This window comes from Pimephales promelas, chromosome 10 (assembly GCF_988280905.1).
Source record: "Pimephales promelas chromosome 10, fPimPro1.hap1.1, whole genome shotgun sequence".
NCBI lineage: Eukaryota > Metazoa > Chordata > Actinopteri > Cypriniformes > Leuciscidae > Pimephales > Pimephales promelas.
In genome coordinates, this window is record NC_142778.1 from 26829919 (window position 1) to 26902007 (window position 72089).

At 37.5% G+C, this 72089-nt stretch overlaps 6 protein-coding genes across 6 annotated transcripts; 5 read left to right on the forward strand and 1 right to left on the reverse strand.

Annotated features, from left to right (window-relative positions):
- The first annotated feature begins 2523 nt into the window (after window positions 1–2523).
- LOC120462037 (rhamnose-binding lectin) lies at window positions 2524–5971 on the forward strand. Its single transcript, XM_089116380.1, has 12 exons — window positions 2524–2607; window positions 2759–2794; window positions 2966–3010; window positions 3117–3246; window positions 3372–3481; window positions 3575–3619; window positions 3715–3850; window positions 4351–4466; window positions 5033–5077; window positions 5225–5363; window positions 5662–5771; window positions 5881–5971. Coding segments are annotated over exons 1-12 (990 nt in total). The 5' UTR covers window positions 2524–2531; the 3' UTR covers window positions 5883–5971.
- A 4286-nt stretch (window positions 5972–10257) lies between these two features.
- Window positions 10258–21607, forward strand: cry1b (cryptochrome circadian regulator 1b). The gene is given in 14 exon segments (XM_039650508.2): window positions 10258–11030; window positions 12794–12902; window positions 13013–13155; window positions 14047–14231; window positions 14317–14405; window positions 14895–14984; window positions 14986–15045; window positions 15174–15485; window positions 15678–15829; window positions 15916–16118; window positions 16262–16363; window positions 17199–17291; window positions 17396–17437; window positions 20762–21607. Coding segments are annotated over 14 exon segments (1824 nt in total). The 5' UTR covers window positions 10258–10872; the 3' UTR covers window positions 20848–21607.
- A 576-nt stretch (window positions 21608–22183) lies between these two features.
- LOC120461970 (zgc:153031) lies at window positions 22184–24584 on the forward strand. Its single transcript, XM_039650355.2, has 6 exons — window positions 22184–22420; window positions 23237–23286; window positions 23400–23505; window positions 23794–23920; window positions 24008–24123; window positions 24243–24584. Exons 1-6 carry the CDS (start codon window positions 22308–22310, stop codon window positions 24316–24318), a joined length of 588 nt encoding a protein of 195 aa, XP_039506289.1. The 5' UTR covers window positions 22184–22307; the 3' UTR covers window positions 24319–24584.
- A 4787-nt stretch (window positions 24585–29371) lies between these two features.
- mterf2 (mitochondrial transcription termination factor 2) lies at window positions 29372–32163 on the reverse strand. The gene is made up of 2 exons (XM_089116381.1): window positions 32065–32163; window positions 29372–30721 (listed from the first exon to the last, which is right to left on the reverse strand). Exon 2 carries the CDS (start codon window positions 30706–30708, stop codon window positions 29503–29505), a length of 1206 nt encoding a protein of 401 aa, XP_088972507.1. The 5' UTR covers window positions 30709–30721; window positions 32065–32163; the 3' UTR covers window positions 29372–29502.
- A 6206-nt stretch (window positions 32164–38369) lies between these two features.
- Window positions 38370–40841, forward strand: LOC148977421 (uncharacterized). Its single transcript, XM_089116382.1, has one exon. The coding sequence runs from the start codon at window positions 38413–38415 to the stop codon at window positions 40090–40092; it is 1680 nt and encodes a 559-aa protein (XP_088972508.1). The 5' UTR covers window positions 38370–38412; the 3' UTR covers window positions 40093–40841.
- An 11664-nt stretch (window positions 40842–52505) lies between these two features.
- LOC120461982 (carbohydrate sulfotransferase 1) lies at window positions 52506–62858 on the forward strand. The gene is made up of 3 exons (XM_039650370.2): window positions 52506–52595; window positions 56218–56385; window positions 61595–62858. Exons 2-3 carry the CDS (start codon window positions 56247–56249, stop codon window positions 62716–62718), a joined length of 1263 nt encoding a protein of 420 aa, XP_039506304.2. The 5' UTR covers window positions 52506–52595; window positions 56218–56246; the 3' UTR covers window positions 62719–62858.
- The last annotated feature ends 9231 nt before the right edge of the window (window positions 62859–72089 follow it).

Sequence of the window (72089 nt, forward strand, 5' to 3'; positions counted from 1 at the left end):
TTTTTTCGTTCGTTGAATGAACCAAATGACTCAGACTTTTTTTTTTTCATATTTTTACATGCGTTTTTAAATTTTTGAATCATGCTTATTATTTTTTAACCCATGGCTACTATACTGTACATTGGCTGGATTTTGATCCCTCAAGGAAGCATTTGATTCTGTGGGGTGGGATTAAATTTATATCGGGTGCTGACAAGATTTGCAAATACAAGAAATTGTTGTAAAAAGAAAGATTGCTTTCAAATAGCACCCAGTTTCCTAACTGACGACGAAGACCTATAAAAAGTGATGTTCTGTTTCTACTTGATTTTGTGTACATCAATTTTGGCATTTACACAAACCATTTCTGTCAGTGAGAAAATAGGAGAGTCTGTGGTTGTTGAATGAGTCTACCTCTCATATTCTGCAGAGTGACATATTGAGATGTGACACGACACCAAACACGCCTCACCCTTACGGTTTCCTCATCATCCCCTCTTTCCCTGTCTCTTCTCTCTCATGCTGAGATCACTTGAAATTCACCCAAAAATCTATATGGTTTAATGTGAATAATTATCAATTAACAATTATGCTTGTTTAGTGTTTTTTACGGAGTCCTCATCTATTATCACACCACTTCTGAGGTCTGTTTCTGTCTGCTCATTGTTCTTTGTGTTTTGGATTGCTTATGTGGACGTTGACCCCTGCCTGGACTGTTTTTTGAGTAATGGATTTGCCTATTAAAAACTTATTGGATTATTGGATCTTCTGTGTTCCTTGAGTGTGGATCGTGACAATTCTAAAGTGAAAATATATAGTGAAAAAACGGTCAGGGAATGGAGAATGACAGAACTAATTAACAAACTAAAAGCAAATGGCAAACTAGAACAGGACAAGGAAACTGAACCAAATAGAAATACAAACAATAAACATGACTAAAACTCAAAGTGTGGCAGTCATTAGATAAATATCATTAATCAGTCATTGTTATTTATGCAAATAAAGTATATTTTTTTACTGGAAGTCTTCAGGAAGTTTCTTTAACAATAGAGAGTGTTTGCATAAGATCACTGTTTTTTTACAGGAAATATTTGCATCAAATATTTGGACTAATTCCTGAAAAGGATGTTTCTTAAACAAACGAGAGTGTTTGCACATGATCACATTTTTACGGGAAATATTTGTTCTACTGTCTGAGAAATTACGGGAAATAATTGCACTAATGTCTGAGACATTCAGGAAGGTTCTTTTTTTGAATGTTTTTGCCCACAGTGCTGCATAATACATGGTTTCTGAGACTATTTGGGTCAAGAAATTCCTAAATTATGTAGATTTATTGATTTCACATGTTTTTGACCTTCACATTCAAGATGGCCGCCAATTTTGGTGAGTTCAACAGGTGAGTAGGGTAAAAAAATTAACTTACAGATATCAACATGAAACTTTACCAGTTGATTACTCACATGAATAGAAGAAAAAAAATGTATTGTGAGTTTTCTGTAATTTTATGTTTAAATATGCTAATGAGGCTATTAAATATGCGCCCATTTGCATATATTTTGAGGTGACAAATCTGACCATTGAAAACCAGTTTTGCATTTTGTTGATATATTCAATGAAAATACATCACCTGTGGGGATTATGAAAATCTCTTTTTGTTACCAAGTAAATCATAAAATACTGCCAATAGCATTAAACTGATTTCCGCCCTATTTTTAGGCATAAAATATCATAAATCAGGCCAAGAATGATATATCAAAAAACCCCGTGGAAAAACCTATATAGTTGGGAATAAGACTGTACAGTTTGTTGTATGTAGGTGGTACAAAAGTGGAAAATCGTCACTAGAAGTCTGAGAAAAAAAACGTCTCAGTTACGTATGTAACCCTCGTTCCCTGAGTATGGAACGGACATGTTACACAGAGTGACGACGAATGGGGTTTCGAAAGCCTATCGACTGAGTATTAAAAAATGAGTCAATGCCAAAGAAATGCCATGAGACTGCGTTTTTCTCTCCATTGACTCATTTTTTTGGTGGATGTGGCTTCATCGAATTAACCATAATTGTTTTTCGTGCACATAGTGTACGCGTACATGCAGAATATATCTCTGATTTTGACTACAAAATCTTGGGGTATTCCTTCAAGCAAAAAATATAAGGGAGTAAAAGGCAGGTCTACATGCTATTTTTTCATAATCTCATCCGTAACCCCTTGACAAAATCTAACTAATTTTGGACATTCCCACACTCCCTCCAACATTTCTCTGATTCTGGATTATCCACAAATTTTGACATCACCTGCTGGTGTTCTAAAAAAAACTGATTTTGTTTTGTAGTCAAATTCTTTTCATGAATGACTGCTGATATCCTTATGACACCCTGTGCAAATGTTTTCCCAAGTCTCATATGAAGTTTCTATAACAATAAGTGTTTGCACAAGATCATATGCATACACGGATGTGTTTACTTTCAAACAAATTTAGAGGGAACATAGAAGAGCAATCAGAAAATCTTGTCTTACTTAAGCAATCAAATAACAGGCCATATAAATATGAATCAACTTATCAGAGGTTACATGTACACCACCAGCAGAACCATGTTCTTTCTCAGTGTCCTTCTGCTTACTTGTAAGTTTCTAAGATGAATGAAGTGCTCTTAGACATTTCAAAAGCTCTGTTCTGGATTAAATTTAGGATGGAGAATAGTGTGAATGGCTTCAAGATTAGCACTGCACTGCACAAGTATTTTAATCATTTATCTTATGTTGTTGTCTTACAGTGGTGCTTCAAGACTCCAGATTGCTGATTTCCGCAGGTATATCATTGAACTATGTTCAGTTTTAAATGTCATGTTTTTGTTTGTGTGTGGGGTTTGTGGTGTCAATAAGTGACCATACTGTATTTTTTACTATTATTTAGTATTTTGCCAATTACCTTGTTATAAATGACAAATTATACCTTCAAGGGGGGCTCTTTAATTTTTCAGAGACAGTAATTACCTGTGATGGGTTTGTCCAGCATCTAAGTTGTGGTAAGATGGTGTAGTTACAATCAACTAAGTTATTTACTATATATATATATATATTTACTATTTTTGTAATTGTTTTAACAGTAATCCATTAATTTCTTATATTCAGACTCTGGTGTGATCAGTGTACAATCAGCAACATTTGGCCGCAAAAGCAGCCAAATTTGCAGCGTTGGACGACCACCAGTCGAAACATCTAATACTCAGTGTTCATTAGATGTTCCTGCGGTCTCTAAACAGTAAAGATCTTTCGTTGTCTTTTAGCTTGAGACTCCAGACAGAATAATAGAGTAGTCTCTTGCTTACTTTCTTGTTAGTTAGTTAATTTGTTAATGATATTGACTTATTTATTATCCTTTAAAAGATGTGATGGTCTGAGAAAGTGTGAGTTAAACACTCAAGGACTTGCACCACGAGATCCGTGTTATGGAACCTACAAGTACTATACTACCAACTACATTTGCATCCAAGCAGGTTTCTCTCTCTCTCTCTCTCTGTCTGTCTCTCTCCTCCATTTACATCTCGGTGCAAGCCTGTAACCATGTTCTGTACTCTAACTTCTTCCAGAAATTAGTGTGACTTGTCATGGTGGATACAGTTATTTGGAATGTGGTGAGGTATTTTTCTACAACTCTTATTTTGTTTCAAGAAATCAGATCACATGGGTTCATTTAAGAAATACTATTATTATTTTTATCTCCATGTAGATTACGGTAAGATTCAAATAAATACTGCAAACTATGGACGTACAGATAAAATCACCTGCTCGGAAGGACGTCCATCCTCTGAGCTCCAAAACACCAAGTGCTTTTCTCCCAATGCACTGTCTCCTGTGTCAAAAAGGTATGGATCAAATTGCTTTAATTTAGGTACATTTATATTCTTGGTCTTCTTCAAATACCATCACAATTATCAAGGGACATTCTCAGAACATTCTGGCAAGGCTCTCACAAAAGTTCTTCCATTAATCTTAATAGAAAGTTCATTGCTCCATTGTTTTCTGAAGCATTTAAAAAAAATATATATATATCTCAAACCATGTCCAATCTCAGTTATTCTTGGGATATCTAGTAATTTCGAGTTTGATATACATGAAAGACGAGGTATATTATTTGGTATAATAATTGCCAAGAGGCTGATTTCACAAATGTGGAGAACTGATTCTGTGCCTATAAGTTTAAAACATTAAAAAGTATTATTCCCATAATCTTCTAACGTTTGAATAACATGTTAGAGAAAACATTTCAAATAATTGAGAGAACATTCAGAAATAATGTTTTCAAATGTTCTTCAAAAATATTTATGCAATGACTAATGTAAGCCTCCTTCTTTGACATGTAAAGCTGCAATGGCCTGAAAAGTTGTGAGGTTTTTGCTACACATACAGTCTTTACTGATCCCTGCTATGGCACTTACAAGTACCTTGCAATCTCCTATTTTTGCCTCCCACCTGAAATCCGTGAGTATTTCTTATCCTGTTGCTCCTGTTTTAACAGAATGTAATGTTTTTGGATACTTAATTGCATGGTAATTAAATAGAATTAAGTTTAATTGTATATATACAGTATAATATATAATTGTATAATGCTTTATAATGCTTTTTGGTCCACTTAAGTATAGGATTTAATTTATAATTTAATGATAATTTCTTCTGTTGACTTTGAAATATGGTTAATGTTTAAAGTAAAACGGTTCATTTTAGATTATTACTAAGTGCAATTTCTTCCTTTTGTGTTGTGAATACAAGGGTTCTCTCTTGTACTCGTGTACTTAAGCGGCCTTTAGTTTAAATAATATTACATTCTCTGCAAGTAGTTAAAAAATACATTTTAAGACCTCAAGTACACTACAAGTGCACAATCAGTACTACTAAGCACACTTCTTTTTCACTATAATGCACATAAATCACAGTCTCCATTGATATGCTTTTAAAAGGCATGATCACAGTAGACACAGCACAAACAATAACTCAATAAGACTTTACTTTTTTCTTATTGCTCTACAACATCTCTCCTTTTTCTTTAGATTCGAGTATGGTCTGTGAACATGAAACTAATGACCTGAAGTGTGGTGTGTATTCTGTTGTTTCTTGAATGTTACTTATGTTTAGCCGATATATTCAGCCAGAGGTTATTTCTAAATGGTAAAAGTTATAGTATATAATAACTTTTTTTTTTTCATCTAAGAGTTTGTAAAAAGTTGAACTGTTGCTTTCAGAGGATGGAACTGCCATACAGATTCACAGCGCCAACTATGGGCGAACTGATAGCGTGACGTGTTCTACTGGACGACCTGCTTCTCAGCTTGCCAAAACTGACTGCTACGCCCTAAATTCACAGACAATAGTTGCTACTGGGTGAGTTTACAAGCACAATATACAAATTTCCACAGGTAATTCAGTCTTTACCCTGATAAAACAAAAAATAATGCTTTTTCTACATTATCTATACACACACAAAAAATAAAAAATAAATAAATAAAAAAACCTGGGCTTGATTCGGTTGTTCTAAAGGTATGTAAAAAGTGTCTAGTTTAAGTGTTTCCTCCCAGCAGGGTAATAACTTTTTTTAAACAATAATAGAATCAAGCAAAGTTTTTTTTTTTAATCACATTTTTTTTGTTTTAATTAATTATTGATATTTTTTATGGTGTAGATGTGAAGGGAAAAACAGATGCTCCATATTAGCCTCCAACAGCGTCTTCTCAGATCCATGTGTCGGCACATTCAAATACCTGTACATCTCATACTCCTGTGCATCTAACTGTAAGTGTTACTGTACAGAGCAATGAATTTGCATACTTGAGCAAGTTTTATAATCTGTTGATTAGCTTTGATTGGTTAATTAACCCCTCTCCCCCCTCCTGTCTTGCAGAAATAGTGGTTCTCATGGATTTGGGCTCTTCAGTTCTCTATCAACATCATCTTCACTTTTGCTGTTCTGAGGGAGGGGGAAGTTATTTTATTTGAAGATTATGAAGGCATTAAAACAATAATAATAATAATGTACATGCATAAATCATTTATATCACACTCTACAATGATACATAACAATTTACTCATTTTGATTAAATGGTGACTTTTAAGCACAGCTTTACATAATTTACCAATGTTCCTCTGGCTTGATTAGTTTAGGACACTTTTTATTCAACAATTTTATTTATCTGACTGTACTGATGCTGTTGTATAAGAATTGAACCTAGCTGGATGATGACAATAAAAAAATATTTTGCTCAATGAACAAATTTAACCCCTTTTATCTTTGGAGTCTATATGACCCAATCGATTTTTCCGTAGTAAATGGGCTCCCTTCATCTCAGTTGCATAAAATTGTCACTTTTTCTACATTATCTATTTATACACACAAACTGGGCTTGATTTTGGTTGTTCTAAAGGTATGTAAAAAAATGTCACACTCATGACCTTTGTGGTCAATATGCAACCACATTGAAATGAATAGGAAAACAATTTGTTCATTTGTAAGAAATGCAATATGGTATTACTAAGTATATTGATGTATATAAAATCTGAAGTCAAGCCATGTCAGTTTGCTGGTGCTTTACTGGAAGCAGCGGTATGATGAAACGTACCACAAACCGTCATAGTTGCATATCTAACGTTATGGGGAAAACTCATAACAACAGCTATCTGGAATAATATTATAACAGCTTATTATTATTATTATTTGGCTAAAGTTATTCCTGAACATTGCAAATAGTAGGCTACAATGTTATGGCTGCAAGTAGACGCAACACACACACTAAATCCCTACAATCTGATATCCGCTAGAGCTGTCCAAGTTTAATCAAGCTTCACTCATACTTTTTGAAAGAATTAAATTTTCACACACATTTCACAAAAGTCAGCACTAGAAGCTACTCACCAGTTCAGAAGAAACAGTGCAACCTCAGCGTCCGATTTAAAAACGTTCAATTCTTTGAGTTCTCTCCACCGTTTAAAAGCCTTCCCGATTAGTATTAGTTTCTTTGACTAAAAACGACAGCATTCCCTCCTTTATGTTTTGTATCATCAAGATTTTGCTTTAGTATAATTTTCGGGCCTGTTTCGGTATTCGGGACAACAGCTTAGATTTCGGGACTGTCACAAATTGTTCGGGACTTCTGGTCACCCTAAACAAAAAGTAACTCTGAAAGTTTTGGAATACAGGAATACAGCAAGCTACCTTTATTTATGAAAAACTGTATGACATACTGTCGACTTCGGCATTCTCTGTCTTCTCTTTCCTTTTTTCTTTCCGTTTTTGATGCCCTGACTTTTGATGTGGCATGCCTACGTGTGACACTGCCTACGTGTGACACTGACTACGTTTACATGCAGCAAATTTTCGGGTTATAGTCGGGTTAAGGTCACTATTCGGGTTTCTGAAACATTAGGAATAACCCGTTTACATGCGTGAGCAGAGAGAGTTTCTCCACATGGAATTGCAATAGCCCGATGTTAAACGGCGACGCGCGGTTAGCGTCTACGTACGCACAAACTTAAGACGCAATATTCCTAAGACGCATTTCTGATTCTTCTTCCTGTATCCAAAGACAACAACAACAGTAGCACGCGGATAATGAATAGTTTGAGGCAGATAGCGATCGCCTTTGTTTGCGTTTTGATGCAGGTAATGTTACTGACCTCGCTCCAATGCTGTGCTGTGTCTCGCCTGGTCTCGCCATGTTTACTTCCGGTATACTGCACGCGGATTTTTGTATGCGCTAAGAAGTTTCTCTACTCAAAAGACCAAGATTCATTGCGAATAGAACATGCGCAGAACACAAATCACTAAGGGGATATGCCGATACGCGTTTACATCATAGACATATGGTTTACATGACCAAAAATTCTGGTTAGAAAAGGGGTACCCAAGGTATATAGGCCTAATATCCCGGGTTTTTGTCGGTGTTTACATGGCCGTTTGCGACCAGGTTATTGCTAATATCCCGGTTTTGAACGGGTTATTGGCTGCATGTAAAGGTCTGCACTGCAAGTGCAATAAGCAAGACGCTGCGATCGTTGCTCGGAGAGAGCAGGTGGAATGAACCATTAGTGAGGGGGAGGGCTGTGAATCAGTATTTATATGTTGTACAGTATTTGTTTTTTAAAATATTAAATATATGTTAAAAACGGCCAAAAATACAAATTTAGTGCATGAGGGGCCCTAGGACATTTAATGTATGTATTCAAAAAAAAAAAAGAAAAGAAAAAGGGGGTCTACGTAGATTAAATCAGCCCAGAAGAGCAGTCTCTTTATAATAAATTATAATAATAATTATTATTATTATGTTAAGCTTATCAAGCAACGAGAATACTTTTTGTGCCCAAAAACAAACAAAATTAACGACTTTATTTCAGCTATTCATTTCCTTCTCTTTGGGCCACTAGTCAGGTAGTGTGATAGCATAGGGCTACGTCACATGAAGGCTCACTATTCGGTTGTTAAGTCTGACGTCACGCGTGACGTTTAGCCTCTTCCGGGTCCAAGCGCTCCGCTCGTCCATATCTAATTAACGTTACAACCCATAACGTTAGACTAAGCCCTTTTCTTAAAGGACTGGCTTCGCTTCAGCGCCAGTGGGTGTTAGGGATAAAGGAAAGAATTGTAACTTACCTTATCAACTGCAGCCATTTTCTCTTTTCTTTCTCGTCACAGGGAAAGCGGTAGAATGACAGTTGAATGTCACTTGTTTTTTTTAACTCCGATCTATTTAAACAACATGGGACAAAGCACTGCGGCATGTTAAAACTCGGGCAAAAGCGGTAAGCAGATAGAGAGGACCCAGCATTTGGACCCGGAAACAGTATTATCAGAGCGTGATTACGTCATGACTTAACAACCGAATAGAGCATCACAGTCCCGCCCACAGCCGGTGCCAGGAGTAAGAATTCAATACAATTTCTCCATTGACATTTGAGATATAAGCCATAAAAACGTAACCATACATGGTAGACTTAAAACCAGCTACAACTGTACTAAGTGTACACACGGCTGTACACAATCCTGAACAATCCCACAATCAAACAGTAATGCATCTGATTGGTGGAAGTCGTTTAAATGTCTGGGTAAACCCCGCAGAAGTCTGTGAAGACTGAAGTCTGAAGATCGTGTAATGACGTAGGGCTAGTTCATTGGTTGCACGTCAGAGGCACCATTGGATGTGCAGTTGCTGCAGCACAGCCTATGAGCGAGCTAGATGCTCAATGTTTAGCATGTGCAGCTGCAAATACATTTTACATATAAGCTTCAGTAATTTGTGGAAAAGGAGTTTCTGCACATTGCACATTCACTATACAATCCACTGGGGGAAAAAGTTCACGTGGCCGTCGTCAGATTTGGGCGTCACTCAAAAGGATCTTTCATGGTGGCTTCAGTGAGGCGCGGTGGTTTATGGGAGGAGTAGTTCCTTTGCTCAGAAATGATAATATGTACACAGTCTTGTACCCTTGACTTTTTTGGGGATTTTCTCTTAGTTTTTTCACTCGAAATGATTGTATGTTGGCCTGATTAAATGTTGTATGCTTACGAGTTCAGCCGCAGCTGGTTAACCTCAGACATGCGCTAAAACTCTAAGGATTTTCCAAAACATCAATGGGAGAATAAATGGGAAATTTATTTCCGGCACCACAGCTCTCTCGGGCTGTGGGCAGGACTGTGATGCTCTATTGGCCGACGCTGGTCGTGTGTGATGCGTGTGACGTACAACAACAACAACAGAAGCTTACACTATTATACTAGTGAAATGACTCAAGCCCCACAGAGAAGGAAATGAATAGTTAAAATAAAGTTGTTATTTTTGTTTGTTTTTTTGTTTTCAGGGCTAGTAAGTTTCAATCCCTCAAGAAGCCTATGGAGTGATCCATCAGATTTCATCATTGGAACAACATGAGGGTGAGTAGAATTTTCATTTTTGGGTGAACTATCCCTTTAAAGTTTAAGTGAAATTGTGACCATTATATTACTCTTGTGGTGAATTACGTCAAATCACTAAAGAAATATTTTTCTCATAATAAAACCCATCTGTTTCCCTACCTTCACCTGTTCATGTGAGTCCGGGTACTCACACTTTGACCTATCAGAATCGAGCAGTGCATGGTCACACCAAGATTTTTGTTATTCATTTATCTAAATGCACTATTATTTTGAGTGGTCAATGTGTATCGTGGGCAAAGTTAATCGAGAACACGCCACTGACTTCACAGAACTAATCGTATCTGACAGTTTGCGTCATTGAGTGGGTGGAGTCGGTCTACGAATGGCTGACGTTTCATGGGGTGAACTCGGGTGAACTAAAGGACAATCGTGTAAGTTACATATTCGTGTTTAGTCGACGCTCAGTTATATGAATAGAACGTACGCTTACATATGGATATAATCTTAAATAACATTTGTTTAATGTAAGGAAAAATAAGTTAAACGGGTTTTTTTTTCTGCTACTGTTGTTTTCGTGTCCATGCTGACATCCCCGTGCTTGCTTTGTTATTCCTATGAGTGTTTTTTTATTATTATTATTTCGTCATTTTATAGTGGTGTTGACTGTTTTGTCACGGTCTACTGAACACAGTCTAAATTTGCCGAGGCACGCGCAACATGTCACTAGCTAATCAAGCGTGTGTAAAGCAACGACACGTTAGATGAAGTTTCGATGCGTGATTCATCGGCCACGGAGGCAGAGATCCAGCTTCAACATGGAAAACGTTTTCCTTGAGCAAGGCTGAAGACGTCACCTAATCTTCTTCTTCTTCTTCTTCTTTTTTTATTTTTATTTTTTTTTACCCTGAATATAGAAGTGTGGTGTTGCCTAGTTTGGGATTAGCTGGATCATTCGTAAACTCACAAGGGACTGCAGTTCATTTTTGAGTGATGGTTGTCAATACGATCCACTGGTTCAGAAAGGGCTTAAGGCTCCATGATAACCCATCTCTGCTGGACTCTGTAAGAGGAGCTGATACTCTGAGATGTGTTTACATACTGGACCCCTGGTTTGCAGGATCGTCCAACGTGGGAATCAACAGATGGAGGTGAGTTTCCTTTGGGTCAGACAGAGGACAGAGGGGACCAGACATCAGCACATGATAAGCCAAGTACCTATGTTTATACTAGTAAGTAATCAAATAATAACTAGTATATTTTCACTTTCCTTCATTAGTAATTTAAATGACAAGCATCTGTTAAATTAGTCTTGACTCTAGTCCTTTCTGGTACTGGCACCATCCCTGAAGAGACAAACAAGTCCAATGGAAAATTGCTATTACATTCTATTGCTTATTTGAATATATTTTTACAAGGCATGGATACTAGTACGCAGTACATGTAATATTATTATCACAGAATTTAGTGGCATAAATGTTAATATGTAATTATAGTTATATAATTATATTAATACTATACTCAATCACTAGCACCTCTCCCTTATTCCTTATATATATATATATATATATATATATATATATATATATATATATATATATATATATCCCTTATTCCTTATTATACCCTCATAGCAGAGTTCTGATGTAATGTACAACTCAGCCAACTCTCCTCTCCACCGGTGCAGGACGTGAGGAAGTAGGTCAGTGTGTCAGTATACTATTACCTCATTTCCCTGTCAGCACTGGCCTATTGGTCCTTCTCCTTCTAACAGCATCTCGCCTACATTATGCCACCGCTCACCTTTGAAGTTTGCTAAACTATGATCAAAATTATAACCTATGCAAAGGCTGGTCACATGTATATATAGGTTTGTTGTCACACAAGCCAGTTTGTGTTTGCATATGCAGATAAATTGAAATGGCCTTGACCTGGAGGCCGGGACGTGCTGTAGGGGATCAGACGTCTCGAGGAAGGGTTGCAGACAGGCTCAACTAGATGCTACTAATATACAGTCCCACAAAAGGGAACTCTATTCTGCTGAACACACAACTCTCGCTCAGACAGGATTATATGCTTATTACTCCTTTATTACATTATATATTTAGTGCAGCCAAAAAGAAAATCATGCATACTATTTTAAAATGTGTCCAATGTTCATTTCATGATTGATTCAATCCAGGTATAAGTGGTTTTCACTGGGTCATTCAACAAAATGGTGACTGTTAAAGTAATCTGAAACAACTAAAACAAACCACAGCCTTGGAAAACTTTATAAAAGAGGTAGACTCATTTAAGAGGCTTTAAAAGTATTGTAAATGATTTAAGTCTTAAAACTCCATGGGCATTTTTATAAAAACTTCTAAATAAAAACTTTATATAAAAACTTTATATAGCTTATAATTTATAATAAAAACGTTTATTAAAAAAAAAAATCTAAAATATCCTCATTCAGCAAATCGCATATGACTGCAAATTCATGTCATGCAAATTAAGTGATTAAAAAGAGTGGGATCCCTGAAGAACATTCAACTTTTTAAAACTGGAATCCTGTAATGTACTCATTATTTTAGTAATACTTTCCTTACAGAACCTAGCAACTCCCATTGATTAAGTTTAGGGCAATGAGGGGCCTTGGAATTAAAAAAGTTTGAGAAACACTAGTGTTGCAAACTACTAAATAAGCTAATTTATTTCTACTACATTTTGACTTTCTATTTTAAGAAATATTAGGCATTCTGAACACAGCCCATGTAATACAGATTGGAACTTGTGTGCTTTTCATACTGATAGTTCGTTAGTGCCCTCTGCTGGACTCTCATGTCAGAAAAAAATGAATAACTATGTCTAGATGTCTAAGTACTGTTTTATTTGCTCATCACTGACTGTTGATTAATTATTCTTTGTGTTACAGGTTTTTGCTGCAGTGTCTTGAGGACTTGGACGCCAGCCTTCGCAAACTTAACTCTCGCCTCTTTGTCATCAGGGGACAACCCACGGATGTCTTTCCAAGACTATTTAAGGTCAACGAACAGACCACTTGAGAATAGCCAACCGTTTTGTGTTCATGCTGTGTGTTAATGCTGTGCCAACTTATTTGACTCGCCTCTCCCTCTCTCTTTTTTCTGCCTAGGAGTGGAAAATCAGCCGGCTGTCATATGAGTACGACTCCGAGCCCTTCGGGAAGGATCGTGATGCAGCCATTAAGAAGCTGGCCAGTGAGGCAGGGGTGGAAGTCTTCGTCAGGATCTCCCACACACTCTATGATCTGGACAAGTGAGTGTATCTAGTCATTGCCATATGCCCATATGACTCCCACGTATTTGCCAGCAGTCCTGTGGGAAGCTGTTACCCATCATGTCTGGTATTTAACTATTAATTGAGAATGTCATGTAGACAGATATTGAGAGATCACAATATCAATATTAATCTGTCATTTGAATGACAGATTAATTAATGACAGATTTGTTATATTAATCTGTCATTTGAATGTCAAAAAATGCTTAATATTCTAATACTGAAATAAAAAATACAGACAAACCACGGTCTGAATATGCATCGTCTGACAGCCACAATAAAGATTAATTGGCTTCAGCCTTTCCGAACTCTATGAAATATTATTTTATGTGTTTTTGAGGAATTGGAAGCAAGCAGAATACAGGTGTTTCTAAAACACTCTCTGCATCATCACTCATGTGGTTAAAAACTGAGCTCAGAATCAATTCTGAAATTCTCAAAAATCGATCCAGAATCGTTGAATCGTGATACATTGAATTTTTTTCTCCCACCCCTAATATTAAATAATCTATTACATTTTGCCTTTGTTGTAAGTTTTCATATTTTCAATTTCTGAATTTCTGTTTACATTAATAATTGATATTGCGGTTTACCTGAAAGAAATTGTGGTAAATAAATTACACACTTCGCCATTAATTTTGTATCTTTAAGTTGATCGTTTGTTATAATAACCGTAACTTTTTTATTAAACAGTGTTTACTCAATGTTTTAATGTAATTTTACATTTATGTTAATATATATTATAATGTTACCTGCTTGTTCTTTTTATTTGCTTAGAATTTTGATATCTTGACGACACTAAAATCTAATAATATTGCTTTTACAGTAGATCCTATCACTGACTCATGTATGTTCCATTCCTGTCTCTAGGATTATCGAGTTAAATGGAGGACAGTCTCCTCTTACCTATAAACGATTTCAGACACTCATCAGCAGAATGGATCCTGTGGAAATTTCAGCCGAGACTATCACGGCTGAAGTCATGGGCAAATGCGTAACACTCATCAGCGAAGACCATGATTACAAGTTTTGCGTACCCTCACTGGAGGAGCTCGGTGAGACACCTGTGTTCCTTAACTTTGGATATGTGTGCATGTGTCTATTGTAGATGAGATTTTGAATCATTGTATGTGGCTTCAGGTTTTGAAACAGAGGGGCTGTCAACAGCTGTTTGGCCTGGTGGAGAGACTGAAGCTCTGACTCGATTAGAGAGACACCTGGAGAGGAAGGTAAGCATCTCCTCTGTTACATTGTCTTACAGTCATAAATACAGACAAAATATCCATATTTATAACTTTAATGAACTATAATCGCTGGTTTCCGGTAACAGCCATGCGCCATGCGTGAGTCTAGTTCCTGTGGAAGAATGAACTCTGAGCCGACGTATGATATATTTACGAACACGGAATCACTTTATTTAGCACTCATGTAAACTACGTTTGGAATTGGAAATGATTGGAAACAAAAAGTGTCTATGTAAACGTAACTATTGATAATAATAAGAAATGTTTCTTAAGCTTCAAATCAGCATATTAGACAGATTTTTGAAGGATCGTGTGACACTGAAGACTGGAGTAATGATGCTGAAAATTCAGCTTTGCCGTGACAGGAATAGATGATAAAATATATTAAATCGGTTTTACTTAACGTGCACAATATTACAGGATTTTCTGTAGCATTAGAGATACTCTAGCATTTTTTTTATTTATTTTTTGCAGGCTTGGGTGGCTAATTTCGAGCGTCCCAGAATGAATTCCAATTCCTTGCTGGCCAGCCCCACAGGCCTGAGCCCTTACCTCCGGTTTGGCTGCCTAATAGTGCCTATCCTGCAGACTTTTCTATTTCAAACTCACAGACCTCTAGAGAAAGGTAAAGAGTACAACACTGTCTTGCTCTGACATTTAAGGCACTATTGATCATTGTCATAATTGATTGTAAGATCGTAAGTGGCTGACAAGTTATTCTCATACCTTTTTCCGCTGGCTTTTCGATCACAGGTCAAGAAGAACAGCGTCCCACCACTGTCCCTTTACGGTCAGCTGCTCTGGCGTGAGTTCTTCTACACGGCTGCCACTAACAACCCACACTTCGACAAAATGGAGTTTAATCCCATCTGCGTGCAGATCCCGTGGGACAGGAATCCCGAAGCCTTGGCGAAGTGGGCTGAGGGCCGGACTGGTTTCCCATGGATTGATGCCATAATGACCCAGTTGAGGCAGGAGGGGTGGATCCACCATCTGGCCAGGCACGCTGTTGCTTGCTTCCTCACGCGTGGAGACCTGTGGATCAGCTGGGAAGAGGGCATGAAGGTACTGCCATTAGTAGCTTTATTTCCATCTAAAATTGTGTGCAAAACTGGAATATTGTAAAAAAAAAAAAAAATAGCATTTTATGTGAAATCCTAAAATTTGCATAAAATAGGTGGATGGAAACATAGTGCTCTGGATCTGCTGTTGCTTTCGGCAATAGAATCTAAATTGATATTATGTTTGTTTTCAAAGGTGTTTGAAGAGTTGTTGCTGGATGCTGACTGGAGCGTCAACGCAGGAAGCTGGATGTGGCTTTCATGCAGCTCATTCTTCCAGCAGTTCTTTCACTGTTACTGTCCGGTGAGCTTCGGTCGACGTACCGACCCTAATGGAGACTATATAAGGTGCCAGTCTTAACCCTTGTTTACATACTAAAAAAATGTACAAGTTTGGTTAAAAGTGTTTTTTATTATTATTATTATTATTACAGGCAGTATTTGCCCATATTGAGGGGCTTCCCGGCCAAATTCATCTATGAACCTTGGAATGCCCCAGAAAGTGTTCAGAAGATCGCTAAGTGCATAATTGGAGTGCACTACCCCAAACCCATGGTTAATCACGCTGAGGCCAGCAGGATAAACATTGAGCGAATGAAGCAGATTTACCAGCAGCTGTCCTGCTACCGGGGCCTTGGTAAGAAAACTCTTAAAAATCTAGTTTTAACTTTTAGTTTTACTTGAGAGTCCTTTTGTTGAGTGATACTGTATGTCAAATGAAATGCCACTGTTTAGCTGTGAGATCTTGGATTTAATGGATCTTCTCGTAATGCTTGTCAGGCCTCCTTGCAACTGTTCCATTCAGCACAGCCAACAATGGAGATGGTAATGGAGCAGGTCCTTCCTCAGCAGATATCCCACAGGAGAGCACTCGCATTACAGGTAATCATTTATTTTGACTTTTGTAGTTGGACTCAAGTGGACTCATTCCCGTTTTTTAGTTGTGATTGTGTCTTAGTCCACACAATCCATTCACACAGGAAACCATGCTAGTAATGATATTAAATAATACAAATTTGTATTATTATTAAGACAAATGTTACTGTTGTATATTACAATTGTTCTTTGAAAAATGAATAATTGATTATTATTATAATTTTGACAGATACATTACTAATATTCAAACCTTTGAGCATTAAATGTTTGAATTCCTCTTATCTTGTATTTTGGTGGAATAGTTTGACAGAATTCTTTTGAAGTCTTGTAAACATCTGTCCCGAAAAAAAATTGTAATTTATAGACCTTATGTAGCCCCGCCCCTTTTCAGCACTGCGCTCATTATCTTTTGACTTTCGGTCTGTATTTTCACAGCGATCTTGCATAGGTATGAATGAAAAAAAAATCCCGGTCGATATTTGTTAAGACATCTGCTTTACAATGCTTATGATAAACATTACAATGCTCATGATAACTTTTGTTAACTCAAAAGTAAGTAAATCCACTTCACCAGCTAATTACTCATCGACAGCGATGCCATAGAAATATACAGAGCGACCGCAAAAATGGAAGTTCAAAGACAATATTCTAAAGATGACGGCGCCCACGTTTCTCTGGTGCATAAGGTCTATACAAATGTGTGAAGAACCCCAGGGGTTCACAAACCCGTTTTTGTAAAAACCCTTTTGTAAAATTGTCCACTTTTATTCATAATGTGTATTATTGGCAGTTTGGATAATTTCAGTTGTTTGTGTTGAAATATTTTGCTTTTATTTAACAGTGCACCCATCAAGAGCAAGTTCTCAACCAGACTTCCAACCTTTTACAGTATCTTGTGATCAACATCCTGTCAACAGTGTGCAGCCACAGCCAGGTGTGTATTGACACAGATGCTTGGATTTTGAAATAAATAAATGCTAATAAAGTGTGAACCAGTTCGTAGGCTACTTGAATAGCATGTTTTTCTTTCTAAACCAGGTCAATTAGTTGGTGATATAGTTCACAAACAGTTAGAAAGAGGTGAGTTCTGTCCAAACCATCTCAGAGGACTTGTAACAGATTTTCATATCAAGCTGTTTTGAACCACAATGCAGTTTTGTCTTACCGTGGCATAAAATGTATGACTCCATATACTGTGTTCTTTTCTGTTCTCAATGACAGACTTGTTTAAACACACAACTTCCATTGAAAAAAAGGGCTTAGCATGTTTTTAAAGGATTATGTTGATGAAAGCAAAGCCTTTTCAAAATCAATTCTATTCATCTTTGGACAGTTACACTACTGTTCAAAATTTTGGGGGCAGTACGATTAAAAAAAAAAAATGTTTTTGTAGAAATCTAATGCTTACCAATGCAAAACATTAAAACATTAATGTAGTGAAATAATATATTTTTATAATTTCAAATATCTTTTTTCTATTTTTAATATATTTTCAAATGTAGCGGACTCAAGCGCAGAAGGGGTCTCATTCATGAAACATTCGTAAATATACGAGTAAATATGAGAATGATTTGCACGTAAAGAGACCTTCCCGAAAACTCTTCTCCTGATTCACAAATACTTCGCAAACGATGTGATAGTGAAATGTGTGTGTTGTGTTAATGAATTCCAACCAGTCGTAAATGGAATGCGCGTGCACGTTCATTTTCAATTACCATAAATCCCGCCCATTATATCTGACTGACATCTATATATAGGCATATAATAACTAATAATATGAATGCGAATGAAAAAGAAAGAATTCTCGGATACAGAAATTGAAGTTTTATTATCAGAAGTTCATTCAAAAGCCACATTTTATTTTCAAGCGTTCATAATGGCGTATCAGGTCCTATAAAAAAGGACGCTTGGCAGCATATTACAGATAATGGAGTTTCTTCTGTTAATCGAACAATCCCAGAAGTGAGAAGCAGGGTTCCCACTAGGGTTGGGTATCGTTTGAATTTGAACGATTCTGATTCCGATTCCGATTCCGATTCCTCGTTTCGATTCCGGTTCCCAACGATTCTCGATTACGATTCTTTTAAGAGGCAGGGTCAAAAAAGTTTAGCTAACCTTGCTAACCAACGGTTTTTCTGAAGGAAATACTCCTTCTGTCACAAATACTCCTTTTGTCACAAATTTTGCATTTTGCTGAGATTTCGTTATTTCTAGAAAAGTGAAGCCACACTTTGGACCGCCGACGTAAGCTACTCATATTCGACTCGCGTGGTTATGCCAACACTTCCGGTAGACGCTTCTTCGTTGGTGTTGTTCAGCAGTTTCTTCTTCCGCTCGGCGGACTGTGAATATTGAAACTAGGAATCGAAATTTTAACTTTTGAACGATTCCGGGAAAAATTAAAAGTTAGTCCCGATTCCAATCGATACTCGATTCTCGATACCCAACCCTAGTTCCCACGGGTCCTTGAAATCCTTGAAAGTTTGTGAATCTTAAAAAATAAAATCAAGGCCCTGGAAAGTCTTAGAAAATAGACAGATAAATGGCCTTAAATGTACTTGAATTTATTTTGTGCAAAACATTTTCTGGAAAAAAAATCCATATTATTCCCTCCAGTCCGTTAATGTGTTATTTCGCCAACACTTCGTGGCGTATGCATACTAGCTTTCTTCATTTACGTTAGTAAATGCACATAATTTACGCGTTACGTTGTGTTTCCTGCTGAGGTACTTTGTGTTGTACGTTGCCATGACGTTCACACGCGCCAACGTTTGTTACTGGATATAACACATTAACCCACATTAAGTTCTTGAATTTGAGAGTGTTGGACCTGGAAAGTCCTTGAAAGGTCCTTGAATTTGAAGCTAACCAAGGTGTGGGAACCCTGGAGAAGAAAATGGTTTGACATTAAGCTTGACAGCAAAAAACGAATTAGTTCACTTCGGAAAAATCGTATTCAAACTGGAGAAGGACCAGTATACAGTAGCTACTCATAACTTAGAATTGTATTATAATTCTATTTCATACGACTTTAATCGGCATTCTGTGATCAATTCGCACTACGGTAGCATTTTTCGACAAGGCAGCAAAAATCGACAGAACACCGCCATCGATCACCAGATCTGCTATTACTGGCTCTCATACTAAAAGTAAAAAGAAAAACCTTATGTAATTACTATATAAATTGTTTTTTTTTTTCAAAATGCTGTGTAAATATGTACCCGATTAATGTGAATTAAATGCAGCCTTATTAATGAGCAAAACGCTCGGATGTTAAGCTCACCATTTACGCGTGGCTGGGAGCAGGTGTAGATTTCTTGCGTACCAACTAACATTTGGAAAATACGAACATTTTAATGAATCCGAAAATTTACGCCAGAACCAATTTACACACGATTTACACACAAATTCGTTCTGCTCGTGTTTCATGAATGAGATCCCAATGAGTGTTAACAGGTTTTATTGAAAGTTGTGGGTGAAATGGTTAAATAGTGGATGAGGAGTCAAAACAGTAGGCAGGGAACAAAGCACAATGACAGGCAAGCTAAGAGGGTGGCAGTTGAGACCAGCCCAAGGTGAACACACTGGTGTTCTGATAAGCAGCACAAGGCCAATGGATGCAGCAAGAGCCAGACAGGATAAAACGACACACATAGATGGACTCACCGGGCACAATCTGTCGCTGCTCGGTAGAGAGGAAGTAGCCAGCTTGCAGGGATTGAACACAACAAACACTAGACAAGGTATCCAGGCACTACTCACAACTGTAACCATGCATGAGCAATAAGTAACAGGTAGCACAACACACTAAATGAAAATGAACTGGCATATAAAGGGAGCTGAGAGCAAGAGGAACAGGTGAACACACTCAGGCTAAAGAGGACTCAGTTAGACAAGAGGGCGTGGTGCATGGAAACAAGGAAGCAGCAACAGAGGAGCACAAGGCCATCACAAATAAAGACAGAGCTCAAGCACAACACTAAAATAGAGACACGAAACAAACACAACACAGAAAAAGCTGACAATTCCTGTGATTGTTAAATCCGAATTTACTCCAGTCAGTGTCGCATGATCCATCAGAAATCATTCTAATATGCTGATTTGCTGCTCAATAAATATTTCTACTTTTCTTCTCATGGATCGCTACATAATATAGTGAAAACCATGATGCTTTTTTCAGGATCCTTTGATAAATATAAAGTTGAAAAGAACAGTATTTATTTAAAATCAAAATCTTTGTGTCCAAATAAAGTCTTTACTTTTACTTGTGATCAAATTAATGCATCCTTCCTGAATAAAAGTATTACTTTCTTCTTACTGACCCCAAACTTTTGACACAAAAAAATGGCATAAAAAATATATAACCTCGTATGCTGTTTTTTGTGTGTGTGTGTGTGTGTTCAGAAAGTGGGACGAGTACTTTGAAGCGACATAGTGAAGAACGAGCATCAGAACATGCATTGAAGTTTCAGAGGCAATATAGTTACTAGCCACCACGGAAGCAAGGACATACACGCACCTCTCGTCAGTCTATGGGACCTGTGGCATGATGGACAGCATCTCCGCATGGCCGTTATCGACTACTCCATGCTATAGCTTTGCCCTTTATGCTTTGGCATGGTGTCTTTCTGCTTGTAAAGCTTGAGTGTGCATTGAGGTCAAGCGTGGAGATACGTTTTTGTCTAGCTGAATGTTGATGAATTGTGGAGGAAAATATTTTGTAGTCTTTACCCAATCCTACTGTCATTCATCTGTTTCTCTTTCCAAGTGTGTGTATGTTGCATACCATTTGATGTCCCTTTGTGCAATGTTATCTGATTGTTTTGGCAATAACTGTTTTAAACAATTCTATATATCCTCCAATTGAGAACGTTTATGCTCTTCACCAAGTCAAAGAATTTGATTGATCTAAATGTTCAATTCTAATTTATAAAAAGGCTAATTTATAAATATACACAAAACTGTAAAGTCCAAAAATCTGTATATTTTTTTCAGTAACTATATCAAGGAGGCCTTTTGCTCTTAAGCACAAGTGGATTTGTTTCAAGACGATTACTGGGAAACCAGGCAGGCCTATTATGTATATAAACATATACTGTAAGTTCAGTCTGCAAAACATTGTATATAACTTTTTCTTGCTTATTTACAGACTCGCTGTTATATTTTTTATATGATATTTATTTTGGATTTGTGTAATAATGTCTTTGTAAATCACCATTAAAACATGATAGACCTTTTAGTAAATTGCAATTATTATGAGATGATTGGGAATTAATAGATAATTTTAAGCATGTTCATCTGTATTCGCGTTTAAATATTGTTGAAAGATTTGAATAACATTCTTAACATTCATTATCAGTGTTGGCTAGTTATGAACCACACGTAATCTATTTTACATGATCAGATTACTTCCCTAGATTACGCCCTATATTACTACATTTTACAATATAAAATAAATCTCTAGTGCCCACCAAGGCTGTATATTTGAAAGAAAAATACATAATATTTAGAAATATTACTAGGATTTTAAATAGTTTATCTGGATTTTAAAATAATTTATTCCTGTTGGCAAAGCTGAATTGTCATCATCATTACTCCAGTCTTCAGTGTTGTGATGCTGTGTTTGTGTTGTTGATAAAGGTGAACAACCTAATATGTTCCTTTTTAGAAAAAAAGAAAGAATTTTAATACAAATCATCAAGTAGCCTATCAATAAGATTTTTTTTTTTTTTTTTTGTGGTTATATCTGTAAACACCATAATTAAATCCAGCCACTCCCATTAGATGTCACATGTTGAACCAAACAGATATTTAAAAGCCCATTAATCTAGCTGGGTGGGGTTTGATATCGAGAATGATGCAAATACCTCACCCAAAGTCGAAGTCCAGTGGACGACAGTAGTTGGTAACAGAAAGAAACCAGATAAGCTGCTCTTAGTGAAAGTCGTTAATGATGACGATGAACATCGAAGGGGAGGAGATGCGCAAACCAATCCGGCTCATCGCGGCTGCCTGCAGGGACATGGGCATAGGAAAGAACGGACAGCTTCCCTGGAGTCTTCCGTAAGAGATACCCAAATCATCAGTAATTTTATCAAGTTGGAAAACTTGTATTTTGTAAAATATATTAGACATGACTGAATAAACAGATGAATTCATAAACGACGCGACGCCTGACGAATATTTAACCAAACATTCGACGTAGCTTGCTTACTTCGCAGTCTCTTTACTTATTAGCATTAGAGGCACAAACATGTTAGACTATGTATGTAGTGAAACAAATTAGATATATTATTAGCTTATATAATTTGTTTTAGAACACAAAATGAGACTGAAAACCTGTTCATTTTAAAAACATCAAATCATTATTAACTGAATAGGCTACCGGTGTCTGTTAGAGAGATCTTGACCTTCTGGACTGTATAACACCAATTAATTTTTGTATTATTTGGTGTCCTATAGTGGAATATGCCATTGAACTTTAGAAACTCTAACTGATTGTCATTGTCAGCAGGTTTTTGAATTAGAGGGAAACTTTGAGCCCCCCAACGCCCGCCCATTCCAGATAAGAGAACTTCATGCAGACAGCTAGCATTGTAACCAATTGGTATTTTTGTAATCTTTCTGGTATAGAAAGTATGTTGGTATAAGCCTGTTCAGGCATAAATATTAAATAAAATCAACAAATACAGGATAACCTTGGCTCAACTCTGATTTAGACACAGAGCCCTTCTTCTTTGAAAGCTATAAACACATCAAAGATATTTGTCATGCTGCTCAAATTGCATTTTGCACATTATGCAGTTAACAGAGTTGTATTAATATATTTATCCAAATGGCACACAATATACGTATCTAATGTGCTCATGTGGTTTACAGAAAAGAATTTCAGTTCTTTCTGGATACAATTACAGCTGTATCCACACCTGGTAAGGTTAATTTGATGTTTGGTTTAATTTATATTAATTGGCAATGTGATCTTAATTCTTATAAATAAATAAATTAATAAATAATGAAAGAATTTTATTTTGGTGAACCTCAGGGAAGAAGAACCTAGTTGTCTGGGGCAGAGTCTCCTGGTTCTCCTGTCCTGAGACAGTCTTCCCTTTGGCCAATTGCTTCAATTTGGTATTGAGCAGGAAGCTGAAGTAAGCATATTCATTTATAAACAATTTTATGCATACACTTCTGTTTAAAAGTTTGGGGTCAGTAAGATCACAGGAACAATTACATTTTGAAATATTGTAATTTAGTTATTTTAAAATGTAATAATATTTCACAATATTACAGTTTTTACTGTATTTTTGATCGATTAAATGCAGCCTTCGTACGTTTTTTCTTCTTGAAATAAAAAATGCACGGACCCCAAACCTTTGAAAAGTACTGTATATTATGATTTCTGTGTTTATTTACTGTATTATTTTGCATCACTTCAGTGCAAATCCTCCACGTGCCCACTATCTGTGTAAGGATTTTGAGTCAGTAATTCGCCTGGTTTCTGAGCCTCCTTTATGCCACATTGTGGAGACCATCTGGGTTTTAGGGGGCCCAGAAGTGTATAAGGTGAGAAGCCTAATTTACACAATGTTTACATTCACAAATGTCAATTAATACAGTAATTTAGTTAACATTTGTAACTGTGCCATTTAGGAAAGTCTTGAGCATCCATGGTGTGATCGCATCTATCTCACAGACATCATGGCCGACTTTGACTGTGATGTGTTTTTCCCAAAGTTTGACTGCAACATTTTCAGAAAACAAAAGGGGTAGGATTATTCTCAAATGTATTATTTGTGTTTTAATGATAATACTTTTTATGCATCTCATTTCAGTTGTAATTAACCATATAACATTGATTTGTCTTTGTATATTTTCTTTATATTAGCTTTCCTGGAGTACCAGATGAAATTCATGAAGAAAATGGTATTAAATTTCAATTTCAAGTCTTCAAGAAAGCTTAAACCCGAAGCCGAGGACTGGAACCAAGACTGTCAAACGTGGTGCTTGATTTGTTGATGTTGATGCTAGACGTTTACATAGTATAAAACAGTATTTTACAGCATTTTATTGGTTTTAATACAGTTATGTCAGCTTTATAGAATCTAGAGTGGTGCAGGTATGATGTCAGAACCCGGAAGTCTTATTCGCCACTGTTCCTTCTAGATTTTCTCATGGGGTTTTACAATGTTTTTATTTATTTTTATGTGTAAAATAATGCCTTTGCTAAACACAACTTGATGATACTTTGACGTTTTGTTCTACAACATAAACTGCACACACTCAATGCGGTTAAATAAAAAATGCAGTTATGTTCCGCTTTTAAAACATATACATTTTAAAGGGATAGTTCACCCAAAAAAAGAAAATTACTCACCCTCATGTTGTTCCAAACCATAGACTGTAAAAAAGATGGACGACGCCCCTTCGCTCTTTTCCATCGGAGAGAACTGAAGCTGCCAATGTCCCGATATGGCGCTGACATCTTGGGACTTGAGTCTGCGCACTTGCGTTTTCGGGACCAGACATGCGCAGTCCTGAGTACTTCACACAGAGAACCTGTCAATCACAGCTGTCAATCATGATGTCACAGCACCATTTTTATAGCATCAAATAACTAACTAAAAACAAACTTATTTTAAAAACAAACTCTTAAAATTACATCACCGTGATAGAAACTACAGTGAATGACAGAAACTATCTTTGGAAAAAGGATATGTGAAGTGTAATTTATTTGGTCTCACGTCCTGTTGAATAACATGGGAAGGCGGGGTTTATGACCTACTGTATACTAGGACCGGTCACTGGGGGGCGATCGAGATGTTTTGGCTTTACTTTTGAGGGCTTGTGCGGCACACTTGTTCCAGACCCGTAAGACTTTCGTTCATCTTCAGAACACAAATGTAGATCTTTATGATGAAATCTGAGATTTCTGTCCCTCGATAGAGGGAACTGAAACTTTACGCTTGGAAAAGTTCATAAAGAGATCATAAAACTAATCCCTATGAATTGAGCGGTTTAGTCCAAATTTTCTGAAGAGAAACAATACTTTAAATGATGAACAGATGTCATTCTGATGTCATACCTGCACCACTCTATTGTACAGAAGAACACTTTATCTCAAAGGCTCTGTTAGCTGCTAACTGGTCACCACCATCCAAATCATCACCTTTTCAAAGCAGCTAGTTCTTCATATTACCCCTATGAACATTTTCTGCTTTTTTTGCTCCGTTATTACATAAAAAAAAATGACTCCACACATGATCTGAAACAGCAGATGGACTCAGACACTGCCAGTGATGAGAAGCACTTCCCTCACAATTACACATGCAACAGTTTATGACCAAGATCCACTGTTACTCATCTCACTGTCACCATGTCGACACAAGTGAATCAATGGATGGGACACAGTAGGAGTGTATATGGTTTGTGTATACATACCATCTGCTGTGTGAACTCGGTGCCTTACTGCAGGTCTCAGTTATTAAACTTTTGTGAAATTAATCTTTGGTGCTTTATTAAAGTTAATTTCTTAACCAAATGAAAATTTTAAGTGTGCAATAATTTAATGACCACAAATGATTGGATATTATTTTTGTATTATTATTTATTGGAATAATATCCAGAGTACATTGACAGAGAATGACTTTCCCCACTAGATGGAGCTGGCGGCCAGGAACAAAAACGTTTTTTTTTTTTTTTTTCAGTTGGGTTCAGGTCTGGAGATTTGGCATGACAGGATCTTGATCTGGTGGTCCTCTATCCATACCTTTATAGACTTGGCTGTGTGTGGCATGGACCAGCATTCATGTTGCCACTACTAATGCAACAATTCAAGCCAACCTGCTTGAATTGTTGAATTAGGAGTGGCAACATGAATGCTGGTAGGACTGTAAAAAAAAAAAAATGTGTGTACATATACATACATATACATATAGTTGGTTTACCTTTAAAAAGTAAGTTACCTGGTTGCCTTAAAATTTTGAGTTCATTGAAATATTTCTTTTTAGGTAATACTATGGAGATTGGTTTAATCGACAGAAACTCAAAATATTATGTTATCTGAACCACATGAATTATCTAAGTTCATTTGACAAAAGAAAAAAAGTTGTGATATCATGAAAATAATATTTTACAGTGTAGAGAAGCATCCCAAGACTCATGAAAGCTGTGATTGGAAATCAGGGTTAATTTGCCAAATATTGATTTCTGAACTTGTCCCAAGTTAAAAAATAGTATTGTGTTGTTTAAAATTAATATGAACTTGTTTTCATTGCATTGGAGGTCTGAAATCATGGTAGCCTTTTTGTTATTTTGACCATTTGTCATTTTCTGCAAAGAAATGCTCTAAATGACATTATTTGAAATTTGGAAGAAAAGTTGTCAGTAGTTTATAGAATTTATACTTTTTTTTTTACTCAAACACATACATATAGCTAAATAAATCTCTTTATGCATGCATGTATGTAAATGTGATCATTTGTGGACCCTACTGTATTTTATTATTATCATTTTAATTGCAAATTGACACCCTATATTGGGAGTAAACATTTTCTCACCCTAAATATACACTCTAAAAAATGATGGGTTGTTTCAACCCAAATTTGGGTCAAATATGGACAAACCCAAATGTTGGGTTAAAAATGCAATTAAAAAATGTACAGTTGAAAGTGAAAGTTGAAGTTGGGTTAAGGGTTTGTCCATATTTTACCCAAATTTGGGTTCAAACAACCCAGCACTGTTTAGAGTGTAGAGTGAATGGAGCTTAAATAAATCCAAAATGGCTACAATGTCATACCAATTTAGAATAACATAATGCATATTAACAAAACATTTTTTCTGAATTCATTTGTTTAAATTTTTATATCCACAATGTTCAGATTGACATCTGTAAAAATGATCTCATGATCACATAAAGCACATTTTACTGGACACCCCTCTGATTAGGAGATCTGAGAGCAGATTACACAGAGGACAGTGGCACGCTTCAGCATGACCTCAGCATGGAATATTTACCACCTTAATATTCCAGCATGCAAAGTCCATGGCAGGAAATTATAGACTTTAATTGCATGTCATCTATTTTCATAATTTCTCTGAGTTATGCCCCATAAAATCAAAGTGTAACATTTACTAATAATACCCACTGTCACATTTCAAATGAAAAAGAGCTATTTATACCCTCGCTTATTAACCTCGTATGTGTTCGGGTATAACTCAAAGTGTCATTTGCAGAATAAAGCAGCCATCCGGTCGGGCCATACACTAGGAGTGGACAGAGAATGGAGAATAAAAGAGAGAGGCAGAAAATCTGGAAATGTGGAAAACATCAGAACAGCGATAAATACGAATGAAACCTGGCCAAAAATGTCATGCATAAATGAATTTTAATATCAGCTCTAATCAAGCTCAAAAACTTATTTTGATTTCACAGTGGCTATGAGATGCTTATGAGAAATGTAATAGTTCACCATTAAAGAAATCATAAAGTCCACCGTGTAAACAGCAGATGCCGCAAGGCAATATGTAATGTAACTTCATTATAGATTCCAGTAAAGTCTTTAGTCGAATCATTAAAAAGCACAAAATTATCTCAAAATGCAGCCCAAAGGCCAAAATATTGGGAAATGCTTGAAACTGAGATTTGGCAGCATACGGGTAAACATTCATTGATCTGAATATTTATCTGCATAATGCATACCTCCGAGAGGTATTTTATATTGTTCATTATGAGAGACTCTGATGAGGAATTTCAAAAGCGACATCAATTTCTTGGCACAACATGTCTGTTTATGACAATACAACTAATGACCCAGTGCCACAATGGCAAAATGTACATTAACAATGTAGTAAAACAAAACAATGTTGGAAAGAATCACTTCCACAACATACACGGAACCTTCAATCATTTATCCTTTTCATATAAATAAATAAATAAATCTATTCATACAGAAAACAAAGGAAACCATGCACTGTTAATATTAGATTTAGCACTTACAATCTTAACCACGGTTGTAAGTTTCTGCCGTGAAATAAAACTTAAAAAGATTATTGTGACTTTTTATCTCCAAATATTTTCTCTAACATGCAATTCTGAAGAAGAAAGTCTGAGTTTCGAGATTGCAAGAAATAAAGTCAGATTTTTTTTGTGTTAAAAACTTGCACACACTTCTATGCAACTCCAAGTCACAATTTTGACTTGGAATTGCGGCAAATAAAGTCAGAAGAATTGTGTGTTAAAAACATGCAATTAGGACTTTCCAGATTTGCAAATTTTTAAACACAATTCTGACTTTATTCATCGTAATTCCGAGCAAAAAAAAAAAATCTGAATTGAGAATGAGGGATATTAACATAATTGAGAAATAAACTCAGGATTGCAAGAAAAAGTCAGAATTGCATTAAAGGAGTAGTAAACTTTTAAAAAAACATGCTGAAAATTTACTCACCCCCATGTCATCCAAGATGCCCATGTCTTTCATTCTTCAGTCGAAAAGAAATTAAGGTTTTTGATGAAAACATTCCAGGATTTTCTCCATGTAATGGACTTCAATGGGAACCAAATGGTTCAAGTTTCAAATGAGAGTTTCAGTGCAGCTTCAAAGGGCTTTAAATGACACCAGACGATGAATAAGGGTCTTATCTTTTTCTTTTCTATGTAGCTAAATGATCGGGCATTTAAAAAAAAAAAAGTTTTATAAGCACAAATGCTCGCCTTGCTCTGTTCTGTGATGAGCGTTCGTGACTCTCCTGTTCGAACTCGTTCATCAAAATGAACAAATCTTTTTTCGAGTCATGACTCGAAGGGTCCTAGATAAGACCGTTATTCATCGTCTGGTGTCGTTTAAAGCCCTTTGAAGCTACAAAGAAACTCTCATTTGGACCTTGAACCGTTTGGTCCCCAATGAAGTCCATTATATGGAGAAAATCCTGGAATGTTCATCTTAATTCACCTTAATTTCTTTTCGACCGAAGAAAGAAAGACGTGGACATCTTGAATGACATGGGGGTGAGTAAATTATCAGCAAAAGTTTTTTTTTTAAAAGGGAACTACTTTAAAACCTGAGTGAAATGAGGTCAGAATTTAGATAAAAAGTCACAATTACCTTTTTATGTTTTTTATTCTGTGGTGGAAACGGCTTCTGTATTTAATCTTTCGTTCGCGGTGGAGAACTGGATTGCAGTGGAGCTACTGGATTAAACAGTGGCCTCTCTCGCCTAAGACGCAGCTTCCCGTAGCTCATCTCGAAGTCCTTTTTGGTGCCGTTGAGGACATCCAGACTGCCAGTACGTACATCATAACCAAAAGAGCGCAGTTTCTGAATTCGATATTGAACTATCTGCGTTGTCAGTTCTAACACCGTGGGAGTCCCCATGATCTGCTCCATACTTACTCCAGCGGTGAGGAGTCCATTGAAGCGATCAGCTAGTATAGGCACAGAATAGTATAACAAGGCTGGACACTGAAGTACGACCTCCTTAAACTCTGCTTCGGTGCATTCCAGGGTCTCCTGTGAGTAGCTGAGGGTGAGTCTCATGCTTTCAGGGTTCAGCTCAGTTACAAAACCCCTCAGTTTGGAAAGCAGCCGCAAGAGCTCACTGCTGGTGAAGCCCCTGTCGCGCAAGAACGTCAAGTTCTCGCGCAGGACCTCGGGGGGCTTAAGAAGCACGTAGGGATTCTGAGTAAGCAGCTTCTGCAACCAGATCTTCAGATTGTCCTCCTTCCCACCCAAGTCCAAATAGGTCTTCTGCAGGGTCTGGATCATCTCCTCGTTTTGCTTCATAGGGCGGCTGAAGCTCTGAGGGGCGCTGGCCATGAGCTTGCTGATGACGCGGTTGTTAAGATGCAGCGTCTGGAAATACATAATGTTGGCCTTCTGGTTGTCGTGATCAGAGGACGAGGAGAAAAACGAGGCAGGGAATTTTTCAATGATTCCTACCAGATCTTTCTGGCTGGCGCACACAGACATCCACAGCTTTTTCTGCGCCTCCATTTGCTCAGGTTTGCAGAGGATGGCTTCTGGATGGAGCTCCAAAACACGAGCGATGACAGGCCCGCTAGCCCCCATGTCCCTCAGCAGGGCGGCAGCCTCGCTCACGTATACGGGGCTCTGCCGCAACACCCAACCCTTCACCTTCCGGATTTTACTGATGTCTACGGACAAGTCGTACAAGGCATCTACGGTAACCAGGTTCTCTTCATGAACGACCGATGAGTTGGGCCTTGTGAGGAGTAAAGTTGTTAGTTGAGCCCGCTGGCAGAAGAGAGACAGCGATGCCGTGACTAAACGCAACATGTTTGCACAATTGACAGGTCTGTGGATGGGAGCGTTGGGTAATTGTGTGCATTGCATACAAGTGATATTCCTGAAATAATTGGAAAAACATTTCAGAAAGTCTCAAACTATTTTAATAAAACACTTCCTCATTCCTATTTACTTATGCAAAGCTGATATCATATGCAAAGTCTTTGGAGTTTAATGAACAGAATGAGAATTCAGACACTATGAACCATCTACCCATAGGATGTTATTTTAAAGATGCACTTGAAACACATGCCCTGGTACTCATTTAATTATTGCCAGGTGATATTAACTTGCTTTCTATCTGGTAACACCCGCAAAATGCTAGTATTACAAAAGAGAAAGGGGTTTTTATAACAACACTTTTATAAGATACTGTAATTTACTTATGATAACTAGATATTAGCGTTGGAGAAAACTGGGAAGTTACACCCTTGTTAGATAAGCAAACAGAAAACGTTACACCTTTATAATAAGATTAAGACATATTTTTCTTGAGATTTAAAAGAAATAGTCTCTCATGTACTCTCATGTTCTGTTTAAGGTCTTTTCAGGCCTTTTCAGAAAACGGTCTGAACGGTCAGAAAATCTACGTGCTTGTGTACTCCTAGTTGAAAAATAAACTTTTTCCAATTTTTGGGAGATATTCGCATAAAATATTTAGAGTCATTGGCTTCTAGGGAAAGAGTAGAGAATATCAATTACTCAACTTGAACTAAAGGGCACTTTTGTTCAATGAAATGAATTCTAAAATGAGAATAGCACACTTAAAAATGTCCAACATGAAAAATATTTGCAGTCTAAAAGTGCATTTTCATATGCAAAGAATTTCCTTCATACACACCAATACATACAATCCTTCAAATGTTTGGTGTACATGTATATATATATATATATATATATATATATATATATATGGGGGGGGGGGGGGGGGTTAAACTAAAGTCTTATGTGCCCACCAAGGTTGCCCACCAATTAGAAAACAGTTACTTTACATCGCAATAATATTTCAAAATATTACTGTTTTTTAATTAAAATAAATGCATAATTGGTGAGCATAAGACTTATTTTATAAACATTAAAAACAATTAATGTAACTAAATGTGAGGGGGAGAGAGAGAATATATGGTGAATGAAAAAGGTAAGAAATGCAATTTTATTATTATTATTTTATGATTATTATTATATGATTGTAATCATACAAGTGTGATTTTTACACTTTAATCAAACACAAACAAGTCAATCTCAACATAACATGAGTGGGAGAGGGTGTTATGTTATGTTACGAAACAGAAGTCGTGACATTGAAATTAAGAAACCAACTCCACAGTCTAATACGGCTTGCATGTATTAGTCGCAGTAATATAACATCTGAAACGTGCTCATACAGTAAATAAGACTTATTACCTGTACTGTTAGTGATCGTTCACATCATCTTCAGTAACATATGAGCACCTCTTGTTCTTGTTGTGAGTGTGTCAGTGTGCAGGGCAGGCCATGCGGTCTGAGCACAACAGCGCCACCCTCTTCTTCTTCTTCTTCTTCTTTTTGTTTCATGGCCGTTCACTCCTTTGGAGTATTACCGCCACCTACTGTATACCTTACGCCCATGATTAATGGATCTGATTAAGAAGGAGGAGAAAAAAAAAAAAAAAAAAAAAAAAAAAATCATCCCATAGTATCAGAGCTCGTGTATCAGCTGACGCTGCGTGTTCAGCTCCTCCAGCTTCTACACTGAGCTCCTCAAACCTCAGGATGATCAGAAACTTCTCCTCCTCAGGCTAGATCCTGTGATCTAGTCCTGTAAGCTCTAAAAAGGTTATCACTTCCTTAAACCTTTCTCTATCACTCAAACCCTTTCCCAATAGGTCCATAATGCTCACTGGCCTGTTCTTTATATTTCTAAAAAGAGTCCTACGCTGATCTTCATATTTACTACACTTAAAAAACACATGTTCTACTGTTTCAAGTATGCCACATTCATCACACATACCATTTCCATGCTTTCCCATTAATGCCAGTGTTGATTTTAAACCTGTATGACCCATCCTTAATCTAGAAATCATGACTTCTTCCTTTCTATGTCTTCCATAGCACGAATATTTTATCCCTACTGATTTTACAATATTATAATGCCACCTACCTGTACTGCTACTTTCCCATCTTTGTTGCCATATTCTTATTATTTCTCTATTAATTATTGATCTGACTTCATTTCTTCCTAAAGGTATCTTAATATCTATCAAGTCTTTCCTTAATGCTTCTTTTGCTAATTTATCCGCTATTTCGTTTCCTACTATCCCAATGTGTGCCGGTACCCAACAAAAGTATACAAGTATCCCCTCTATGTTCAGCCTATATAATAATGTATAAATTTCTACCATCAAGTCTTCTCTGTCTGTTTTTGTTGATAGTATACTTTTAAGTGCTGCTGCAGAATCTGAACAAATTACAGTCGCCATCCTATTTGGCTTAGTCTGCTCTAACCACTGCAATCCTACAATTATAGCAGTTAATTCTGATGAATATACAGATATTTTGTCACTCAACCTTAAACTTATTTTAGTCTCAAATTTTGGAATATATACTCCTGCTCCCACTTTTTGTTCTACTGGGTCTTTAGATCCATCTGTATAGATCTGTATACAAGAATAAAAAACTTCTCTCATAAAAGCATTAATTTCATGCCTATTAGTATATCTTCCTTCCGCTTTCTCCCTATCCTCCAGCAATCTCATTTCAACATTAGGCTCAGGTATATTCCACACTGATACCCCTTTTAATGGAATATTGGGACAAATATCTACATTTTCCAGCCCACATTCCTCAACCCACTGTTTATACTTCCATCCAAAACTATTCCCATTATTCTTTTTATATTCCCAACAGTCATTTAAAATTGCTTGTGTACAATGGCTCTTACTACAACCCTGCAAGTTAACCCAGTACATCATTGTAAGCTTTTCCCTTCTTAAATCTAGTGGCATCTCCCCCATTTCAACCCTGATGGCATCTAGAGGAGTTGATCTTATTGCTCCACAGCAGATCCTAAGTGCCCTAGCTTGTATGTTGTCCAACTTCTTTAGCTCTGACTTTGATGCACCACCATACACTGCACACCCATAATCTAAACTAGACCGTATCAATGCTTGATATACATGTAGTAGTGCACTTTTCCTTGCTCCCCACTCATATCTGGCTATAGAAGTCATACAATTTATTACTCTTTTGCACTTGTTCTCAATTTTCTTAATATGTCTATTCCATGTTAATTTTTCATCAAATATAAGCCCAAGGTATTTAAACTCTGTCACTCTTTGTAATAATTCACCATATAATTTCAAAGTAATTTGTTCCATTTTCCTTTTCTTGGTAAAAACCATATATTGGGTCTTCAATACTGAAAACTTCAATCCCCATTCTACCGACCATCTCTCTACTTCATTTATTGATTCTTGTATTCCTTTAACTACATTCCAGCGCCACCCTCAGTCCGGGAGAAAGCTTTTAACCCTTTTGCTGTTTAGATTTTAATAGATAATACGAGCACAGCGTAAAGAAATACGAATTGCCCATTCACCTAAACTACAAAATAGTCAAACCTGGCACTAATATAATTTGAACATTTAGCCAAACTACTTCAAACAAACTGATATTTATAATTTAAATCCCCTCATAATATATACGTTTTCTCGTCTCAAATCGAGCCGTCTGACCGTGGTCGTACGCCCCTCCCACGATTGTTAATTGACAACACAAACCCGCCGAGCAAGCTGTCATCATAGACCACCATTGTTGATATGCTGGAGCAGAATGGCGTCTAAGCGATTGTGGTGTTCTGTTCTTGGGTGTAATCACCAAGGGGGTAATTCATCAGCCGGAAGTTGAAGCCTCGCGGGAGCCGCCATTGTAGCAGAACTACACCTGCTTTTAGCATTCCATTGACTCATTCATTTTAGTGTCATTTTGACAGTGAATAACTTTACATCTGAGGTGTCCAAAGACTCAATTTGTCCATTATTTATTTCTAAAGAAACACGACAATGATAACGTATAAAAGGCTCAGTTTTGGGCATCTTATGTTATGGCCCTGTAGAAGCTGTTTTTGTAAAATTAGGCTAACGATTGCATCATAATGAATCGACTCTCCATAGCACAGTAGACAAGTTACCGTATAGACAGGAGGAGAAGCTCGCAGGCAATCGGGGGGATGTGAAGTCTGATAAAGTCAAGGGAGAAGCCCACAGAGGGTCATAAAGTTGATACTGCTGCTAGCTCATGGACAGCTAATACCCACTCCCTCCGTCTCTATGAGATTAGGGTTAGGGTTGGGGTTAGGGAATTATTCAGATTCACTCGGCACAGCTACTAGAAGACATAGAGGTTGCTCACTTGACAGGCTCAGTTTGAGCTTGCGCAGTACGCCTGGCTTTCAGCTTTTAGCGGGCCACGATATTCTCTTTTGAAATCAATGGGTTCTGTGTCCATTTCTTTTACTGTCTATGGTAATAACGAACATGCAGCAGTCATTTTGATATTTGTAAATCCGAAATGCTGAAGACACAGTGGCTGAGTTTTGTTTTCGAAGGCAATATTCCCCACGAATAACATCAATGCTTTCATGTTTGCGCGAATCATTTCTCACCAGACTGCTTTATAAACGAGGGTCAGTATAAAGCTGGTTTTGCTAAGAAGCTGCTCCTGAAAAAAGGATCAGTGGCAACTATTTATGTTCCCGCTGCACCTCCAGAAGACGTGAGTGTAAATTTTTATTAACCTTTATATTAATCTTTGCAAATCACGAAAAAAAAAACTAACGTACACATCAGTAAACACAAAGCGTTCATAGATATCTCAATACTCTACCCTGCCTGTACATACAAAGATAGATCAAAGTGACATTATGTTAACCAACCATTCAGAAACATCCTGTTCGAGCTTTAATTGTCAAACTTCTTCGGTGCTGTCATCTTGCTCCGGGTCTGACTCCGGTTCAAATTGGTACGGTTGCACAGATGTGTCCTTAGAGACTTCCACTGCCCTTCTTTCTTCAAAATACAAACTGTTGTCAAGGCAACTCTCCAGGTGTGTTGTGTCAAAATGCCCCACAGAACAGAGGGGCGGAGTCATTATCATTTTAAAACACATGCGCTTAAAGGATTAGTTCACGTTTGAAAAAACTTTTGCTGATAATTTACTCACCCCCATGTCATCCAAGATGTCCATGTCTTTCTTTCCTCAGTCGAAAAGAAATTAAGGTTTTTGATGAAAACATTCCAGGATTTTTCTCCATATAATGGACTTCAATGGGAACCGGATGGTTCATGGTCCAAAAGACAGTTAATAACAGTTTCAGATGCAGCTTCAAATGTCTTTAAACGACACCAGACGATGAATAAGGGTCTTATCATGCGAAACGATCGGATATTTCAAAACTTATTCCAAAAATGTAACTTTTCTAAGGACAAATGCTAGCCTTGCTCTATTCTGTGAGGCGCGTTTGCAACGTCACGTATTACGTAATTACGTTCAAAAGGTCACGGGCGACGTAGCCGAAAGTACAGAGTCAGTGTTTACAAGTTGAACGCATAGGTTGAACGTGCAAACTAGCTCAAACACCGTTTTAAAAAAAAGGAATTAAAAGGAAAAACAACGATGTCGGACGATTTTGATTCTGTACTTCCGGCTAGGTCGCCTGTGACCTTTTGAACGTAATCACGTATTACGTGACGTTACAAACGCGCCTCAGAGAATAGAGCAAGGCTAGCATTTGTCCTTAGAAAAGATACATTTTTGGAATAAGTTTTGAAATAACCGATCGTTTCGCATGATAAGACCCTTATTCATCATCTGGTGTCGTTTAAAGACATTTGAAGCTGCATCTGAAACTGTTATTAACACTATCTTTTGGACCTTGAACCATCCGGTTCCCATTGAAGTCCATTATATGGAGAAAAATCCTGGAATGTTTTCATCAAAAACCTAAATTTCTTTTCGACTGAGGAAAGAAAGACATGGACATCTTGGATGACATGGGGGTGAGTAAATTATCAGCAAAAGTTTTTTTCAAAAGTGAACTAATCCTTTAAATGGCATGCTGAAAACAGAGCTGTTTTTGACCAGGTAAAATGACTTACAATCAGTTTTCTTACAATAATAATGAGAATTTTTAATTAGAGCATATTACAAACTTTTTATTTAGACCCTAAAGAATCAAATAAACTTGTATAAAAATTGCATTATATGACCCCTTTAAGGAACTGTGATGTTTTCAAAATGGAAACGTTGCTTAAAATGGCATCAGAGACTGAGTTCTATAATCAGCACAGAAAGCAATTTGTTTGAAAGGCAGTGGAGAGTGAGTCACAGTTGGAGCTTAATCACAATGCTGGATCATGCCTGCCTACTCAAACTGTTCACTCAGCCCACCCTTGAAGTCTCTACAATCTGGCGACTTACAAAGAGCTTGCGTTCACACGGCCCCCATGGACTACAGGTACCTGTACAAGGCACAAGGTTAAGACAAAGGATTTTTAATATTTAGAAAAACTAGGCAATGACAGATTTTCTCACGTTTAAATCTCTGTCTCTCAAAAAGAAACGTTTCTGAGAAACCATATTGGAGAACTTTCAAACATAATTTGGGGGGCATACTGTGGTCGCACATAAGGTCGGCATGAAAGTTGTGAAAGTCTTTTCTTCCCTATTTGTAACACATCATGGTGAAATGGCTTCTCGAACAAGAAAAAATGTTGGCCGGGACTTGATTTTGACCAACAGGATTTTTGTGGTTTGCTATTGGTGTGATTTCATGAGTGAAAGGTTGTCCCGCCCTCACGCCAGTAAACACATCATCCGAGAAAAGATTAGAAGAGATGAGATGCAAGAGTAAGGGGAAGTTATTTTTATTAAAAAAAAAATAATTATAAAAAAAAAATTATAATAAATATGATAAGTTATGATCAATTATAATACTGCAGTAAAAAAATCTTTAAATGTGACTTTAAAGTCAAGGTGACTAAGTTCCAGAAAAGAAAAAAAAAAACTTAAAACTTGACTAGAGTGATTAATTATAAAACAATCGATTAGACATGCAGTGCACTTTATTTATTGATTTAATCACTTAAAAATATTTGTAGTATGTTGCAATACATGTTAGTACAAGAGTAAACACTCTTTTGAATGTTTTCCTTGTATGCAAACAATCAGGTTCTTGCAGAATATTTCTGAAATGGTTAACTGAAGCTGTGACTCTGAAAAAAAAAATACAGTTTCCATTGAGAATGAACTAATAGACTTAATTACTTTTTTTAAGACAGAGCATTTTCTTATTTATGCTTTATTAACAATGTGGTTGAAGTGCCATGTAGTTTTTCTTGGAATAAACACTCAAAGACATACACAAGATATAATCTAAAGAGAGGGAAAGCAAACAAGTTTGTCTATGCAATGCTTCAACTTTTCTTTTGATTCATGAGATAAAACTTTCAACAACTGCACACAAGATGAAAAGACGAACCTTAAATGGAAAGATAAATGATAACCATGTGCTCTGGGTTATAAGGGAGTATGTGGAAAGCAAAACAAGAAAATCTGCACCTGAGAAACAAAAAAAACAAAAAAAACTTCCTAAGAAAGACAGCGTCCCAACGTGGGTGGATCTTAATGCCATACTTCAGAAACAGGTTACTCAAATTTCTGAGTATGTGGAAGGCAACAGTCAGAAAGCAGTCTCACAGATGGACAAAGTAAAACATGGTGATCCAAACGAGGAACATTGTGATACTTCTTGCTCTGCTGTTGGCGAGTACTCTCGCTGAAGAAGACCCAGAGCCCATTTTTAAAGAGCTTGGTGGGGAACTGGAGATGGGTTTTTGCTTTGGTGATGACATTGCCGTGTACAGACTGACTGCTGGAAAAAAGGAGCTATTGGGTCAGTACTCGAAACCCTTAATTTCACCACCTGATGCCTTTAAGGGTCGGATCAATACCTCCAATGAAGGGCTGCTTGGTCTGAAGATCACAAATCTTCAGTTCTCTGACTCTGGAATCTACATCAGAGAGTGTTGGAGCGGTAACACTATGGAACATTATCGTAAACACTATCTCTACATGTGCAACGAGGAGTTCGGCTCACAGGAAATTTTACTGACACCTGGAACAGGTGCTAATCTGGTATGTAATATGGGTTCCAGACAACAGGGTACAGTAAAATGGTACAGAGAAGTGCACAACAAATCTTTGTTCATGGATACTCAGATTTCTATGGAGCCATTACTAACAGAGTTTAAAAGCCTTATCAGGGTGCATGAAAAAGGCTCATCTTTACACGTTTCAGATGAGTTTATTCAGGACAGGCCTTCTTTTTACTGTCTGGTCATGGAGAAAGAGCAATGCTGGAGTTTCCAAACCATAAGAGTATCAGAAAATCCTGAGATGAAGACTGTTTATCGTTCTGTAGGGGAGAAAGTAGTCCTTAAATGTTCAGTTGACCACCTCAGACAGAATCACTGGGAAACACCCCTTGGACAAGTTAACTCATCTGCACCGTTACGCTTTCAAGGGACAACTGAGAATCAGATGTCCGTGTCGACAAGCATGAATTCAGAAGATTATTCCCTAGTAATTCACTCTCTCACCTCAGAACATTCTGGGAGCTATAAATGTTTCTCTACATTCCTTGTTGAAGAGTATGCTGTGAGTGTGTGCCCCTTGCTTGAGTCAACCCATATTTCATTTTCTGCAGGAGATAAGGTGCTCCTCCAATGTGACTTCATGTCTTTACCAGAAATTAGTGACAAAGTCGATAAAATTAGCGTTCTGTGGTATCGAAACACTGGTGAGCGGGACATCCTAATAATGGACACGGGGGATCCTTCCATAACTCAACCTAAAGACCTACAGGGTCGGTTAAGTTTCTCACAAATAAATTACACTTTCATCTTTACTGATCTAAAAGTTGAGGACAGTGGGATGTACTGGTGTGTGGTGCTGCTAGATAAAGATGAGGACTATGATGATAACGATACTGACTTCAGTTATGATGGTGAAGATGATGGTGAAGATGAAGAGGTGGAATTCAATCCATTGGAGATGGATGAAGAATACATGGACATGTGTCTCTTTAGGCATGTTAACAATCTAAAATTTCTGTCAACTAGAGCTTTACCTGGACCTAAACCTGAACCTGAACCTGAACCTGAACCTGAAACTGAACCAGAACCTGAAACTGAACCAGAACCTGAAACTGAACCTGAACCTAGCCTGACAACGTATATTGTGTGTGCAGTGCTTGGAGGCCTGTTAGTACTGGCTTTTTTGGTTGGTATTGTGGTGGGTATAAAAATTAGAAAGAAAAGATCTGCACCTGTTCAAGGAAGAGGTCTTGAACTATTTGAAGAGGAAGGAAGAGCACTTAAATCCACAAAGACTTAAGAGTATGAGGTCACAACGCTTTATTTTACAAAATAATTTGCGTATAGTTTTCATGAAAAATGTGATGCTTACATGATATAATTTTCATGTAAGTTTGAAAATTAAGTGGAGACTACTCAATGTAAAGAGATTTATGTTGTCATTTACTCACCCTTATAACATTCCAAACGACTTTCTAACACAAGTCCACATAAGACTTTTACGTCCCACTTTATATTAAGTGGCTTTAAGTACTATGTACTTACATTGAACAATAAGTACAATGTATTATTGTGTTCCTGTTGTATTGTAAAACACTTTTGCTGCTATTGAGGTGTGATACAGGTAAGGTTAGGGACAGGTGTGGTGGTATGGGTCGGTTTAAGGGTAGGTAAAGATATGAGGGGAGGGTCAGTAATTACAAATGTAATTACGTAAAGTAATTATAGCTGTAATTACATGCTGGTATTTTTAAAATATAAAGAATAAAGAATAAAAATTTAAAATATAAGTACATGTATGTGCACAATAAGTCCATTGTATCAAATTATTAATTACAATGTAAGTACATAGTGCTTAAAGCCACTTAATAAAAAAGTTTGGACCGACTTTTTTGTTCCGCAGAAGAACATCATGCATGTTTGGAACACACAGTGAGTAAACGATGATGGAATTTTCAGTGCATGGACTAAATACTTTTATGGTACAATTTCACTTTTGTCTTTTACCTCATCATCAACCAGCCTGAAGGAGGAAATGCAGATTTGTAAGACTTGTGTTCAAGTGCTGCAAAATGGTGCTCAACACCCTTTTGACACTTAATCTTCTTGTAAATGCTAAAATAGATTACAAAAGTGCCTTCTGTGTACAAGTCTCAGGCATGAGGGTAATGTAAAACAGCTCCTGAAACACGTGACATTTTCTTGAGCAGTGAAGACAGGACCGGCTGGTTTGTTTCCCTGTCAAATCTTCAGCACGCAGTAAGCAAATGGCGCTTAATAAAATAAACACACCACAAAGCCTGCATCCAAGCTCATTTCATAGGAAGACAAACATATGGGTCTTAAAGTCATAGTTCACACAAAAGAAAAATCATTTCCTCATCCTCAATCCAAATTGTATGACTTTTTTACATATATCTTTTAAAAATATTTTTATATTCTTTTTTAAATATCTCTTTTGTCCAGCAGAACATTGTGAGGGAGATCATTTTTGGTCAACAATTGCTTTAACTATATGCTTCATAAAGGTTGTATCCATTTATTGTTCAAAATGGCATCACGTCGGATCATCACAATCACTGATCATGTAGCCCATACTTTCAACTGAACTGCAACCGTTAGAACATCATCTCTCCCATGACAGAGACCTTGGTAATGATGAACAATATGTGCAAACACCTCCATAAACATTGTCATTCTCCTCCTCACTGGGGACTTGTAGAACATTTCCTGTTCTAATTTCTCTTCAGTTTCCATTAATGTGTCAACAGAGTTTGAATCTACTGATCTAACAGGTGGCTGTGTAAACAGCAGCAGAGAAAGGCTGGTGGTGTCTAGAGAGCACAGTATGGATTTGATGGACACGGTTGTGTCACGCAAAGCTGCATTGGTGGTCCTGTGTGCAAACACAGATTAGGCAAACAGCTCTGTTAATGTGCGTGATATGACCAATGCATTCTCACCGAGGCTGGGCTGACTGCCAACGTACTATGTTTGTGAAATAGGTAATAAAATCATTTGAGTTTCAATGGAATGGCCATGATTGTTTGAAAGCTTTAATCCATATTTGTTTTTTTGTTTTTTCATTACAACACAGGTGCATTCTCAATGCATCCAGTGGATTTACATGATCCAGAGCTTTGTGAATAGATTTTTCTTTTTATAAAGAATGACTGCTGAATGTTTAAAAAAGGGAACATATAACAATCTTGATAATCAACAGAACATGTCACAGCAACATAATCATGCAGAACATGCTGAGTGACACACAAAGAAACATTTAAATATGTGTTGATGGATAACGCTAAATAAAAACAGTGCTTTAAAACTGATTAGACTCCCTTTGCACGAAGCATTGTGTGACACATCTAATTATACTTTTCTCTATACTGTTTTCTTTTCCGTTCTTATGCCATGATTCATAACGAAGTCCCTAATCATGAATCATCCAGTAATTTAGACCAGTTAGACAGGCAAGTTTTTGGATGGGCCACATCTGCTTTCACTTGTCAAAGTAGGCTGTCAAAATCCCTAACTGTCATTATGCCAAAAATGACAAACATCATGTATGTATTTGTCTTGAAACTTCTGTCATTTATTTCTAAAATTGTGAAAAATCTGTAAACCCTTGAGTCAATAATCCCAAGATTGATTTTATTTACTGTTTAAGGTTGTCTTGTACAGTATGTTCATTTTACCTAGGTTATCTGAGTCTCGTGTTACTCATTTAATGACAGCATGCATTGAATGACATTACCTGAAGCGTATGAAAGTCATATCAACCCCTCAGTTAATGCTTGTTGCACCCCTGCTGATAAAAAAGCTGCAAGATTTTATGTAATGAAGTGCATGTCCACTGGGGACATCCTTTTTTTGTAAAGACAATCAAACATTGCGTTTGTGGTGATGGAACTGGTCATTATAGACTTTACAGCAAGGACTTTTAGCCTATTGATTTTAAATAAAAACGTATGCATGAAAGAATGCCGTTTTCCTTTTTAGAAAGGGGAATACAAAATGTTCTTTTTTTTCATTAAGTAATCACGACACATAATATGTATGTTTCCAAAAATATCAGTTCCTAGAGATGAGCCATGTTTATAACTCAAATATGTGTCATGAGGCAATGTGACTTTGCCGTACAGCAACACTAAATCAAAAAAATCACATTAATAAACTCAACCAACCAAGAGTATTTGTGCAGACAGGATATGGCCCCTAAAATAGCCCTGGAACGGCCTAACCATATACGTGCGCACACACAAACAATATGAGTTAAGAGTGAATTCTAGGACAAAAAAAGACTAGCGGCGGAAGTACTCTTGCTTTCTGAGGGGACTGAAATTACCCTTATGAAAGAAAAATATATTTACCAATATATTACTTGAAATATATTGTAATATATTATTTTCCTTTCCATTTTCCAATATATGATATATTGGAAATACATGGAGTAATATATTGATGATACATATATTATACAATATATTAAATATATTGTAATATATTGCAAAATATACAAATTATTGCCGCTTTCAATATATTGAAATATATGGTAAATGTATATATATAATAAATGTAATTATATATCCGAAAATATATGCAATTTAATATTTATTAATATCCACCATAATGTATTACAATTTGTATGGGATAATGTATTGGTTATATATGTAAAGATATAATGTCCCATGTATGTTCAATATATGTTAGAATACATTTCATTATATATATATATATATATGAAATTATATGGAAATATATAAATACAATATATGTATAGATATGTGTTCAATACATTGTGGAATATATTTTAAATATATGTACAATTATATGGAAATATGTAAATAAAATATATGTATAGATATGTGTTCCATATATTGTGGAATATATTTCAAATATATTTTAAAAAATGCATGGAAATATATGCACACATATATGTATAGATATGCATTCCATATATTGTGGAATATATTTTAAATATATATCAATATATATTGAGAACATGCACATTCTGTAACGATGCAGGCAGGAATGAAGCAGAGATTGAATCCAATCGCAAGCACTTTAACAAACAAACAAACTGGTAAACCAGGGTACACGACAGAACACTCAAAACAGGAGCAGGGAACTCAGGACGGGAACAATGAGACAACAAACCTTACAACATACTATGGGGCTTAAACACAAGGGAACACAAGCTAAAAAAGATAACAAGGGCTCCCGGGCGAAGGCTTGAATGCTGAAAACCGTGGGAGTGTTTTTATAGTGTTGATAATGACCAAGCCATAGAAATAAAGGCTTTTTAACTTTTCTAAAGATGTTCCTGTTGATTTATAAGATAACAAAGGGGTGTGGTTAAACTGAAACACTTGGGAAAACTAATCAACATAATGGGGAACAGCTGAATATGGGACAAAACACATAGCAGGATCACATGACAGACAAGAACAAGGAACAAGACAAAACCCACACCATGACACATACAGTGCAATGTATACAGTGATATAGTATTCAGTATGAGTTCATGTAACATCTAAAATATATGAATACTTAATAAATATTCAACCAGCAATATGTGTGCAAACCATTATACCACATATTAACACAGACTAATGGGTAATCTATCAAAAGCCACCTTTATTTTTTTTAAAAATCAGACACAGATACTAAACCCAATTTGAGCTAAAACCACAAAATGCCTTGCATAAGGTCACACAGAGGAAATGTGATTGACTACATTTATTAACAGTGCAACATTTTTAAAGAGTGCCATTGAACAGAATTAAAATATACAAATTATACAATATAAATTAAAGGAATTTCAATGACCAATGTCTATTTCAAACTTTCAGCAGAGCTGTTATGAAATATAAATAAAATATCTGTAAACAAAATGCACAAATAATAAGGAATAAATAAACTTTCAAGGACCTTTGGGAACTGTGGAAAAGCATATATGTTTCACGTATTTGTGTAATGCAGTTGCAGTAATTATTTGCCGAATGACTAAAGAAACGTTATTAGCAAGATGGTAGAAAAATGCACATTTCTTGTCTATTCCACCCACTGCAACTTATACCAACGACGGAAATAAGCGCAGTTACAATAGCTTAATATGTGGGATAGCTTTGCTATAGAGAGTGACAGTATTGTATTGCAATAGGTAGCACTTCAAAGTCAATACCAAATCAAAACTATTTAGCATCTTATTTGTAATTGAAAAGGTTTAATGACAAAATATGGTTATGGTTACACTTAAAATAGTTACAAAATAGATGTATGAGATGATGATAACTGATGATAAAAGGGAGAGAGCCAGAGCATAGAAAGAGACAGAGCAACAGTTACAGTCTTCTTTTATCCTTTCCCTGACCATGTGACTAAATGTCACCGTACCGTGCAGTGGAAAAGCGCCAAAGTGAGCCGTACCGAACCGAACCGTACCGTACTATGCAGTGGAAAAGCGCCATAAAACCCAAATGTGACACATTCAAACTGACCAATCAGATAATTACACTTCCCCCAGTGTTCTAAAGGTGTGACAATTCATTGACCCCCAAAGTCCACAAATCTTGGCCTACAGGCCTTGATCACTATCAGCTTATCTGTCTTTGATCCACCAAATGGTCTTTGTGGTGAAGGGGTGGAACGTTTCATTTCAAATGTCTTGGATTCTTTTCAATCCTACAAGATAATGGCTGTTCAAATGATGAATGAGGTAGTCAAACCTAAAAACATAAATCAACAGAGAAGGGTTATTAAATAACGCAACATTCTATGTAATAAATTAATTACACTCTTTGCTGATTAAACGTTTTCATATCACAAAATGCACAAAGGTAAACCCACAAATTAAAATAATTTAAACCATTTCTAGTTGAACGGACATTTTAAAAAGTGATTTTAAAATATGAAGGTGGTACTTCGAGCTTGAATTTGTATAGGAAAATTCCTTCATGGCATAGGGTTATTTGTTATAATTAATTGTACTAAATTAGTGCATGGGTTTTTGTTTTTTACAATAGCCAGTTTCTTTTCATCTTGTTGATTCCCATCTTAAAGCATTCTTTATCTTTATTCATCTGTTTTCATGGGTCCAGCTGCCTAGGGTGGTCATGTGTACTGCCTCAGGGTGTTGGTGAACCTGCAGGTTCACTTTACTGCTGCCATGCTGCATGTCTTTCTCCCTATGCTTTGTGGGTGTATAATCATTACACCTATTGTTGCATGGTTATTGGAGTATGACTGTGCTAATCTTTTCATGCTCTGTATTGGTGGCGAACAACCCTGAGGTGATTTTGAGCCTGGTGTCTGGGGTCAATCAGTAAAGACGAGGCTTAGTGAGCTGTTATGATGGCCATCAGAATGTAGCAAAGTCGATCACTGATGATACTTTTAAATCTATATTTGGGTTAATCTGTGCTTTTAATAAAATCAGAGCTTTGCACAAAGTATGTCTAAGTTAGTTGTTACAATATCCATGAAGTCTATTAGTGTGTAAAATCATTGGGTGAAGTTGGAATATTTTCCATTTGCCTGCAAACTCTACAAATCAGATTTAAAAATTAAGGTCATATGGCAAAAGAAATTAGATATTTAGGGTAAAGGCCATATATATGCTCCCTTGAAATCAATTAGCCTATGACCCTTGACCTAACGTTGCAAGCGCAATACTCTACACTCTCAGAAAAAAAAGGTACAAAAGCTGTCACTGGGGCTGTACCTTTTCAAAAGGTACACTTTTGTACCAAAGGCTGCATATTGGTACCATAGTGGTACATATTAGCACCTAAAATGTACATATTAGCACCTGGAATGTACATATTAGTACCTAAAATGTGCATATTAGCACCTGGAATGTACATATTAGCACCTAAAATGTATTAGCTCCCAAAATGGACATATTAGCAGCTAAAATGTACATATTATCACCTAAAATGTACATATTAACACTTAAAATGTACTTATTAGCACCTCAAATTAGCACGAAATGTACATATTACCACCTGAAATGTACATGTTAGCACCTAAAATGTACATATTAGCTCCAGAAATGGATATATTACCACCTAAAATGTACATATTAGCACCTAAATGTACTTATTAGCACCTAAAATGTACATATTAACACCTAAAATGTACTTATTAGCGCCTATTAACACCTAAAATGGACAAAAGTTTACCTTTTGAAAAGGTACAGCCCCAGAGACAGATTTTGTACTTTTTTTCTGAGAGTGTAATCTGAAAATGATGCTAAACACGCGCCTTTAAACTATACTTCACCAAAAGATGAATAATCATTTACTCACTCTCATGTTCTTCCTTCCAGATTTTTTTCTTCAGGAAAATAATAATGAATAGTGACTGAAGGCATCAAGTCTCCATAAATATGCAAAATCAATCACCATAAACGTATAATCCGCATGACTCGTGCACACTATTCTTCTGAAGCCATATGGTAGAGACATGGCTGTGTGAGGAACACAATTAAGTTGATATTTACTAAAATCTGCCAGGACTCTTTTGAATTTTTTTATGAGTGATTACAGAATAAATTCAATTGAGCCGAAACCTTTTTCTTTTTTGCAGAAAGCAGTTTTCTGAAACGCTTTTAAACCCGATCGGCAAGTTTATATATATATATAGCACATGTCATACACTATGGCGATTCAAAGTGCTTTATATAGAAAGGAATAAAAATAATCACAAAATAAAAGCAAGGAAAATTAAAACAGTTATTCAAAATGCTTTACATGGAAGGAATTAAAATCACACTATGGCAATTGAAAGTGCTTTGCATAGAAAATAAGCACAAAATAAAAGCAAGGAAAATTCAAACAGTTGTAAAAGGAATTAAAAAAGATAAATGATAAAGTTATAAAACAAATTAGAGTAAAACAAATTAAAGTATTAAGAATTAAAAAGATTATACATAGAATAAACTTCTCATCTTTGCATATATAGTTTTCAAGCATAGCATCAGTTCTGGCAGGTCACGTTAGTCAAGCTTGTATCAGCTGACTCTCAGCTGATCCATTTCAAGGAATACGATGCCTATCATAAGCTCCTTCAGTATTAGCAGCTATCACGTTTCTCAGGAGCTAATTACCCTCCTCCATCCCCAGCGCCTCCTCTCGCCCAGTCAGGATTTTGCATTCTGATTCCCCTTGAATCACAATAAATTCTCGAATTATGTTGTACTTTAAAATCTTGAATTAATTATCTGTATACATTCATGTTGGTTCTGTTCTGCTGTTCATTGCTGCTCTCCCTGCTCTTATCTATGCTAGACTGCATGGATGCGCAGGGAGTTTTCGGCCAGAACGGAACCATACCGCCAATCCAAACTGTATGCTAATTGCCAATCGTATTTGACAGTGGTCCTGACAGAACTCGTGTTCACTGCCCCATCAGTCCGCGTTGTGTCAGCCAGTAGGCGTTCAGTTAGCCTGTTAAGGTTTCGAGACCTGGTGCCACCCAGCCGATTTATGTAGGTCACCACTGACATGTTGTCCGAGAGGACCAAAACATGGTGACCTTTTATTCAGGGACAAAAATGCCTCAGCGTGTTGTCGACTTATCATTTCTAGACAGTTTATGTGTAGGAGCTTCTCTCGTTCTGACTATTGGCCAAAGAACGGTTTGCCCTCGAGCAGCGCTCCCCATCTCGAGGAAGTGGACACCACTTTCACACCTTCGAGGAAGTCCTGACTGGTACCATTCGAGTGCTCTCCAAGGTTTCAGAGCTGTGATGCATTTCTTATCGACCTTGAGGCGAAACAGACTGGAGGCGCATGCCTGTGGTGATACTTGCGTGTTTAGCCATAACTGCAACGGGAAGCATGCGAAGCAGACCCAACTGGAGTACTGATGATGCTGAGGCCATGAGACTCAGCATATTCTGAAACCTTCTGAGTGAGACTATAGTGTCGCAGTGGAAGGATTTCATGATGCGCTGAATGTTCAGTCTGCACTCTGGCGACAGTTGTGCTGTCATAAACAGTGAGTTCAGTTCTGTGCCGAGAAAAAATGTCTCTCAGCGACGGTGAGAGAGGCCATGGTCCGGGCAATGGCCTGTGCAGCGAATTTTGCAGGGCGAAGAACCAGGTCTGTAGCGCTCCTTAGATCTGGCACGCTGATAGCTTCCGGTCCTTCCTCATCCAGTTTTGGAGATGGTCGGCCTGGATTATCTGCAGTATGGCTATTGAATGCAATGTCAACACAGCATGCCCAGTGGCGGGATAAGCATGGGTGTGCATGGCGGAAGTAGTTTGGCAAGCTTTTGAAAGTAACGCCGTCTTAGATCACTGTCTAGCAGAGGGTGGGCAAAGATGGGCTGCTACAGCTTCTTCCACAGGAGGAAGAGACTGGTATCCTCTGTCTTTAACACCATCCAGCACGGAGAAGGCTGCTGAGACAGAAGTGCGCACCTTGGCTGAAAAGAGGGGTTCCAGGACTTCACGACTTCTTCATGAAGATCAGGAAGAAAAGACACGGGCCTAGAAGGCGGTGGGACGCGGTCCTTTTGAAGGAAACATCTGTCCAGCCGATTGCATGCAGGCTGCGCGGGCACCTTCCACTCGAGGCCGAGGCTCGCCATGGCCTGTGAGAGCAGACGCATCAGTTCAGACTCAATGCTTGCCCATTTCCCTGATGACTCGAGGGCAGAGGGGGGGAGGTCCACGGATCTCGCCCACTCCTAACTGTCTGACGCCAGGATAGAGCAGCTGGCTTCCTCCATAGAAGCAGCTACCTCGTCATCATTGATGACGGAAGCGGAGGTAGATGGCGGCCGACGTCCGTCGGGGAGCGACCCGAGTGAAGCTGGCGAAGCTGGCAGGCGAACCGGCGAGCTGTCACGGGTTGAAGAAGGCTCGGGGACCTGGTGAGTATGGCACTTTTTAAGTTTTTACGGCGCGGCACTGTAGCGGGTATAAGTGCAGTCTCGGTGAAGGATGCCATGCGAGTCCTCAGAGTCACAATAGGCAATAGCTCGCAGTGAGGGCAACAGCCACCCATTGGATCTGATGTCACCAAGGGCCTCTCTCCCAATTAATTTAAAATAATTAAAAGACATAAACTGGCAAAACACTGGTGTATCATATTTTGTACAGCTGCTTGTTATACTGTGAGATTATCCCATTTGGATTGTACTGTGTATATGGTGATCTTTTGACGTGACTAAAAATCTATTTGATGTCTCCAATAGACCCGATTTTTGCCTAAAATCGGACAGGAGGAGCTCTAGGACTGACTCCTTAGGTTCACTGCTTCAGCAGTCTACACCCCAAAAAAACCCATTCGTTCAGAATGGAGTGGATCCAGTCCGCACCCCACAGAACTCACCACTCAACCACAGACCCAGGTCATCAGCATGGTTTCATCTCTCAATTTCTCCAATTAAGTAATTTATGTTTGTCTCTTATCCAATTTTCAGTGCCCTTTGAGTTTAGAATCAGAAATAAAGTGAAGTGTGATCAGTCGGACGCACAGTGGCACAGTGCTCATTCAGTAAATGCACAGCTAAACAGATGTGTTTTGAGTCTGGATTTGAATGTGACTACTGTAGGAGCACATCTGGTCTCTTCTGGAAGCTGATTCCAGCTGCGGTTGGCTTAGTAGCTAAAAGTGGACTCACCATGCTTAGTGTGAACTCTTTGTATTTCTAGTTGACACGATTGTTCGCGGCTCCCCCCGCTGCATTGGTCTGGTTTCACACTCAACTTGATTCTATCGAACTCTGGTGCGTTTGCGTGCATATTACGTCATCACAAACGTGCAAGGTGACGGCATATAGAAAACAGAACGCAGGTCAATATTGTTTTTTTTATTAATTCACTACTATTATGCACAGTTGAGTGAACAATACAGGTTTACCGTGCGTGTGTAACATAAGGTGGCCTTCTGCTCCTTGCAAACGGACTCTTTTGAGGAGACTTTGTGGATTTCCAAATTTGGTGCCATGATTTCACAAGCAATGTATGAATATACTGCAGGCTCACTCTCGCTCGTATCCAAGGTAAATCATCAGCACTATCATCCCTTACAAGTGTTTTATTTAACTGAATACATCACAATAAGCTAAAAGCCATGCACAGGTCACTTTACTTCCTGAACAAGTGTGCACCCGAGTCCATGCTGGCGAACCGAGGCATGGTTGGGGAGCAACTGGACTCAGACCACCTCCTCCAGGTAGTCTCAGGTTCCATACCCCAGTGCACACCCGGGTCCTATGACAGCGTTTACATAAGAGATTTTTCATGCGAACCATGCCCCGTTCTGAACTAAACTGACAGTGTGAAAGCCCCCTGAGAGTGTGAGAAGGAGCTGTCCATTAGCTAACAGCAGGATCAACTTTATGACCCTCTATGGGCTTTCCCCTTGAACTTATCGAACATTATGCTTCCACGTCCCCCCGATTGCTTCTCCTCCTGTCTGTACGCCAATTTCTCTACTATGCGACAGAGAGCCGCGTGTTATGGCGTCAGCCTATTTTTACAAAAACTGCTTCTACGGGGCCATAATGTAAGATACAAGGTAATGGAGCCTTTTATACATTGTCGTGTTTCTTTAGAAATAAACAATGGACAAATGAAGTCTTTAAACGCCTCAGATGTAAAGTTATTCACGGTCAAAGTGACGCCAAAATGTATGGGAGTCAATGGAATGCTAACAGCAGGTGAAGGCTTGCTAGCCAATGGCGGCCCCCAGGGAGACTTCAGTTTCCGGCTGGTGGATTACCCCTTTGGTTTCCGGCTGATGGGTTAACCCATTGTACCATATAGACTTGTACATAAAGGAATGTGCATGCTCATGCCTCAAGTGTGACACTTGTCACCCCACCTAAATGTGTGGCCCGCCCCATCATCCAAACTGCACTCTGGGGTTACTCGTTGGGTCTGCATCAATTTATTTTTATTTTTTTATTATTTTATTATTATTATTACTCAGTAAGGGATATGATGTAGCAATACAGTATTTCAAACAAAACGCACTTACAGTATGTAAAAGTAAAATTACAGATTTTAAAAACTACTTGAAAAGTAGAAGTAACCTACTACTACACACACACACACACACACACACACAAACTAGCCTACTCAATTATGTAACTTTCCACCTCTGGCTATACGGCAAGTGCATACAAACGTGAACGCACTTGATGCTTTCGTGTGTACCACACAGGGGAAATAATGAATAATATCGCTCTCTTTACACAAAGCTATGACTTTTGAAGAACTTGATCTATAGGCTATATATTGGCAGGTTATTTCATCAACATTTATTGTCACTGCAAGAAAAAAAAGATTTATCAATACATTTGGATGATTAATCTGTGTTCCACATGACAGTAATTCATCCAGTTTTGAAACGACATGAAGATAAAATAAATAAATAAATAAATAAATAGCCTGCTGCCTACCAGAAATATCATTTTTGACTGAACCCTTAGCCTAAATAGGAACAACAACCAATGAACTGTTCAAAAGGAAAGTCAAAAAGCAACTGGTTTGTAGTAGCCTACGTCAGGTATCCAGAATATTGTCCTCTCTGATGCTCGTTTCAGAACGCAGATTAAACCAATGACAGACGAAGAGAAAACCCCACTGGTTATCCACGCGCGTTGCCCACCCCGCATGCTTTTTCAGAAAGCCAACATTATCCATCTGTCACTTACAGACGCTCAGCACACGTGATTTGGTTGATATAGGTGGGCTGACTCGAGAACAAGAGGACTATCTGAATAGCAACTTTACTGGATCGAGTCCATGCGTGGAATATTTCAGCGCATCGTGAATGGTAAGAGATCCGGATCGTCCTCTCGTGAGTGTCCGTTCCGATCTAAATTCGTTCGTTAGTTTTTTTGTTGTGTGTCTTCCGTGTAAATTATAGCCCACTCGCAATACTGATAATACTAACTTCTTGCAAATGCTTGATAGTCTACATCCTTTGCCGGAGCTTGGGCAAGAAGCTGTGTCAGCGGAGGCTGTGAGTGATGCTCGTGACAGATGTGGCTGGGTTCAGTCTTACAACTAAACTAGAAATGCAAACTGCGAATAGCTCAGTCCTGATTCTGATCAGTGAAGTCTAAAATATTGAATAGGTTATTTGTGTAATTAAAGTGGCATCATTAAGAAGTTAAGTATGATTAGTTTTATAAGTGTAATATTTAAATCAATTTTAAATCACTTTTAACCGGATTAGCATATACAGAAAAAAATATTATGCATTGTATTGTTATCAAGCATGCTGTATCTATAAAAATATTGCAAAGTGGACTAAACTGCACTGGCAGTCTTACTATTGTCCCCTACCCTAGTCATAAATAATGGTCTATTGGCTGGTTTTAAAGGGATTTGGGGTAGCTACTTTTCAGCAGGTTAGGCTTAAAAACCATAAATACCTGGGTCAGGATATGAGACTATCTTAATAAATCAGCAAACCAGCTAAAGGCAAACCATTTTAAGCTATAATGCACTATAGACTTTTTGATGGTTATTTATTGAGCGATTATTTATGCTTTTTGGGATATTATTGATTTGTCTCTGGCATTAGTGTCTTGCCTATAGCTATATTGACCATAAACACACATTAACCTTGAATATTACTGTGCCTGTAGGCATATAGACACACAGAGAGAGTTTAGACACATATGAATAACATACATTCTTTCATGAATCCTTCATATCTTTCTAGTCTTATTAACATTTTAATGGTAAATTTGCAAGGGAATAAATCCATTTGCTCGTAATAAAAACAAAGGTTAAAAGTCTTTTCTTGATTCTATTCAGGGTGGTCAAAAATGTGCTATAGACTTATCATGTATTGGTTGAGAACCTTTTTTATTTTATTTTATTTTGCAGGGAGTAAACTTAAGTTTTATATTGTGGTTGAATTTTTGTACTCCTAAGTATTCAAACATTTTATTAATTCTCTAACTCATTTATTAGGTGAGGTGAAAGCATCTGTCATCTTTGTAAAGAGCAGATTTAAAGCAGATTAATCCAGTATATTCACAAGGTCAAGAGACCCAAAGACATTTACAGGGGAGAAATGTGATGGATAAATATATCAATTTTCTTTCTGTAGCACTTTCATGATAGTGCATGATTGTGCTGGTGCTTGATTGTGTTGGTCGATGTGGCTGCAGCGATTTTGTCAAATGGCAGAGAAAGCTAATCGTAGCTCTCAATGTGTGCACACTGATGGAAATAAATTCCCCCCCTATTTTCCCAATATGGTAATCAGTTAGTTAGACGAAAAGCAAATTCATAAGAATTTATTTTACAAGAGAAAACCCTGAAAGTACTATAAAAGCTGAAGCCATTTAGGCTTTCAAGATCTCTGTGATTGAAGAGAGAAAGACTGTCTTTACTGGAGTCTATATCTGAAGTACATGTTGGATTGAATCTTTTTATTATTGTTATTTCAAGAGCCACCACCATAATGTGTTATTGGCCTCTTTCTTGTAAATTAAAGTGCAGTCGGCGAGGTTCACAAAAATGTGACCAGCAGGTCACATACATCTGTAAGATTAATAGATTCAATACATTGATCGTCACTGGAACAAAACAATCTTATCAGTCTCTTGATGGTGCTTAATAAAACAGCTCTCTTGTGCCAGTAGCTATGCTTCAAAATAAAAATAAAGTTTCCAAAAGGCGTTTTTACCGCAATTTTTGTCCCCAAAAGAACCATTCACTGAGGACATAATCTAAAGAACCCTTTGCCACTATAAATAACTTTTGTGGAATGGAAAGGTTCATAGATGTTAATGGTTCTTCATGGGACCATAAAAGCCAGTTAAAACCTTCATTTTTAAGAGTGTGCTGCAGTGGTGACTATCCCCTCTCAGGGACTAATGAAGAGCACAGGGGAACCACCTCATTGAATGCTCAATTAGCAGGCCTGGCCAGCAAGAGCTTTTTCATGCACAGTTCAAGGAACCTGAGGCAACCAACACGGCTGTTCATTGATAAGGAGTTTGTTGAGTGCTTGATTGTCATATCAGTAAATGTATGCCCTACAACAATCTGTTTGAAATTCTGAAAACATCCAGAATTATCATGCTACATTTTTTTTCTGACATGCCTGTTAATTTATATTAGGTGCAAAAGAGAAAGTGGAATATGGGATTTTTGCTTCTTACTTTTCCTCATACAAAATCACTGATACTGCAGCAGACCATATCAATTCATGGAATAACAGAGAAAATTGTACTTGGAGGCCATCACTGCCAATTTCGTGCCAGCTATGATTGATGAAATGTTTCTTAACGGCTGGCTCAAGAGAAACATTTGGCAACATACATCGCTGCTAAAATAGGCACTGCATTATTTAAGATGGTATTTTTCATCATTTGAAGAGAAATGAGACTGTGATGAGAGGCAGAGAATATGTTACAGATATTGGATTTCTAATAGCAACACCTCAGCCAGCGTGAACTGGAAACTGCAGAAACGCATTGATTTGGAGAAGGTTTGGGCTATTTGAAAGTGGAACGGTTATTTTTATTTTTTTAGCTGAGGAGAGACCAACAAGCTTGGGTTGTCGTCTATGACTAACACTGAGATGCAATTCTAAAAGTTTTGAATTTAATTTGAGGTATTCAGAGGTAGAAAAATTCACATTATTGTTTTGAAGCACATGCTACTGGACAGATCTTTGACAAAACTAAAAATGTTTAGTCATTACAGCTTATTCTGGCCAAGAACTGCTTGCTTGGATAGGAACAGTGTTATTTGTAAGATCACTGAGATACTATTGTAGTTTTTTTATATTATTTTAATATTTTCATTTTATGTAAAACAACATGTCCGCATTTTTACATGCTTTGGAAAATTTGGAATTTGAAAACTATTTGAATTATTTCTAACTCAGATGTATCAAACTGGTCATTTGTTTGCTAGGCTCATATGAGCCACAGAAATCATTCTGCTGTAAACTATTAAAAAGCAACTGCACACAATATGCCAGAAATGGCAGCCTTTATTACTGTGGTTACGGTTTTGCACTTATTTAAATGAGGAAATTGTACGGTAATAGGGCCAAGTAGCCTGCTCTGTGATTGAATAGAATAATCAAAATATGTATTAAAGTCCCAATTCCAAATGACTCCTTGTTTAGGTTTTAGCTCCCACATTGATAATGCATCTCACATCTGCCTATTTGTGATGGAACTCCACAAGCACTCAGTGAGATGATTATCAAATGCAAAGCAGAAACACTATTTGCAATTTGGTGCATACTTAAAACAAATTTTCTTGATATGCGCTTGCATTAAAGTCTAAAAATTGAGAAAAAAAAACCCCAACAAAGACCAACAAAGAAAAGTGTAATCCTTCCTAAATGCTATATTATTATAGTAAAGAAAAGCCATGCAAAATAAAACTAATTGTAAGTGTGCATCCTTTCCTCACAGAGTGAAGAATGTGATGGTAACGGAGCAGTATGGAGTGCTCGTGGAAGACACTACTGCTGCTCGTGTGCACATCCTTGGGGGTGCAGTACACTGCCATCCGCTCTCTCCATGACTCTTTCAGTGGCCCATGCCAAGACTCCACCCACTGCCAAGGACGACAGGGTAAAGGTGAGTCACTGTCCTGACTCCTGTAACATGAAGAATTCGATTTTCACAGTGACATTTAACATTGTATGAACTTTCCTCCAGAATAGTACTGTAACCATCAGAATGGAAAATGAAAATTCCAAGCGGAAATGTGTGTTTTTTATTCAAATAGCATTAGGTTTGCAATACCCTACTGATGGATTTTATTTGCATGTATTTTTAATTAACAAATCAACAAGGTTTCATTTAAGCAATCTAGACTTATAATACCTTCATTTTTTTCCAAACAATGATATCAAAATAATTAAAAAACAACCTGTTTTAATCGATAGTTCTTTTCAGCAAGTACAGTAGTATTAGGCATAATTTATTCAGTTAAAGCTACAATACCTAAGATTTTATGCCGCTAGAGGGCGCTACATTTAAAACAACAACAACGGCTTTGCTTGATGACGCCGTGGAGGAACGCGGAATGATGGGAACTGTTGTTTTCAACTCCACCGTGGATAAATCAGTCAGACGGGAATCGAAAATTAGTTGTCATGGATGAGGTAAAGTTCGATTTCTATAACTGTTGCGTTTAATGACATGCTTGTTTTTCATTAAACTGAAATAACCGCAAGAAAGGTAAGGTTTAAAAGTAAATTAGTTATCACATATGTTAGGGGAGAGCCGGAACGGTTGAAACACTTTTCAGATAAACGTCGTTTTCGAAGATACAGCCAACAGTTCACATTCCGAAAAGTATTCGCGGTGAATATGACCTTACGATTTTTCACATCATATGCATAGACAACAAGACATTCTAACAATAATACTAATTGTTTTGCATCGTTTACTGACATGAAATTTGAATACAGAACACGGTGTTACTCACCTGTCAAGTAAAACACATGCAAGATCGTCGTCTCTTTCTAGTTAGAGTTTTTCCACAAAGTTCTCTCCATTTAGGAAATGCCACACCGATGTTGAGCTGGTTTTATTTATCTTGTCCCAAATTCTTCTTGGGCCATTTGGGTGACCCGTTCGTTGACGTTTGCGTTTATGAGACTTGTCTTTGTCGACAGAACCAGGTGCAATCGCTAAAGAATAATTGTGCTCCATTCCATAACAAATGCACGAAACAAGCTGACGTTTGTTGCTTGATAGACGCTAACGCACAACTACAACTTCCGCATTTGTCCAGGACTACACGCAGTACGAGCGGAAACCGAGGTAACGCGGATATGACGCGATTGACTGGCGACTCCCAGCTCACCCCTGCTCACACGCCCCATTTCCTTGGTTAAAATCTCAATTTTCTCGCGATTTAAACATTGTTTGAAACATTTGAGATATTGTGAGTTGTCATCTTAACTAATATATAACACTGGCCTTGTGATTTTGGGATATTTTAATGCCACCTTTAATTGAGCAATTGTTTTTGGTTAGTTGTATTTAATTATTGTTAGAAAGAATTACATGATATTATGGTCTGATTAAAATGTCTAATCACGGCTCATTCTGCTCATGTTCTTGCCATTGTGTAATTAATCTTTTAAGAAAAAATAAAAGAAATACAGTAAATGAGCTTGACCAGTGAAACATATCTGAAAACCAATTTATAGGAATACTTCCGTAAACTTTTAAAAGCTCAAAAACTGCATAACAGCAATGACCTGCGATATGGTCACGGGAATAAGGACAGAAGAGACAATAGCAAGTAAAACAGGATTTTTTTTTAGTCTATAACCAGGAAGTGATAGAAGGTCTCAGAACAGTCTCAACAGAGAACAGGAACAGAAACCTGGGAAGATTCAGTGGTAGCGCAGGCAGGCAGGCAGATGGACAACTCGATCCTTGAGGTGACGATAAACACGAACGGTGAAACATTTAGCACAGGAACAGACAAAGCCACAGGAACATGAGGAAGGATCAGACACCACACTAGGACACATCCAACAACACTCCGATAACACAAGACAAAATACCATGAGTTTAAATTGCAAACGCTGATCAGAAAGAGCTGGCGCTGATCAATCAGCAGCTGATCAGCGGCTCCGCCCACACACACCCAAATACACACAGCGAATGACGTCGAAACGAAACCCCTCTGGCACAAACAAACGACTTGGTGGGTAACCGGGTGGAGACGTTACCCCTTTTAAAGCTGTATTGTCCTTCGATTCGATCTCCCATGTTTGTGTGGAGATAAATAGTATCTCAGGTAAAATATACCTGGGAGTAACCAGGTGTTCGGATTGGTCAAAAATATGAGATAAAAAAAAAATCGGATTTGATTTTCTTGGAACGGTACAAGAGGGGAAAATTAAAATGACCGAAAAAAGTCCCCATCAAACCTGCTCAGAGGAGCGGCTAGTTGGCTGACGTTGTGAATAAAACACAGATAGAAGTTGGCAAACCCCAGAAACCCTGTAGGGCCTTACGGGAATCTGGACTTGGCCAATCTATCACAGCCTTAAAGGGGAAATGAAGCAGTGAATCAAGTTTACATGATTTACAAGATGGATTTCCAATATAATCAACAATTATATAAGAAACATTACAAATGTAAACATCTTGAGGTGATGATAAACACGAATGGTAAAACATCCAGCACAGGAACAGACAAAGCCACAGGAACACGAGGAAGGATCAGACACCGCACTAGGACACATCCAACAATGCTCTGATAACACAAGACAAAATACCACGAGCTTAAATAGCAAACGCTGATCAGAAACAGCTGGCGCTGATCAATCAGTGGCTGATCTGCGGCTCCGCCCACACACACCCAAACACACACACAAACACAGCGTGAGAAAGAGTCAGCGAATTCATGAATCGTGACAGATATGTCCTCAATTCAAAGTGCTGGGATGCATTTTTAAACACAGTTTAAGCCCTCCATTAAATTATAGCCCTATACAACTTGTAGTCAAATTAATTATGTTAAAGGAGCTATTTCTCACCCCTCCTCTTGACAGTTTAGCAGAGCATAGTTTGCAGTCTGTTCTAATTTGATCATCATCGCTTATCTTAAAATATCTCCAAATGGCTGACATTAGTTACTAACTCCTCCGACGACTACTTGCTCAACTGATGAGTGGTTAGGCTAATGTCACGTTGCCATAAGGGGCCGTTCACATATTGTGTTTTTTGTGCATGCAGATTTGTTATTTCAAATGTACTGTAGGCGCAGCAAGCGCGCTCATAATAGAAGTGATATGCGCATTCATGGTATTCATTGCATAGCAAGGGAGAGCAAGCGCTTGTGGAAAGAAGGAGAAACATTTTACGGAAACGGTGCGGCCGCACTTTCCACACGTTTTTAGACACGATATGTTGAACGGCCCCTTAAAGTGGTATCGGGTGTGATTGTATAGTTTTACGAGTACATGAGCACAGTATAGGACCGACACCCGGGTACTAGTATTGGTGCATCCTTACTCCATTGAGAGTGAGGAGTCACGTGCCGATTTGGCGCTGGTCGGCCATGAATCATGATGGTAGGAGACGCTATTGGTTGCCGGGGCAATGCCTTCAGAACTTTACAGAGGCGCGACTTAACATTACAGAAATAGCGAAAGAGAGACAGCGCAGCTTAGTATTTGTTAACATTTTAGCGATACACCGCAGTTTCTTTGGAAGATATGGAGAAGAAAGAGAAAGGAAAGCTGTTCTATTGGGAGAGACTAAATAACAATGCTAGCCAGCTTCATTTACAGAAACTGCTCGTCAATAAACTGTCAGCAGCAACAGCGAGCAAAGCATGATTTCAGAAGCAACACACTTCAGCTCTCAAACAAAAGAAATTAATACTGTTTTTCAACTAGAGTTGTTTAATTTGTTATAGATATATCTGTACCGCAAAATGTTTTAAAAAGACACTTTTTTAATGACACACGACTAAAGGTTTAAAAGGGAATGTCCGATCTGTCAGGTACAAATGAACGTATCTGATTCATATAAGATTTATCTCCACATATGAATGCGGCCTGAAACATCAAGTATGACTGAACTCGTGCAGTTTAACGTTACAGGTTTGGGGGTTTCTAAGTCTTGCACCCAGCCGCAGCAGAATTGTTCATAAGCTTCTAATGACTTAAAGCTTCTGAACTCTTGCATTGTGTAGGCAGTAACGTTAGGCACTGATACCATTAACCAGGTAATTGACTATGTCAGGGTATGTGAAAGGTGGTAGTGCTTTGCGTGTTTCGTCCATTCTGTAGCAGGTCGTACGGGTCCATGTTGTTGATGTCAAGTAGTTTCTCTAAACAACGCTTCTTTGGTGTTGTTATTTAGTCTCTACCGAAAAAAGCCCCTTTCCTTTTGCTTCTTCTCCTTCTTCTTAATTTATTCCCAAGAAACTGTGCCTTATCGTAAAAATGCAAACAAATATCAAGCTGCTCTCTCTCTCTGTCACTATTTCTCTCGGTCTCACTGTCAAAGTAACCATGTATCCTTTCAAGATGGCGACGCCTTCCCACCATGCAACGTGCGTGACGTCACATTCTCACAATAGGTTTATCTCTCAGGTCATCACTTCTGTAATGAGTGAGTTTGTAGGGAAAGAAATTAGCAGAGAACTGTAAGAAATGCAACCTGGAAATTCCCATTGAATCCGTTGTAAGGAGCGAGAGATGGAATATCAATAATTAATTCTACAATTATCTCATCATTAATCTAACGTAATATGTCCTCACGGACCAGCTGTTTGCACTTCCAGAAAGCGTTGACTCGCACAACCTAATGTGCCACGCGCAATCAGTCTCTCATCAGCCGTAATTACACGTGTTATCAGTCTCTCCCACCCTCCTGCTATATATAGTAATTGTTCATTTTGAGCAAAAGTCACATCATCTTTTTTCATATGTGAAGAAATGCAGTCATTGTTCATATTTCAATTTTATAGTTTTTTTTTCACGTAATGCTCCTAAATGGTAAAATGATTACCATCGCAGAAGGAGGCAATCCAAGTCTTCAAAATAACTATTATTGCTGTACATTTTCTCTCTGCTGTGAGGATATGTTTTTAAAATTGCACTTAAAAGTTGCACATTTAAAAGTTTTTGTTAAAATTAAACTTTTTTACCCCTGAACTAAAGCTCCAGGTATTTTTTTTTTTCTTAGCCAAATAACTGATTGATTAAAGATAAAGCTGGACTAATTGGGTCTTTTGTGGCCCTATAATGTCCTCTGTGGTTTCAGAGCGCCGTATTATCTCACTTTGTCTACTTCTCTTCCCCAGAGCAGAGATCGAAATCTCTCTGCGATGACATCCATGTCCCTGCTGAGACTAGCACTGCCACCGCTCGAAAGCACATCCTTCTGTTTGCACAAACCCGTAGTGGCTCCTCCTTTACCGGACAGCTTTTCAATCAACATCCTGGCATATTTTATGTTTTTGAGCCTCTTTATCATGTGAAACAGGCCTTTACCAATTCTAGTAGCCGTCTACAAAGGGCGCTGGATGGCAGAGCTCTTCTGGGGGCCTACCGGGACCTCCTCCTCAATCTCTACCACTGTGACTTCAGCTTCCTGGAGAGCTACATTCGCCCTGAACCACAGGATCACATGACTGGGACCTTTTTCCGCCGCAGCTCCAGCCATGCCCTGTGCACGCCGCCTGTCTGTCAGGAGGGTGGCGAGGAGATTCTAGCAGGGCAACCGGATGAATCCTGGTGCCCAAAAAAGTGCCAGGCTCTGAACCTCACTCTAGCCTCTCAGGCTTGCCAAGCACAAAGCCACGTGGTAATAAAAACAGTTCGTATTCCAGAGGTAGGCGACCTACGCACGCTGTCAGAAGACCCCCGTTTAGATTTGAGAATCGTCCATTTGGTGAGAGATCCCCGAGCCATTCTTGCATCTCGCATGACTGCTTTTGCTGGCAAATTCAGAGCCTGGAAGATCTGGAACGCCACTGGCCGCCAACCGCGGTACGTGGACCTGACGCAGATAACAAGTACGTGCAGAGATATGGAGTATTCTGTGGAGACCGGCTTGCAGAACCCCACATGGCTGAGAGGGAGGTATCTATTGGTGCGTTATGAAGACTTGGCCTTGAATCCTGAGGAAAAGGTCAAGGAGATATATCGATTTCTGGGGATGGACTTGCATCACAAAGTTCTCACGTGGATTGCTCATAACACCAATGGCACTGTCCCTTCTTCTTCCGATTGGAACTATAAGTACTCCACCTCAAGAGACTCTAAAGCCACAGCTCAGAGTTGGAGAGTACATCTAAACTTTGACATTGTTAAGACAGTTCAATCTTTGTGTAACAGAACTCTTGTCCTACTAGGCTATAAGCTTGTCCAGTCTGTAGATGAACTGAGGAATATAACAAAAAGTTTAATGGAGCCCAGGACTTAGTGAACTTAACATTTTTGTGAACTACTTATTAATTTTAAAGACACTTTTATCCCAAAGTGACTTATAGTGCATTCAATGTATACACTGAACCAAACAGGGCTAATTACTATATTTGGTTACATAATATTGGGTTAATTGCTTCAAATTGTTGTTTGCATACAAGCCATGTAAATCCATGCAACATTATGGATACTGCTTTGGGGGAAATTTAGCTCATGAATAATAATTAGGTTTGTGATTATGATGCTTTGTAACTTTCCTTAAAGGTATAATTTGCCCAAAAATGAAAATCATTTTCTCACCCTCATATTTTTCCAAATATTTATGACATTCTTTATTTTTTGGAACATTAGATATAATGTGTGTGTTTTTTTTTTTTTTGTTTTTTTCATGCAAAATAAGTCTTTTTGGTTATCATTTTTTTGGTTACCAAACATATCTTGTTTTGGGTAATGCAGGTTTGAAGAAATTTTCATTTTTGGATGGGCCATCTCTTTAAGCGCCTGGTCACACGAAGTAATTAATATTCATGAGTCAGGACTTTAGAATAGCATGATGCTAAAAGAGCATCCACATCATTTTCGGCTTGTAAATGTGCATTATTGTGACCAAAGAATCACTACAGAGTTTCGACAAAAAAAGCACAGCATGCTTGCCAGCGACAATGCCAAAGCTGGTCAAATTAAGTCAAGAGCGTGTCATCTGGATGAGCCCATAAATGGCCTTAAGTATGAATGTTGATCAGCGAACATGTCCTTACAACCCCATAAAGAGTCAAGCAGAGATCTAAAATGACTGAAATACCATTCAGCACCATTAAAAACTCATTTTCCATGTAATTTTTAAAAGCAAAGTCCCTAATAAAATCAAATCGGCACAGAAGGTCAAGTTGTTCAGTTTAAATCACTGGCAGACAGTTCAATGTGTTTTCATCCACCTCAAATAATTTTTTAGAAGCCCCAACGTCATAATTGATCTCTCCCTGATGGCATTTGGGAATTTGTAAGCCAGAGTCAGGGATTATTTCTAAGTGCAGTGTCAACATTGGGAAAAGCACTTTGGAGCTATGGAGCAACTTTGCAATTTGTGGATAACAGATATGAAATTACAGTAGGCTATACAAATCAAATTCCTGATTTAATTAATTTGCTATCTCCTGTTCACAGGGCCCCCCTGAGCTTAATTGAGCATGGCTGAAGCTCCTTCGATCCCTTGGGTTAATTTGTCTCTGCTAATTATTGTTTTAGTTCATATAATGGATTAAATTACATCATATTTTGGAAGGTGGGGCTCAAATAAACAAATGCAAATTCTCCAAAATTGTTTTGAGAATAGAAATGCAGATATTATGGTGTGTGGGAATATGGAATTGTGCCTTTAGTGTGAAAATACTCTTGAATTTCATGATGTCTTGGTAACTTTGTGTTGTTGTTCATGCCATACATTAAGCAATTCATTAATTCTATGTGAATCACCTCATTAATCGCTTTTACATTTTGGACAAATGCTGTGTAAACAACTGTTCCTCATCTCAGGTATGATGATTACTGTAAATGCAATTCTTCGGCCACACTGCCAGTTAATAAATATGCAGAGAAAAGAGAAAATCTATGGTGAACTAAATTATTCCTCATTACTGTAGGAACCGGTGGTTCATGATGATACATAATGTATTAGTTTCATTTAATAATTTATTTATTACAAATTATTTATGGTAAAAAATTATGCAGGACAACTGTAATGATCGGTTTTGAATGCTTATTTGTCTATGTGTGCTGTCTATGTAATACACAAACACATTGACCTGCCTTTTTATTAATAATTAAGAAGGAATGGTGACAAATAGAAATGAATCACAATCATTGGTTTTGATGTAGTTTGCTGCTTCTGTATGGTATTTTCTATTGTCTGCTTTCACATCAATTTTCTACTTTCTTTTAAAACTTGACATTTGTGGTGTTATGCTGAGGCTGGAGCATTTGGTGAAGTGCTGATCATCTTTTCAACGTCAGCAGTCCAGCTTCAGCTTGGAAACCAAAAAAAGTGAATACCAAGGGATATAGCCATGGTTCAGACTCTTTTTTTTGTCAGTTCTCTTTGTTTTCAAAGCACAGATGCCTGATATTCACACATTTAGTGGATTATAGCATTTGGCTTGATGACAGTACTATTTCCTCACATATTGTCATAAGGCTGATACAGTAAGATGGAGAAGTGATGAATCAAAATGATTTGATTAATTAGTAAAGAATAAAAATAAAAATTATAATAAAAACCATGAATTGTTAAGTAAATTTGTTAATAATAATCAGTTTTTAATAATAAGTCACAACGTAGGCTAACAACAAGTTGTTAAAGGGGTGGTATAATGCCTTTTTCACAAGATATAAAATAAGTCATGTCCCCATAGTGTGTATGTGAAAATAGCTCAAAATACATATATCCACATTTATTTTTATATAGCATGTTCAAATTGTTACTTTTTGAGGGTGAGCAAAAACGCAACTTTTTGTGTCTGTACCTTTAAATGCAAATGAGCTGCTGCTCTTGTCACAGAGGGTGGACAACAGCTCCTGTCCTTTTACCTCACACACAAGCACTGAAAATATAAATAATGTTTAGCCTTCATGTTCATACTGGAGTCAGACAATGATGGAGAGACTCAAGAAGTGACAACATGTAGAATGCAACAGTACATTTCTCAATGGTTAGGTGACGAATTTATGTTGCTGTTATGCAGTTAACTATCTTCTAGTCATCGATTAACATATTCTGTCATGATTATCTATAAATCGTGTTCCTGAGGGTGGGGTTTATGTAAATTATAGGGTTGGTGATGTCTCTAACCCAGGAATGTCATGCACTGTAAAAAATTTCCGTAAAAATACGGTACAATGTACCATATAAATTTGAAGGATTTTTTCCGTATTTGTCTTTTACCCTTATTTTGAATTACGCGTTGCATTGTGGGAACAAGATCCTGGCGGCGCGAAAAGTTTAAGCGGACCACGGGCAAAGTTGCTTTTTAAAGCCGGATTTCGGGTGTGTGTGAGTCTCTACCATCCGTTTGTTGTAGTCCTTTATAAACGATTTCTTTAAAAGCAAATATCTTCCTTTGCTTTAAAGCTGTGTAACTTTGCGGATGTTGTTAATGCTCAAACAGCAACATTACACACTAACTAAAGTTAGAAAAGTGAAATCATAATCAACCACCCCTTTAACTAAATTTCTCTGAGTAAAATAAAATTGCCAGAAGAGTAAAGGAAGAGATAAAGAGATCAATGTACTGTATGAGCAATGACTGTACGTGCCAATATTTAGGGCATATGCTGCCTGTACAGAACAGGAACAAATATGCTTATCATGTCAAAAATATTTTCTTAGAAATTAGCTCTGGCTTCTTGGTATCACAGTGTAACCTAAGTGTAGCTAAACATTATATGGTTTTAACACTATTGAAACAGAACAAGCCAAATTAGCCTTTTCAACATGGACTTTATGCTAGGCCTACTCACTTTTGTAAAAAAAAACTCATGTGACATTTGATATTAGACTAGATACCAGACTTTGCAGAGGAATATATCTAGATAGATAGATAGATAGATAGATAGATAGATAGATAGATAGATAGATAGATAGATAGATAGATAGATAGATAGATAGATAGATAGATAGATAGATAGATAGATAGATAGATAGATAGATAGATAGATAGATAGATAGATAGATAGATAGATAGATAGATAGATAGTGATCTTAAAATCTGGCTCATGAGAAAGCATCGTGAGTAAATGGCTGCAAAAACACCTTTAGACACGGATACTGCGAGATGAGTCATTATCATCCAAAGAAAGCCCAACTAAATGTAACCAGTGGGTTCTATGTCAGGAGGATATACTTCTATCCAGAGTCTGAGGGGTTAACAGCACCCTGAGGGAGTAATCCTCCCTCATTTACAATCACTCTCAACCCTGCAGCTGCTGACTGCAGGGTTATTTCTCAGAGGCCCTGAGAATATATCCATAGAAGAAACTCAATAGAAACAGGATTTAAGATGGAGGGAGAAGAGAAGCCATCTCTCTTTGAACTTAATCTGCAAAGGCAACACAAACAGGCAATAAAGCAGAGTTTATGACACCCTCTGAGAACTGTTTCATTGGCTTTTCCATCGTGCCCTGACATACAAAGACACCAGCCGCCTGAGTCAGCCACACAGTTAATCGCCCATCTCTTCGGCCAATATCAGCCCCCTCTGTCCCTCTTAACCCCGCTGACAAATTTAGACCTCAGAGGATGGCGGTAACAAATGTTCAGAGCAAATCCACAATATGTGGGGGTGTACAGTGTGCTTTTGTGTATAATATATTAGCATGAAGATATGGAAGTGAAGTGGCCACATGTCAAGAGTCTAGCTCTGTTGCAGAGAGAGAAACTATATAGGGAGAAAATCAACCTGCTCTCCACGGATGACTTTTCTCAGAAAACCGATCACATAAAGGTCAGCTACGGATTTGTGGGGGAGGAAAATAAAACTGCAGAAATCATGAACAAGAGAAATGTACTGTATGTAGCAAAAGTTGCACAAAATGTCACTATATTAACATATTTTAGACTATATTTCTTTTACGTCCAGAATGCAGACTGCTATTTTGTGCTTTGCTTGGAGTCAGCCTGCCATTTAATAGTTTATAGAATGTGTAAAATTGTGGGTTTTTTTTACACGGTAGAAATACTTTTAATACTCTTAAATAAAATTTCAATCGTCATTTGAAATACATTTTTGCTAAGCAGTCTAGCCAACAGTTTTCTTGATGCATATACAGTTGAGTCCAAAAGTGTAAGTCCACCAATGAAGTGTACAAAATTTTACATTACAAAATACTGTATATTCATTGCATAAAACTTTTAACTAAATGAACTAAACTCTCATTTGTTTATTAGATAGACTAATCTTTCTCCTTCTTTATTAAAATCCCAGAATTTTAATGTGATTCGAGACTTTTTGACCCCACTGTGCAGTCTTCAGTTAGATAAAGACAGGGCAACCATTTTTATTGAAATTAGTGATGAAGCATAATCTAATCAATCCAAAAATTGTGAAATAAATCCAATATTTTCTGCCCCCTCCATCATACTCAATGCAACTCCATCCATCTCATTCTCAGATTTTCAATATCCACTGTACAACTTAAGATGAATAACTCTCCAAGCTAACTGTACTTTAAACTGTGATTCACTAAGACTGATTTGACAAGTGCCGTGAAGGCAATAAGCTACAAGAGGGGTACAAATAAAAATATGTCATAAACAGCCAAGACATAACTGTCATATCATTTTTTTGTATAACAATATTGGTTTGAGAAAAAAAGTTATCTCTCTAGCTCATCTCAAACTGATATGTCTGAAAAGCTGTACAAAATGGATTCAGTACCCATGAGGAAAGCATAGCCTAAGACTTTCAAATTGCCTTGTTCTCTCCGTCTGCGGAGGTAAATCATAAGTTCATATAATTAAAATAATGAATGCTCAATTGACGCCCCTCAGGTGCCATTTGCTTGAAATTTCGTGTGATTGGGGCATGAGACAATTGCTGAAGCAATCCTACACAGCGAGGAGTAATTAGCCATATTACAATTTGCAGTAATAGGCACCATAAAATTGAATCCCGAACACTCTCTATATTTCATGAGCCAGTATCTTTTTATAGTGTCTAGTGGGCCCAGGGCCATAGGAGGAGAGCATGATGTTTCAGTGCTAAAAAGGGAGAGAATCTAAGTGCAGGAATGGAAGAAATGCAGCTTGAGAACAGGACCGGGCGGTAAAGGGGTGTGTAGGTGTATGTATGTGTGCGTGTGTGAGTTTGCATGTGCATATACGACTATGCAAACTTAGCATCTGTTCTGTTAGTGTGTTTTTCACCCTCACTTTCACTCCTCCCACACTTTATTTTCTCTATAAATCACATTCCAGGCCTTTCTAGAATTTTTTTCCTTCATAAAACAATGATTACGCGTCAATTTTGCAAAGCGTAATATTCTCCAAAGTGCAGATACAGTACCTATAGTGAGTAAATGTCTCACTCTTTCTGTCAGTATATATCGGTAGATTAAAAGCTGTAATTTGTGTTTTTACAGTAAATGGCACGGTTAAGCAGCCACTCATTCTCACATGCTCAGTTTCAACCATTATATCAAGAATTGCATATGTGTCAAAAATAGCTAAGCTGCAGCGTCATATGCGTGTGAACTGCAGCATGCAATGAGACATTCTGCTTCATGAGATGCATGCTCATTCTGACAGCATAGCAGTCTGTTTCCCTATATTGCCCCTTGAAATTTTAACCTCCTTGTTGCTTGATATGCTTAGGTTTTTTTTGTTGTTGTTGTTTTGCACAAAACACTAAAGAAAACTGACAGGATTTTTAAAAAAGTAGATTTGATATAATAAAATATTGTATTCAGAGTGTTACTGTAAATCAGGTTAGGTTATTTTCTGTCATAAACAAATTACTATAAAAACAATAATATATTATATACTGGATTGTACAATAATAGTGTGAAGACTTTCGTTTGAAGTCGCCATTATGATGACTAGTGTTCCCTTTGGCTGGGAAGTTAAATGTACTTTTATTAATTTACTCCCCCAGCAGATGTCACAGAACACAATTGGTTCCACTGTATTACATGGAGAGAATAAGCTCTGATTATATACCAACTTGACATCTACAATATAAATGGGACTATTATATATTACAGAAACAATCTTTTATAAATAAAATATAAGGGTTGCTGAGGTATTTGCAATGCTGTTGAGCTGAGAGGTAGTTTTTCTTGTAAACTTTTAGTATTGTCAACCGGATATGCAAAGTTATAAACACTTGCCACATGAAACTCATGCAGAAGTGCATGTTGCAAGTCTATTGTTAAGAAATGTCTGCATTTTAAAAGGAATATTCATGGAATAATCAGTTCGAGGATTGATCTGTGCCTTGAAAATTGTTATGCACTACTAGCACAGCTAACTACATTTTACAAGCAAAATGCAAAAATTGTTGTGATAAATCTGTAATATGTAAATTTATAATAATAAAGAGATGAATATTAACAGTACTTGTCATCCTACTCTGCAAAAAGAAAAGTGAACAAGCCTCGTACTGTTACTTCTTCTGGTAAATATAAATTCTGTTTGTACTAAATAGTTTGCAACTATTTTAGTGACAGGGGAAAGAAAAGAAAAAAAACACCACCAATGTGCAGCCTTCAACTGGATAATACGACGACAGCCACATTGCGCCAGAATGCCCACCATACACCAGCTTATTGGTGTTTTTTTTTTTTTTTGTAAAAATGTTTTGTAAAAATGGAAAATGTAATAATTCAAAACATTCTCTATGATGGGTAGGTTTATGGTTTTGGGATAGAATATACGATTTTTGTTGTAAAAAAAATCATGTCCTCACACTGTAAAACATGAAAACCCAAATGTGTAATTATTGCAAAGAGTAATTATGTAATTATTGTAATTATTACAATTTAGCCTATAGCCTCCAGTAAATTTACACTGTGAGTGAAACGATTGGACGGACTAGTGAAGGGTTAGCACTATATCGCAGTGACTATAGTATATGATTGGGGGGTGGGGGTGGATGATGTATGATGACTAGTATGATGACTTCTCTCCCCAAACCCTCTCTCTTTCTCTCTCTTTCTCTCCCTCTGGATCAAGGTGCACCAGAACTGTCAGCAAATCCACAATGAATTCCATACAGCACTCATCTTTTGAGTGAAGTCATCCATTATTCAGCCACAACTTCACTCAGGGAAGTGTTTTGACTACATTTACCTTGTGTTTATGAGACATTACACACACATGGGAGACTGGAAAACTCTCTGACTGAAATGACTCTGACGGAGTGATGGGTATTGTGGAATACTGGAATCATCAAACAGGACATGTTACATGGTTAAAGGACCCCATAAAATCGGAAGAGTTTTCAATGTACAGTATATGAGTCCATATACGTATATATCCTACAAATATTTTTTACTAACATTTAGCATACCGACTTTTACCATATATAAATTTGAAATCATATTAAAAGCGGTCTTTGTCTTACAAGTTGCATACTCCCTGTTCTAGACTTGCAGTCAAGACCGCCTACCGAGACCAAGACACTACCAAGACCAGAGGGTACCAAGACCAAGACAGACCAAGTCGAGACCAAGACAAAAAAACAGACAAAAAACAGACTAGTGTTGAAGCTAAGCAATAACTTGTACGATTTTTTTTTATTTCAAAGTCTTCAATAATACATATACCAATACGTAATTTATATTTTTAAAAACGAATTATTAGCTCAAGTGGCGGATCCGAAAGTTGGGATCATCAAAACCTGTACATGATGTGTGTTTTTTAAATCAAGTGATCAAAGTGCTCGTTACCACTGCGATCAGTGGCGCGGATACGGTTTTCTCGTATGGATATTGTCGTGGATATTGTAGTATTGTATTACTAAATCCCATGAACACTATGTCGGTCTGAGACAGCAAGACCATTCTCGAGACGTACATTACTACCCTGTTCTAACCGTGCTACTGCACTGAAATTAATGGAAAAGCTAACAGATAACTCTCTCCAGGACTTCCTTGAAACAAAGCACTAAACTGGTTCACTGTAATATCTATAAAGGTGATGAAACTGTCAAGCTAGGATTTTTCCTGAGCCTTTTAGAGGACAGTAAATTTCTCTATTAATTTATTTTTATGAGAAAGTATATTGTTTGGTGTCCTCAAGCACCTGCTATTAGCTGCATCTGTTAAATGGTGTTGACCTCCAATGAGCGGGAAGGCGAGCCAATAAAGTGGCTGCTAAATTGTGTTTTACGCTTAACATTGAGTAAACTGGAAAAAATATATTGTTATTTGTTTATAAACTTACCTTAAGCATAACTAATAATCAGCAGTTAGAATAAAGTTCACTCATACATTTATTGTTGAAGAGGGGAAAAAAATGACAAACTCAAACACTGAAACGTAATGATATTAGTAATATTAAAGGGTTAGTTCAAGCCTATGAGACCTCCGTTCATCTTCGGAACACAGTTTAAGATATTTTAGATTTAGTCCGAGAGTTTTCTGTCCCTCCATTGAAAATGTACCTGGTATAGTATGTAGCGACAAATGACCATCTTGTCACTCAGAGGTGTTTGTAGGGATATCTGACGCGTGGCTCCTAAACAAACTCACTTCAGTCCAGTACTTCATTTACACAGTTTATTTTGGTTTCAGCTCAGATGCTCAAACAGCTTGCCATCACCAGTTATCATGTCCTCTCTTGATCTTAACACGGTCAAAAATTGTTTGCTTCCCATT

What these genes read in the sequence shown, in the direction of transcription:
- LOC120462037 (XM_089116380.1), top strand. Translation starts at nt 2,532, where the DNA reads ATGAATCAACTTATCAGAGGTTACATGTACACCACCAGCAGAACCATG. An exon ending in GTTCCTGCGGTCTCTAAACA is followed by an intron (nt 3,247 to 3,371) that starts GTAAAGATCTTT and finishes ATCCTTTAAAAG; the next exon opens with ATGTGATGGTCTGAGAAAGT. An exon ending in CTGTCTCCTGTGTCAAAAAG is followed by an intron (nt 3,851 to 4,350) that starts GTATGGATCAAA and finishes TGACATGTAAAG; the next exon opens with CTGCAATGGCCTGAAAAGTT.
- mterf2 (XM_089116381.1), bottom strand. Translation starts at nt 30,708, where the DNA reads ATGCAATGCACACAATTACCCAACGCTCCCATCCACAGACCTGTCAAT.
- LOC120461982 (XM_039650370.2), top strand. Translation starts at nt 56,247, where the DNA reads ATGGAGTGCTCGTGGAAGACACTACTGCTGCTCGTGTGCACATCCTTG. An exon ending in CCAAGGACGACAGGGTAAAG is followed by an intron (nt 56,386 to 61,594) that starts GTGAGTCACTGT and finishes TCTCTTCCCCAG; the next exon opens with AGCAGAGATCGAAATCTCTC.
- LOC120461970 (XM_039650355.2), top strand. Translation starts at nt 22,308, where the DNA reads ATGATGACGATGAACATCGAAGGGGAGGAGATGCGCAAACCAATCCGG. An exon ending in CAGCTTCCCTGGAGTCTTCC is followed by an intron (nt 22,421 to 23,236) that starts GTAAGAGATACC and finishes TGTGGTTTACAG; the next exon opens with AAAAGAATTTCAGTTCTTTC. An exon ending in ATTTTCAGAAAACAAAAGGG is followed by an intron (nt 24,124 to 24,242) that starts GTAGGATTATTC and finishes TCTTTATATTAG; the next exon opens with CTTTCCTGGAGTACCAGATG.
- LOC148977421 (XM_089116382.1), top strand. Translation starts at nt 38,413, where the DNA reads ATGGTGATCCAAACGAGGAACATTGTGATACTTCTTGCTCTGCTGTTG.